Source organism: Megascapheus bottae, chromosome 7 (assembly GCF_031878675.1).
Source record: "Megascapheus bottae isolate mThoBot1 chromosome 7, mThoBot2.hap1, whole genome shotgun sequence".
Taxonomy (NCBI): Eukaryota; Metazoa; Chordata; class Mammalia; order Rodentia; family Geomyidae; genus Megascapheus; species Megascapheus bottae.
Genome location: NC_143515.1, coordinates 68,469,198 through 68,530,145, shown reverse-complemented (window position 1 = coordinate 68,530,145; position 60,948 = coordinate 68,469,198). Strand labels below are relative to the sequence as shown.

General features: G+C 41.9%; 4 protein-coding genes across 11 annotated transcripts in view; 1 reads left to right on the top strand and 3 right to left on the bottom strand.

Annotated features, from left to right (window-relative positions):
• Nucleotides 1-1,353: 1,353 nt before the first annotated feature.
• Sf3b6 (splicing factor 3b subunit 6) lies at nucleotides 1,354-11,304 on the bottom strand. The gene is made up of 4 exons (XM_090337375.1): nucleotides 11,130-11,304; nucleotides 7,533-7,651; nucleotides 1,754-1,892; nucleotides 1,354-1,622 (listed from the first exon to the last, which is right to left on the bottom strand). The coding sequence occupies exons 1-4, from the start codon at nucleotides 11,157-11,159 to the stop codon at nucleotides 1,533-1,535; spliced, it is 378 nt and encodes a 125-aa protein (XP_090193501.1). The 5' UTR covers nucleotides 11,160-11,304; the 3' UTR covers nucleotides 1,354-1,532.
• A 472-nt stretch (nucleotides 11,305-11,776) lies between these two features.
• Tp53i3 (tumor protein p53 inducible protein 3) lies at nucleotides 11,777-16,571 on the bottom strand. Its single transcript, XM_090337374.1, has 5 exons — nucleotides 16,408-16,571; nucleotides 15,172-15,439; nucleotides 14,104-14,316; nucleotides 13,472-13,668; nucleotides 11,777-12,090 (listed from the first exon to the last, which is right to left on the bottom strand). The coding sequence occupies exons 1-5, from the start codon at nucleotides 16,543-16,545 to the stop codon at nucleotides 11,908-11,910; spliced, it is 999 nt and encodes a 332-aa protein (XP_090193500.1). The 5' UTR covers nucleotides 16,546-16,571; the 3' UTR covers nucleotides 11,777-11,907.
• Nucleotides 16,572-42,687: 26,116 nt separating this feature from the next.
• Pfn4 (profilin family member 4) lies at nucleotides 42,688-50,493 on the bottom strand. Of its 2 annotated transcripts, XM_090337372.1 has the most exons (5): nucleotides 50,412-50,484; nucleotides 49,116-49,244; nucleotides 46,438-46,575; nucleotides 45,563-45,668; nucleotides 42,688-42,761 (listed from the first exon to the last, which is right to left on the bottom strand). In XM_090337372.1, the coding sequence occupies exons 2-5, from the start codon at nucleotides 49,230-49,232 to the stop codon at nucleotides 42,733-42,735; spliced, it is 390 nt and encodes a 129-aa protein (XP_090193498.1). In that variant the 5' UTR covers nucleotides 49,233-49,244; nucleotides 50,412-50,484; the 3' UTR covers nucleotides 42,688-42,732. The 2 variants fall into 2 exon arrangements, with proteins under 2 accessions (XP_090193498.1, XP_090193499.1); XM_090337373.1 differs by lacking the exon at nucleotides 49,116-49,244 and having other exon boundaries at nucleotides 50,412-50,493.
• A 131-nt stretch (nucleotides 50,494-50,624) lies between these two features.
• LOC150061023 (protein FAM228B-like) overlaps nucleotides 50,625-60,948 on the top strand; it is an 11,923-nt gene continuing 1,599 nt past the window's right edge. The window contains exons 1-8 of one of the 7 annotated variants that reach the window (XM_090337369.1): nucleotides 50,625-50,660; nucleotides 51,344-51,474; nucleotides 52,485-52,676; nucleotides 52,964-53,044; nucleotides 55,026-55,113; nucleotides 55,208-55,364; nucleotides 58,487-58,591; nucleotides 59,464-59,608. In XM_090337369.1, the coding sequence (XP_090193495.1) occupies nucleotides 51,376-51,474; nucleotides 52,485-52,676; nucleotides 52,964-53,044; nucleotides 55,026-55,113; nucleotides 55,208-55,364; nucleotides 58,487-58,591; nucleotides 59,464-59,608 (867 nt within the window). In that variant the 5' untranslated portion in view covers nucleotides 50,625-50,660; nucleotides 51,344-51,375. The other 6 variants (XM_090337367.1, XM_090337368.1, XM_090337365.1 and 3 more) reach the window with 6 other exon arrangements.

Genomic DNA, 60,948 nt, shown 5'->3' with positions numbered 1-60,948 from the left:
TTTTCTATGTATGTGGTACCGAGAATCGAACCTGGGTCTTCATGCATGCTAGGCAAGCACTCAACCGCTAGGCCAAACTCCCAGCCCCCTATCCCAGCTTTTTTTTGTTTTTTTTTAATATTTTTTATTGTAATTAATAAAAGGGTTACATGATATTTGCCAGATAGAAAGTGCATTAATTCACATACATTGATACCCTTTCACATGTCTTGGTACCCATTACCCTCCCCCCTATCCCAGCTTTTTATGAAAGCATTTCATTCAACCACCATGGTGATGTACTTTGTTTCCTCACTTGCACCATGCAGCTACTAACACTCAGTTATGAAGAGTTCATTATTGATAGACATTTAATAAATGACAAGTTCCTTTGATAACTAAGCACTGGATGGAACACCCATGGGCATTACAAATACAAAAAGTAGGGCCAGAAATTAGGCCCTGCTTAGTGGTAGAGTACTTGCCTAGCATGCACAAAGACCTGGGCTTGATTCCTTGGTACCATATACATAGAAAAAGCTGGAAGTGGTGCTGTGGCTCAAGTGGTAGAGTGCTAGCCTTTAGAATGCCTAAGGACATTGCTCAGGCCCTGAGTTCAAGCCCAGGACTGGGAAAACAAACAAACAAAAGTAACCAGGTGGGGCTGGCAGCGTGGGCTAGTGGTAGAGTGATTGTCTAGCATGCATGAAGCCCCGAGTTCAATTCCAGGGTACCACATACAAAGAAAAAGCCAGAAATGGTGCTGTGGCTCAAGTGGTAGAGCACTAAACTTGAGAAAGCCCAAGGATAGTACCCAGTCCTTGAACTTTTGCCAGGACTGGCAAAAAAAAAAAAAAAAGCAATCAGGTATGGGATATGGTTGATATACCTATAATCTCAGCATCTAGTAGGCTGAGAGAGAAGAACAAGCTTAAGAAAATCTTGGGCATGGGCCAGAGTTTGGCCTAGTGGTAGAATGCTCGCCTAGCATACACCAAGACCTGGGCTGGATTCTTTGGTACCACATACATAGAAAAAGCTGGCTCAAGTGGTAGGGCTCTATGTAGCCTTGAGAAAATCTAAGGATAGTACTCAGGCCTGAGCTCATGCCCAGGACTGGCAAAGAAAAAGAAAGAAAGAAAAGCAAATCTTGGACCATACTGTGAGACTCTGTTTCAACCCCTCCTCCCAATCTTTTTGAGACCTCTATTTTTTTTAAGTCAGGCATGGTGGTATATGCCTATAACCCTGACCCTTAGGACATGGAGGTAGAAGGACTTCAAATTTAAGGTCAGCTCTCGCTACAAGTCTTTGTACATGATTCACCTGTTTTGCTTTTTGTAGTATGAAATAGAAGAAAGTTCAAAACACATGTTTTACAAAAAAGCTACAAGTTTATTAACATAATATATTCTATCATGTATCAAAGATCCAAGCAGGTCATTTTAAATTCCAAATAAGAAATGACAATATTCAGAATTAATTACAAAGGAAAAAAACAGTAGTGGTGGTCACTCATAGGTGTTAGTCCAAAATGAAAATGCAAAAATCCCTTATTTTGGTGGATCTGTGTTGATGCCATATTTCTCCTTGAGAAGCTTCAACTGTTCTTCCTTCTTCTTGGTGTCCATCTTTTGAAATGCCTGGATATGGGGAAAACATGGAAGTTTAGGTATCAACCTACAGCTAAATGAATTAGCTAAGAAGAGAACCTATACACACATATACCACGGTATGCTCTATGCTCTTTCTCAAATGTGCTCACCAAACTTACCCTGTTGGCATTATAGTACAAAACCACAAGGTATCTGTTACAAACGTTGAATCCTGACAGGTGGTCACATGCATTCTTGGCATCAAAGATGTCTTCATAGACTACATAGGCTGTTCCTCTAGTTTCAGGTATATTTCCCCTGTAAAAGTAAATTACACATATTTAATACACACATACCTTAACACTGATCATTTTAATGTAGGAAACTATCTTTTGGGCTGGGCACTAGTAGCTTATATCTATCTATAATCCTAGGTACTTGGGAGACTGAGATTTGAGGGTCATGGTTCAAAGCCATCATGAGCAAATCTAATCTGTGAAACTCCAGCTTCAATTAACCAGCAAAATGCTGGAATTGTGGCCCAAGTGTGTGCCCAGAGGTTCAAACCCCAGTGTAGATACAAAAAAAGGAAAAAATAATGAAGGATGAAAGGAAGGGCCACAAGGAAAAAGGGAAGGAAGATAAGAAAGCCTCTATTTTAGCGCAGGTAATTTTGCAGCTTAAACTGCCATACTCTTCACATCCACTGATTTAGACTCTCCCATCTCTTAGACTAAGAGCAACATTTCAGCTTTGAATTGGAAAGTACAGTACTCAGTAATGATGGGCTCTTATTAGTAAGCAGGAGAAATCCTTGTTTCAAAAGAATTTTACTTTGGGGGCCAAGATTGTGGCCTAGTGTGCACAAAGCCCTAGGTTCGATTTCTCAGTACCACATACACAGAAAAGGCCGTAAGTGGTGCTATGGTTCAAGTTTTAAGCAAAAGTGCTCAAGGACAGTGCCTCGGTCCTAAGTTCAAGCTCTAGGACTGGCCAAAACTAAAATAAAAAGCTTCACCTTAATTTAATACAGATTAAAAATCCTCTATATAAAATATCTGGGGCCAGAAGTATTTAAAGCTTTGGATTTGTAAAGAGCTTATTAGTTGAGCATTCCTAACCAAAAAACAGAAAGGTTACCAAGACGGAGGGTGGGTGGGGGGTGGGGGGGAGGGAAATGGGGACCAAGACATGTGAAAGGGTATCAATGTATGTGAATTAATGCACCTTCTATCTGGCAAATATCATGTAACCCTTTTATTAATTACAATAAAAAAATAAAAAAAAAAATCCCAGAAAGGTTCCAAAATACAAACTTTTCCAGTGCTGTGGTGGCTAAACTTCAGATCTGAAGTATTTGGAGTCTAAGGATTAAAGATGTTCAACTTAGTTGCATGTGATTTTAGAAATCAGAGGAGATAACAGTATGAAAAAGCTTAAAAAATGCAAAGTACAGCCACTGGCTGTAATCCTAGCTACTTAGAAAGCTGAGATATGAGAATCACCATTCAAAGCCAGCTTGGGCACGAAATGTCTGTGAGGCTCTTATCTCCAATTAACTACCTGCAAAAGGCTGGATATGGAGTTATGGCTCCATATCCATATGGTGGAGTGCTAGCCTTGAGTATAAAAGCTCAGGGACAGCACTCAGCCTTGAGCTTAAGTCTCAAGACTCATGGGTGCACGTGTGTACACACACACACACACTCACACTCATACACACAAATGCAAAAAAGTGTCTGTTACATGTCGATGATCAGTCGTTCTGCCAGAGTGACCAAGTTTTAGCAACCCAAAGTCTCATCCAAGAAAATTTCTCAGAAATAGGAAAACTTGGAGGGCTGGTTACAATAGTGTGTGGGTACCAAATATGCAACAGAGCTCGATCATAAGAAGGAACAGGAAAATTGCTATCAATCCTGTAATCTAGACTTTTTTGTGGGTGATGGGGCTTGAACTTTGGGCCTGGGCGCTGTCCAGCTTAAGGCTACTACCCTACCACAGAGCCACAGCCCCACTTCTAGTGATTAACTGGAGATAAGTAATTACACTTGTAATCTTGCTGGTTTCATATATGTGAGGATTTGTTTTGAGTAGGTTTAAGGTGGGGAGAATCTTTAAATGGAATCTCCTGATGGGAGCATGAGTATTGTTGAAACCAGTATTCCAAAAATAAGAAAAGGTAGAGGCATTTTTTCAGTTTGCTTTACTTTTGCTGTTGTTGGCATTCAAAAGTGTTACATCGTACACGTTATCTTACTGCATTTATTAAGAATTGGCATTGAGATGGTAAACAGGAGCTAACAGCAGCAAAACCAGCTCCTTGGGAAGAAAACAGTATAGCTATCGCATTCATTCTTTAGCAATTCTGTAAAGTAAGTATTATTTTCCCCATTTTTCAGACAAGGAAATAAGGGTTTTTAATAAAGTTCGTGACTTGCCCAATTCATACAGGTTAGTGACTGAGGCAGACCATGAATTAAGTCTTCTGACTCTATTCTTTTCACTACATAAGTGAAGGGAGGGAAGGGAAGGGAGAGTGGGAGAGTGGGAGAGTGGAGAGAGAGAGAGAGAGGGAGAGGGAGGAGGGAGAGAGAAGAGAGAGAGAGAGAGAAGAGAGAGAGAGAGAGAGAGAGAGAGAGAGAGAGAGAGAGAGAGGGAGAGAAGAGAGAGAGAGAGAGAGGGAGAGAGAGAGAGAGGAGAGAGGAGAGAGGGAGAGAGGGAGAGAGGGAGAGAGGGAGAGAGGGAGAGAGGGAGAGAGGCAGACTTGTTCTAGTGTCTGGGCTGGCTTTGGACCATGATCCTCAGATCTCAACCTCCTGAGTAGCTAGGATTACAGGTGTGATCCATCACGCCTGCCTATAACCCAGACTTTTATATAAAAATCCACATTGTATTCTTCTTAGGTGACAGCAATAAAACTAACAGTGAGAAAGGCAAGCACCAACCATTTCTTCAAGGAGTTTGTGTTCAAGTACAAGGAAGACATTATGTATATGAAATGGCAGATCATGAGAAACAGACTGTGGAAGACAGGTAGGGAGTCAAAGGAAGCCTCTTTGAAAGGGCATTGCTAGCTGGATGCTGGTGGCTAATGCCTGTAATCCTAGCTACTAAGGAGGCTGAGATCTGAGGACTGCAGTTCAAAGCCAGCTCAGGCACAAAAGTCTGTGAGACTCTTACCTCCAATCAACCACCAGAAAACTGGAAGTGGTGCTTGTGGCTCAAAGTGGTAAAGTGCTAGCCTTGAGCTAAAGAGCTCAGGGACAGTGCCCAGGTCGAGTTCAAGACCCACAACCGACAAAAATAAAGTAAGTAAATAAATAGGCAATGCTAAACCTGAGACTGGATGAAGAAGAGTCAGGTATGAGAGGAACCACCTTAGGTGGAAGATTTAAAAGCAAAGCTACTCTCTTGAAGATACCCTTACTTTATTACTTGACTTTTGTCTTCCCTTTTTTTCTTCCTTTCTGTGGTCCCAAGAAACCTGTAACCTCTGTATGGTAGGCATGCACTCTACCACTGAATTACATCCTCAGGCCTTTTTATTTCATTTTGAGACAAGGTCTTGCTAACTTGCCTAAGCTAGCCCAGAACTTGCTATGTAGTTCAAGCTGGCCTCAAATTTTTAACCTTCCTGCTTTAGCCTCTCCCAAATGGCTGGGATCACAGGTGTGAATCATCACCTCTAACCCTTTGGCATGGCTTTCTGCAGCATTATCTAACCACTGATTTAATAAGTAAATCATAATCACATTTTCTTTATTTTTCACTTACTTATGTACGTTGGGTGCTTACCACAAATCAGGCATGATTACGAGTGCTGTCAACATGAAGCAGAAAGAATACACAGTACCCATCCTGAGAACTCTGAGACTTCTGGGAAAGGTAAGTATGTGGACAACAGAAAATCATACATTTAACCCATAAGAAATGTACACAGAAGGGGCTATAGGATCAGGAGAGGGGTAGCTAGTACCCAGACGAAAGGAACAAAAATGTGCTTTCAGACTCTGACCAGTTTGATTCAAACTAGAAGACTTTTAGATAGGTAAGTCAGAAAGACTGTATTCAAAATAACTGAAACTAAGGTAGGGTAAGTGTATTCTTTCCACTTTCACGAAACTAGCAAATGCTCAGCTAGTATTTGAACCCAGATTTAACAACCAATTCAGTAAATTTTTCATGGCACTTCCAAATTTAGAGTCAAAAAGATACTATCTATGGAAATATAAACACAACTACATAGACTCTATAGATATGTTTTATTTCATAAATTAATATGTACCTATGATATACAAACCCTTAGCCTAATTTTGATTATGTTCTAAAAACTAAGTGCCAGTGATTGTATATAGATTCTCTTCTTGAACACTTGTTTGTTAAACATGTCATTTGAAATATGATGTAAAAATCAATGTTAATAAATTCTTTAATAAAAAAAGATACTATCTAGATTGCCTCATAAGCAAAGAAAAAACACCAAAAGGGCTAGACAATTTAGCTAAAGTAAAATCTTGTTCCTAAGGCAAGGGATCCTCTGTATACTATTTTTTTTTCTTTTTTGTGGGTCATGGGGCTTAACCTGGGCCTGGGCACTGTCCCTGAGCTCTTCAGCTGAAGGATAATGCCCTACCCCTGGCCCTGGGTGTTGTCCTTGAGCTTATCATCTCAAGGCTACCACCCTATTTTTTAGGCAAGCCCCACTTCTTTTGGAGATAAGTCTTAGGTCTGTTTGTGTCCAGGCTGGCTTCGAACCATGATCCTCAGATGTCAGCCTTCTGAGTAGCTAGGATTACAGGCGTGAGCCACCATGCCCAGTTTTGTATGCTATTTTGTAAGACTAAACTCTGACCCTCAAACTGGGTTTTCTTAACCTAGAGGGCATGTATTCCTTGAAATATGAACAAAATGTTAGGTGTATTCTTCTATAGAGAGTTAACAGCTCTTACCAGATACTCTGAGAACTGACACTACTTATAATGGACTACAACACTTTTTTTTTATCCTATCCAAATATTATTGTTGATATATTTCCAGCTCTTGATTTAATCTCAGATGAAAAGGAAAGTCCTTGGGATGTAATAAATGTATTAAGAAATATTATATGTGGGCGCTGGTGGTTCATGCCTACAATGCTAGCTACACAGAAGGCTGAGATCTGAGGATCACATTTTAAGTCACCCTGGGCAGAAAAGTCCTTGAGACACAATTACCGATTAAATTTAAGTGGTAAAGCACTAGCCTTGAGCAAAAAAGCTCAAGATCAGCACCCAGGCCCAGAGTTAAGGCCCAGAACTAGCACAAGGAAACAAGACAAAACAAAACAAAAACATTTATGACTAAAAGTTTTAGGGCCAGAAGCATGGCCTAGTGGTACAGTGGTCATCTAACATGCACAAATCCCAGGATTCAATTCCTCAGTACCACATACACTGAAAAACCCAGAAGTGGTGCTATAGCTTAAGAGGCAGAGTGCTAGCCATGAACAAAAGGTATCCAAGGACAATGGCCAGGCCTTCAGTTCAACTACCACGACTGGCAATAGTTTGGCCTAGTGGTAGAGTGCTTGCCTAGTATACATGAAGACCTAGGTTTGATTCCTTAGTAGAACATATATAGAAAAATCCGGAAGTGGTACTGTAGCTCATGTGGTAGAGTTCTAGCCTTAAGAAAGCCCAAGGACAGTGCTCATGCCCTGAGTTCAAGCCCCAAGACTTTAAATAAATAAATAAAAATGTTTTAGAAATCCTTTCAAAGGGATTCTTATTGGCGAAAGCTATGATACTATGTAGTACAGAGGTTCAATTTAAAGTCAGAAGAATTTATCACTAAACACTATGTGAACTAGTACTTTTAATCTGTGTCTTGGTATTTTCACCTGTAAAATAGATGTAATTGTGAGACAGATTATGTCATTGCTTTTGTTAAATGATATTTCAGAAGTTTAAGACTCACACTCTGATTTGACGAATAGGTCCATATTTTCCAAATATATCATACATTTCTTCAGCTGTGATTTTGTATGGCAAATTTCTTATATACAAAATTCGATTTACTTCTGGTGGAAGGCGAATCTAAAATGAGAAAGATTTACAGTCATTACACTGAGGGACAGAAGTAGTATCACTGTACCATTAAAAAAAAAAACAAAACAAACAAACAAAAAAACCCCAAGCAAGTCAGGAGCCAATGGCTCACATCTGTAATCCTACCCACTTAAGACGCTGAAATCTAAGTATCAAGGTTCAAAGCCAGCCCAGGCAGAAAAGTTCATGAGATTCTTGGTTTTTGCTTTTGTTGTTGTTGTTACATAGGGCTTGAACTTGGTCTGGGAGCTGTCCCTGAGCTCTTCAACTCAACACTACCACCTTACCCTTGAGCCAAGCCCCACTTCCCATTTTCTAGAGGTTAACTGAGATAAGTCTCAGGTCCTTTTGTGCCCGGGCTGGCTTTGAACCATGATCCTCAGATCTCAGCCTCCTGAGTAGCTAAGAGTATAGAGGTGAGCCACCTTGCCTGGCAAAAGTCCATAAGATTCTTACCACCAATTCACCAGCAAAAAGACAGAAATGGAGCTGTGACTTAAAGTGGTAGAGCTCTCACCTTAATTGGACAAAGCTCAGGGATAACACCCAGGCCTTGACATCAAGCCCAGAAACTAGCACCAAAAATAAACAAACCTCTCAATGATAACTAAAAACAAAGAGCAGAGAACAAGAGAAACATCTGTTCACTGGGTAAGACCATTTATAGGAAGTAAAAGGAGCTATGACAAAACTTAGGCTTGTAGTAACTCTAGAAGCCTAAAATCTGGAGGATCATGGTTCAGCGCTACATAGGAGACCCCTTCACAACCAACAGATGAGAGCAGTGGTGCACACCTGTTATCCTAGCTACACTAGGAAGCCTAAAATAAGTAGAGTAGGCACAGGCCCAATAGGAAATAAGACCCAATAGCCAGCACAAAAAAGACTGACAGCATGGCTCTGCAGTTGAACATCTGCTTAGCAATCACATGGCCCCAAGTTCAAACCCGAGCACAATAATTATAATAACAATAATAATATAATCTTCAGACATATAGAAGAAAAGAAAACTTCCTATTTTCTAGAAAAAAATTCTATTGATAACTTTTCTATAGTATCTTCAGAAACTTGTTTTATTGATGACCTATTTTCCCTTTCCACTCACTTCTAGTCCTCACATAAGCAGCTCATGTCCTGCCAATCCCTGCACAAAACAATACTTACTTGGTTATCTTTTTATTCATTCAACCAGTATTTACTAAATGCTTTTTGAAATGTAAGACACCAGGCTAAGTATTAGAAATACATAGTGAAGAAAAAGACAAGGTTTTTGCCCTCTGAACTTAATATTCTCTATTTAGTTATCTAGTCTTGCTCCTTTTTTTAGTTTTTCAGTCAAGAATGTAGAAAAAGGAAGTTTACATTCACCGAGTCATATTTTACTTCACTAACACTCAAACCTGAGCTTCCATTCCAGCACTTTGCTTAAAGTGTTTTTATTTATTAAGAACTTTTCATTGTAGTGTTCGATATTCAACCTTCTCTGTGACTTCTCACACTATTCTCTTCTTGACACCCTATTGTCTCCTAATTCCAGTTATTCTTCTGTCTTTGACATTAAATTATATTGTTCTACAGGGCTTCACTACTTCCTGACTCTTTACGCTCTCCTAGGTCTAAGCTGATCACTCTCAAAGCAAGATCTCTTGCCAAAATTTCATTCTTGTCCTTCTTATTAGCATACTCAATTACATATATTTGTTAGTAAATATTTATTACATTGACTTTTGGCATAAATATTATATAATGCAAGAATAAGACACCCAATCCATTCCTCAAACTAACAGTGACCATAAACAAAAACGAGTAATTAAAAGCTTTACATTTGAGCATAAGTTTAAAGAGACATCACCATCAAACCATCATAATATATATGTCCCTGGTAATTTTGTTGTTTTATTCTGTGAAACACTTATCACTCTTCTCTCTCCTAAAGCCTCACCACCATCACTCTTTAATATATGAATGTTTAACTCTTCTCTGCTTCAACTATATTCATCTATATCCACTCACTTTCCTTATATTACTCTGCTTACTGTTCATCTACTCAAAAACTTTACTCTAGAATTTAACCCGTATTTCTTTCATCATCTTATGTCCTCTCCTAACCTAAGGGGAAGCCTCACTGATGTATAAATACACCTCAGATCATACATCTTGAAAAGCAAACAAAGGAACAGCCAACCATCAACCAATTTCTATGCACCCTATAGAAAAACTAACCAAGCCGGGTGCCAGTGGCTCAGGCCTGTGATACTTGCTACTCAGGAAGCTGAGAACTGAGGATCGCGGTTCAAAGCCATCCCGGGCATTGAAGTTCTTGAGACTCATCTCCAATTAACCACCAGACAACCAGAAGTGGCATTGTGGCTCAAAATGATAGAGCACCAGCATTGAGCTAAAGAGCTCAGGGACAGCGCCCAGGCCCAGAGTTCAAGCCCCACGACTAACCAAAAAAAAAAAAAAAGAAAGAAAGAAAGAAAGACAGACAGACAGACAGACAGACAGACTAATCAAAATGCCTCGGTGCTATCTTCATTTTTTCAATTTCCACTATCTTCTCATCCTACTACAACCAAGTTTTCATTCACTGAAATGATTACAAGAATAAGATCACCAAACATCCCCATCTCAACGTAGCCAATGGTCAGCTGTCTACTTTCATCTAATTATGAGTCTTACAGTTGTGGACTCTGCTCGAGATTTTAATTTTTAAAAAGTCTCTGTAAAGCCGGGCGCGATGGCTCACGCCTGTAGTCCTAACTACTCAGGAGGCTGAGATCTGAGGATCAAGGTTCAAAGCCAGTGGGGGCACAAGAGGACCTGAGATTCTCCAAATACACTCCAAGTGGCGCTTGGCTCAAGGGTAGGGTAGTAGCCTTGAGCTGAAGAGCTCAGGGGCAATCCCCAGGCCGAGTTCAAGCCCCACGACCAACAAAAAGAAAAAAGAAAGTCTCCGTAACACTCTAATTCCAATACTAGAATTTACTAATTTCTTAAAATTTTATTCATTGCTGTGAACCCAACGTCTAAAGATGACTAATAGTAGATCTCCAACTAAGCGATGAATTGCTTCCCATTTAGAAATTCAGGCGCACAGCAGATGCTCAAATATTACTTTCGGATGACTATATTAATGAAAGAGTGCGAAAGCTTTCACAGGTGAGGAGAATCGTAGGCTTTGGCCGGTAGTGAACTATGTGTGGTTGCTTATTGAAGACTAGGCGGAGATGATCCTGAAACCTGGTCACCAGTGCAAGGCGAGCAACAAGGGCCGCGACTACCACGGTCGCTGGCACCAGGCGGGAGCAAGAGGCACGGTCAAAAGGGGCGGGCGGCACTGTGCACCCGGCCCCTCTGACGGGCCAGGGGCTCCGGGCTTCCCGGCGCTGCGGGCCGAGGCCCGGAACGCTGGGATACCTCAAGCTGCCAAGTCGTTCCTCCCCTCCGAAGGCGCGGTACTTACGTTCGCCCGCTTGGCCGCTTGCATCGCCATCTTGGCGGGCCGGGGAAGTTACCGCAGCAAGGACCGAAACGAGAAGACCCCTCCAGGACCCACCAGACTCTGAGCGCGGCCCCGCGTCAAACGCAGAACGTCAACACCCACAACACACAGGAAGCTCTTGCGCTGCGGCCGGAAGACCGCCGTCCTACGCCAAGACGTGGTGACGTACGTCCGGTCTCGACTACAACATCCGGGAGCCCAAGAAGCCCGTGAGCGAAGTCAACCCCGAAGGCGAAAAATGAGTGCAAAATACTTCCGTATTGGAGACCGGAAAGGGCGGGACAAGACCCCGGAAGGGGAAGTGCACAGGCCGGTGGAGAGGAGCCAGGGAGGGCGGGGTCTGAGGAGAAGGGCGGGCGGGATTCAGGTGTGTAGCGGAAGGGGGCGGGCCTCCGGCGGGTACTGAACCCACCGAGGTGTAGTTGGCTCTGCTGTAGCGCTTAAGGCAGACGCTCCAGTGTTCAGGCCGCGCGCCTGGACTGAGGACGGTGACGTACTGTCCGGAACCCGTGTGTCCGCGCGGAGCCCGGGTGGCGCATCCGCCCATCGTCCAGACTTACCCTTCCTCACCCCGCCTGGACGGCCCCAGCAGCCCGAGCACACCGCCCTTCGAATCCACTCTTTATTTGCTTAGATCGGCTTTACACCAACCCGTTCACTAGGCCACGCTGGGAGGAGAGCGCGCCCGCGTGTGCTCCGGCAGGCCTGAGGTGGCCTGACTTCCGCCTGCCCTCCTCTCTCACTGAGGCAGTTCCAGGACGATCTTGCCCACGTTCCTGTTCGATTCCATGTACTCATGGGCTGCTTGGATTTCAGTCACCGGGTAGACTCTGTCCACAACCGGCAGTAGACGTTCGGGGCCTTCCTTGGAAAAGTGGGGCAGAATTTGCTCCTTGAAAGCTTCCACCAGCATTTGTTTGTACTAAAGAGAAGAAAATGAAAAACAGCAGACTGAAGAGAGGCCTTGACACACTTTCCCCATCTGGCTCACCCTAATGCTCTCTGACACAGTAGATTTCTAAAGAGGCACACTCCATCATTTCCCACCATGTAGGTGTAATCTGCGATTTCTGTATCCACTAAGCACAGCCCCGAAGACTGGAGCAAAATACTAGTGCCACTGACCACTAAATAAATACCTTTAAATAAAAATGTCATGCAAGAGGTAGCCACAAACAGGACAAGAATGCTTAAGCCCTCTTCTCCTGTAAGCTGAAACCCTGTGGGGACATTCTCAAAGCGTTCTCTACTGCCACACCGAGATTTTTGGAACATATAATCGTTGATGGTAAAGATATATATTGACTTAATAGGCTTAGCATACTGGTAAGAATGCTAACTTTGAAAACAAAGTCTTCAAATTATTGAAACCATAAACCCATGCAATCCAGGGTAAGATAACGCCAGCACTTTCCAAAGGAAACCTGCTAGTCAGTCAGAGTTTAGTGCACAGTAAGATTCTGTGATGTATTTGTGGGTACGTGGCTAAAAAAAAATCAGAAGTTGGGGGTAGTTATTGCACACCTGTAAGTGTGCAAAGACTTTTCATGGGTCAATGCTTTGTTCATTCTGTAAAAGTATATTCAGATACAAATATAATTATATAAGCAACCAAATGTCATGTTATCAAATATCTATTGATTGATCTATCTAAAGATATGTATGTATTGCTATGCCTGAAGCTTCTGTTGACCAATCTGAATCAATTCTCTGAAATCTATGTATTTATCCACAAGGTGGCAGGTTTCTTCAAAGGCTAACCTAAAATGTAACACTTACTTGGGGGCATAATGTAAATGAAACTTTTTGGAGGGAGAGAGTAATAGTTATGTCACTTTGTGTGTGCTGGGATCATGGGACCAGGGTTTGAACTCAAGACTTTTTTTTTTTTTTTTTTTTTTTTTTGCCAGCCCTGGGGTTTGAACTCAGTTCCTAAGCACTGTCCTTGGGCTTTCTCAAGGCTAGAGGCCTACCACTGGAGCCATTGCACCACTTCCAACATTTTTTTTTTTTACATATGTGGAACTGAGGAGTCAGCCTGGGTCTTTGTAAATGCTAAGCAAGCACTCTACCACTAGGCCAAACTCCCAGCCCTCAAGACCTCTTGAATTTGTTCAGCCTTTTCATTTTCTACCATTTGAGCCACATCTCCAATTCCTGCTTCTTACTAGTGAATTAGAGAAAAGAATCTCTAGGACTTACCTGCCCATGTTGATTTCAAGTCTCTATTCCCTTATCTTGGCCCTGTAGTGAGATTACACTGGTGCTTGGCTTATGTCACTTTTTTTTTCCTCATTACTCACCTTTTTGTCCCTTGATCTCAGCAGACTAGTGATCAGACTTCCTCGTTTAAAAAGTAACTTTGAAAATAGGGGTCCGCTGATATTAGCTCCTCCCATCAGACCGTAGAGAACCCAGCAACCATCAAAGGCCAGACAGTTGATATTCTTCTCCCAGTAAGAACCACCTATGCAGTCTAGGATAAGGTTGACTCCAGCACCTTCCAAAGGAAACATGCTAGTCAGACACATGAAGTTTAGTGTGCAGTATGAGTCCATGATGTATTTGTGGGTATGTGGCTTAAAATAAATATCAGAAGCTAGGTGTGGTTAGTGCACACCTGTAATCCCAGAACTAGGAAGTACAAAGCAATTGACTGAAAAGAAAAGGTATTAGATAATCCTAGGGCAACCCTGTGTGATTATGGTATCTAAAGTGTGTATGAGTTGTATCATATGTAATAATGAATCTTAGACCTGAAATGCTATCAGGCTCTCTCCCACAGTCAAACACCAGAAAAGAAGAATTTAGCCAGGGCAACCATAAAGTGTTTAGCATATGGAAGACTGACCCACAGCACTGGCACCCTTGGTGCTGGCAAGGAGTGTACATACGCTCCCTAAGTACCTGCTGAGCTGCAGAAGTAGTTTATTACCTTTAGTGAATTTCAGCGTTGCTTCAGCAAAGTCCTCTTCTTTGTAATTGAATCCAGCAGCTGCTCCGAGCTTCTCTGCCATTTGAAGCTTGTGCTGGGAGCCAGCTGTGACCAGAGGAATGGCACCAGCCTTCCGAGCTAGTTGAATGGCAGCCGTGCCCACACCACTTGATCCTGCATGGATTAGCACAGAGTCTCCAGCCTGAACATGTCCTATGGCAGGAAGTACAGCAGTCATTCTCTTTAGTTTACAACTACAGGAATATATTTTCCTCGTCCAAATAACAAATCTCTTGCCTTTTTTTTTTTTTTTTTTTTTTTTGCCAGTCCTGGGCTTGAGCTCAGGGCCTGAGCACTGTCCTTGGACTTTCTCAAGGCTAGAGTTCTACCACTTGAGCCTCAGCATCACTTCTGGCTTTTTTTCTATGTATATGGTACCGAGGAATCAAACCCGGGTCTTCGTGCATGCTAGGCAAGCACTCTACCACTAGGCCAAACTCCCGGCCCATCTCTTGCTTTTTGAAGAAAGCCTTATGACTGTTCTTTTTGTCTTATTGCTGCTGGCCAAGTGGGAATAGACCTGTAGAAGAAGGACTGTTAGCAGCCACATTGACAATCTCCATTTTGCCTATAAAATAACACCAAAATACACATCTCTGACCTAGACACTATAAGCAAAAATAAACCTCATTGCCACTTTCACCACCCAAAGCCTCTGTTTTTTGTTTGTCTCTTGCTGGGGATCAAATGGAGTTCCTTGATTGTGCCAGAGAAGCGCTCTATCATTGAGCTACACATCAGCCTGGCTTTTGTATTGCATTGGGCCCCAGAGAGAAGCTCAGCATAATTTTAAGAAGCTGGGACCACAGCTGGACCTACAGTGTTCACATCCCCTTAGGCCTTCCATTTGCTAACCAGGACTTTCCACCTCTTCAAGTGGTTTGAGGACTTGATTTACTGATGGTACAGCAGGATAGGGCACTGGGGCTGGGTGGCTTGGCAGCACACCGAGAAGGCTGGTTCACATGGGCACTGAGCTCAGTGGGTGAATATGGGGGGTCTCCTCACCACAGAGATGTAACAGCTGGAAAGCAGTGAGCCAGGCCTCTGGGATGGCTGCAGCCTGTAGCATTGTCAGACCCTCAGGGACGGGCATGAGCAGGTCTTCAGGGACTGTGACATACTGTGCCTGGCCTCCACCAGGCAGCAGCACCATGGCCGAATCCCCAATCTTCCAATGCCCCTGGCAACCAGGCCCCAACTCTGCCACATATCCTGATGCCTCCAGTCCCAAAATGCTGCTGGCTCCTGGAGGTGGGGGGTATTGGCCCTGTCTCTGCACAGAAAGGCACACAGTAAGTATTGAACTTGGTCAGAAATCTGCATGTCCCCATCTCTAGCCTGTCTCCTAATATTTTCTCTTTTTGGTCTTGCTAGTCTCAGTTTTCTATTCAGGGTGTAATCTAGTTTTGTAAGTCATGAAAAGGGAGAGGCTAATTTGGCTTATACAAATAAAAGACTTCAGGTCACAAAAATCAGTGGACCTAATAGGATCCTTAGCTATTTACTTCATCTAAAGACATTTAGAGAAATAGGATCAGGCAGAAAAGGCCTTGTCCAAGATTACTAAGTAACTTAGGAGAGAGACTAGGAAAAACAAACAAAAAACAACAGTAGACTCTTTTTTGTTCCGGTGGTACTGAAATTCAGTACCTTGCTTAAGGAGGTGCTCTAGCTCTTAAGCCATGCCTCCAGTTCCCCCATTTTTGTTTTTAAGTAGGGTGCCATTTATGCTTCCTACATACCTAGGTTGACAGGTGCACAGCACTACATTAGACTTTTATTTTGCCCTGGCTGGCCTTGAGCCTCCATCCTTCTAATCTTTGCCTCCTGATAGCCAGGATTATACAAAACCGTTTAAAATGCAGTTTAAGCTCAGGTCTATAATCCTAGCTGTGATCTGAGGATCACAGTTGAAAACCAATAAATTACCCTCTACACTCAAAAGGCAGGAAGTAGTGCTGTGACTCAAGTGCTATCCTTGAGCAAAAAAAAAAAAGAAAGCTCAATTCAAGCCCTGGGACCAGCACCAAAACTAAAAATGTGGGATGAGAAGCAAGATGAGACAGTCCTGGGGTCCTTATCCCCTTCCCAGCCAAGCCCTTGTGTTAGCGAAAGGGTTGGTTTCAGGTGTGAGACTCCTGGGTCCTGTAGGAGTGCCGTAGGCCGAGTTCATCGAGGGGGGAGGAGGGGCGCTGGGAGCCCGGGGGCCCGCCCTGCACAGGCCGCGGGGCCCCTGCCTACCTGGAGTACATCCGCCCGGTTCAGGGCGCTGGCCGCCACCTTCAGGAGGACTTCGCCCTCCGCGGGACTTGGCTTAGCCACCTCTTTCAGGTAGAGGACTTCAGGTCCACCCGACCGGTCAAAGTGCACGGCCAGCATGGTGTCAGAGGACGAGGGGGGCGCGGGGCGCGGGGCGCGGGGCGCGGGGCGCGGGGCGCGGGGCGCGGGGCGCGGGGCGCGGGGCGCGGGGCGCGGGGCGCGGGGCGCGGGGCGCGGGGCGGACGCGGAGGATCGGGAGCCCTCTGCAGGTAGGCCGCCGCGCTGCCGCCGCCACACGGGTCCCCGATGGGGTGGTCCGCGGGAAGGCTGGGCGTCTTCAGGCAAATTACCCTCGATTACCTCCTCTGGCAGCTGGAGCGCTCCGGGACCTCGGTGCCTTTGGAGTTGCACACTCCCCCAGGCCCGGGTCTCCTTCTCGCAACGGGTGGCGCCGCGCGGTTCTGGCCCGACTGAGGGCAGCAGCCTCTGGAAGGTTGGCTGGACTCTGAGCAGCCCCAGGGGTGGTGCTGAGCCCAACCAACCGAGTTCCACCCTTTGACACGCAAAGCCATGGACCGGCAAATCAGGTTTTTTTTTGTTTTGTTTTTTTTTTTTCCAGTTCTAGACCTTGAACTTAGGGCCTAAGCACTGCCCTTGGGCTTTTCCTCAAGGCTAGTGTTCTACCACTTGAGCCACAGCACCACTTCTGGCTTTTTACTATGTAGGTGGTACTGAGGAATCGAACCTAGGTCTTCATGCATGCTAGGCAAGCACTCTACCCCTAGGCCAAACTCCCGGCCCTCAGGTTTGCTTCTCTAAGTCTTTTTTTTTTTAGGTTGGCAAATTAAAACCACAGTACCAACCAGTCAAAAAGAAACTCAAAAGTAGAAAGACTAAATTAACTCCAAAGGCTAGTTCTGTACAAAATCTGATAAAATGGATGAACTGGGTTAGATTTGAGATCAAGACAGAGTCAAATGGTGCAAGATTAGTAACCAGAAAGGAGGTATATTCACAGATATGGAGTAAAGGAAGAATGAATCCAATTACTCATAGCTCTGTGGCAACATCTTGAGAAAATGGGTTGTTTCTTGGTGATACTGGAGTTTGAACTCAGTTCTTCACATTTGCTCATCTGACTACCACTTGAATTGTGCCTTATCCCATCCTCTTCTTATTTTGAAAATGGAATCTAGTCGTTAGAGGTAAGAATCTCATGGACTTTTCTGCCTGGTTTCGCTTCTAACTGGAATCCTAAGGTCTCAGCTTCCTGATATATATATTTTTTGGGGTGGTCGTGGGCTTGAACACTGGGGCTGGGCCTTGTCCCTAAGCTCTTCGGCTCAAGACTACTGCCCTACAGCACCCCTTCCCATTTTCTAGTAATTAATTGGAGATAAGAGTCTCTCAGCTTTGTATTGCCCAGGCTGGCTTTGAATCTTGATCCTCAGATCTCAACCTTTTGAAGAGCTAGAATTACAGGCGTGAGCCACCATGCCTGGCTTCTTCTTATATTTTTATTTTTATTTATTTTATTTTTGCCAGTTCTGGGGCTTGAACTCCGGGCCTGAGTACTGTCTTTGTGCTTTTTCCTCAAGACTAGCTCTCTGCCACTTGAGCCACAGCACCATTTCTGTCTTTTTCTATGTATGTGGTACCAAGGAATTGAACCCAGGCCTCCGTGCATGCTAGGCAAGCACTCTACCACTAGGCCAAACTCCTTGTCCTCTCCTTATAGATATGTATTTTTTTCATGAGCCACTGTCACCAGCTCCATTTTTATTTTTTTCATATATTTTTATTGTAATGGAAGGGTTACATTATATTCACGATAGAAGGTACATTACTTCACAAACATTGATACCCTTTCTCATGTCATGGTCCCCATTTCCCTCCCCCCCCCTTATTTATTTATTTATTTATTTATTTATTTACTAGCACTGTCCTTGAACTTTCTCAAGGCTAGCACTCTACCACTTGAGCCTCAGCACCACTTCTGGCTTTTTGCTATGTATGTGGGGTACTGAGAAATTGAACCCGGGTCTTCGTGCATGCTAGGCAAGCACTCTACCACTTATTTTTTTAAAGCAAATAACTAAAGCTTTTTTTTTTAACCTTAAATTTAAGTAGTTGCAAAAGACAATGCTTTCTGGATATATTGATATTTTACATGTGTTAAGTGGAATCCAGATTTAAGACCAATGTGATATTTATAAACGCCCACTAAAAATTAATAAAAACAAGCTCATCTTTAACAGAAATTTTATAACTTAGGGGATTGAGGGAGGGAAATGGGGACAAAAACATGATAAGGGGTATCAATGTGTGAGAAGTAATGCACGTTCTATCTGGCGAATATAACTGTAACCTGGCAAATATAACTGGCGAATATAACTGTACATTAAAATTAAATTAAATTTAAAAAATAATGTCAATTAGGGAAAACAGTAAAAAATTTTTATAACTTGATTTTTCTTGTAGTAGTCATATTTTTTTCTCATAAGATTATATCCTGCTACATTTTGTGCTTTATTAGTTATTCTTTTTTTTTTTTTTTTTTGCCAGTCCTGGGCTTGGGCTCAGGGCCTGAGCCCTGTCCTTGGACTTTCTCAAGGCTAGAGCTCTACCACTTGAGTCTCAGCACCATTTCCGGCTTTTGTCTATGTATGTGGTACCAAGGAATCGAACCCCGGTCTTCGTGCATGCTAGGCAAGCACTTTAACCACTAGGCCAACCTCCCGGCCTATTAGTTATTCTTTTAAAAAATTTAAAATAGTTATTATAAAGGTGATATGCAGAAGGGTTATTGTTACCTAAGTCAGGTAATGAGTACATTTCTTTTTGGACAATGTTACCCCTTCCCCCCCTCTTTCTCTCTCAGTTTTTCCTATTAGTCATTCTTATCTATAACAAAAATATGTATATAATTTTAAAAACATATCCTGTGGGCCAGGAGTTTGGCCTACTGGTAGAGTGCTTGCCTAGTATGAACAAAGACCGGGGTTCGATTCCTCAGTACTACATACATAGGAAAAAGCCTGAAGTCGTGCTGAGGCTCAGGTGGTAGAGCTCTAGCCTTGAGAAAGTCCAAGGACAGTGCTCAGGACCTGAGCTCAAGCCCAGGACTGGAAAAAAAAAACCCCAAAAAAACAAAAGAACATATCCTGTGACCACAGGGATATAGAAAGGTTTTTAAAATTATCTTTGCAATATTAATGCACAATTTATGAAAAGGATATGTACTATTTTTAAATGAATCTTTATTCAACATAAGTAAAATTTTACTGGAAAGACATTAGTCTCTAAATAACCATTAGTAAGGCTGAATTTTTCCAAATATTTATTAAAACTATGGATGGAACATATTGCTAGAATGAGACTAAGTTCAACATTGATTCTCTTCCCATTTTTCATTTTCCTAGACAAGTAGTGAGAACTTAGTTCGCATAAATTCGATGGAAAAAAGGAAATCTAATTATGGGTATGTCAGCCACTTCTTTGAATATTTCTGAGTTATATGATACAAACTGTACAATAATGTATCATCAAAAATCATTTTCAATAATGTATTAGCTGACAACTTAATTAGATCTCAGTTCACTTCTGCTGAAGGCAAAAACTTTGAAACCATCCAGTCTGTAAAGGATTTTTTATCAGTTAACCAGCATCATTTAACTTTACAGTTTTTGGAATTAAGCCAACGATGTTTCATGAAGACTTATGAAATGATTATTAAATATATGTTTCTTTGTCACTTAGAAATCTTGCTTAAGCTTACATACTTAGAACTGATATTCAGAGTAAAAAATTTCAGTACATTTTTGGCCATGGTATTTTTTGATCAAATCTGTTTACATTTTGTATTTTCACTAACATCTTGTACCCATTAATATAATTTATGTTCTTCTTGGCATAGCATGCCTTATAAATGAATCTGCCAAATAAAATTCCTATTAGAAATGACTGTTTTCCTTTTTCAGTTCCAGTAATCATGTTCATACATGCCTTGGGATAATAATCTTGCTTCTGAAATTTAAGAGATAGACAAGGTATGAGCCTTCCCTTCCTAGAAGAATTACATTACAAAGGTTTTCACTGGTTCTTTTTTTGCCTTTCTGAAATTTTAAAGTGATTTTCATTCACACATTAGAATGGTTTTATTATGACATTTTCATACATGCATGTTGGGAGCCAGAGTGGAATCAAACTGTACCTTGACTTGCATCAGACCATGGCTTTATTGTCTTATTGCTTTCTGGCCCTATTCTATGTAAATGACCTGAGAATTACCATATGAATGTAACACCTGGAGGTTCCCGGGGTCTGGAGGAGGGGAGAAGGGGGAGTGGAAAATAAACGCGGCAGTCTCAGCAGTCTTTACCTGGACTGCGGACATCCCGGACCCGGTGTGTCTGTCTCTCTTCTATTTCTTCCTAGTCCTTGCCCCCTGTTTCAGGAACCCCAATCTGCGAACCCTGGTTTGCTGCCGGTTGGCCCCGGCATCTGGCGCCGGAACAGGGACCCTGAAAATCTGGGACGAAGGTGAAGGACCCCTCCCTGTGGTGAGTAACACATCGTAGGACTATTAAGAGAGGATCTTAAGAGAGTGTATAGTCAGGAGTAAAAATTATGGGTCAAGTTAATAGCCATAGGTCATATGTACCGATCTTAACAGGCCTACTTGAAGCCCACGGAACGTGGGTGGAAAAAGGGGTGCTTCAGAGCTTCCTACAGTTTGTCGAGGAGGCATGCCCGAGGTTTATAGAGGAGGAATTCCAAAAAACCTGGCAGCGGATAGGAAAAAGAATTCAAGAATATTATAATGTATATGGCCCCGAAAAGACCCCAATAGAGGCTATTGATGTATGGAATCTAGTAAATGAATGCATAGATCCTCTACATGAGAATGCTGAACTTAATCTTGAATTAAGGGAAATTTATGAGTTAAAGGACCCTTCTGAAAAACCTGAGGCTGAGCCATATGCCGCAGCCCAAGAGAGTCTAAGTGAGATCTTGAAAAGGGAACAACAACCAGTAGATATTGAGTATCAGAATTCAGGTTTGAATATCAAGGAGGAAAGTTATGATGAGTCAATGGAGGGCCGGGTGGCTACGATAGAGAAGAAGTTAGAAGAAATGCTACATCTTCTATCGAAAATGGGGATAGAGCAGAGAGCCCCCCCAGAAGTAGGAAAGAAGTATGACCCTCAGGCCACTATGGTGTCTGATTCTAAACCTTACCCCTCACACCCACCGCCTCCGGCTGCAGCCTTACGGCCTCAATCCCTTTTTCAACCTTTAGGCAAGCCTAAAGGCCCTAGCAACAAGTCCCTTTTAACAGGCACTACAACCAGGCACAGTGCATCGCAATTAAACCTGACTCAGGCTGCTAGAGAGAGGGAAGATATTTCAGGGCCTCGATGCTTCCCTAGTTTAGTTGATCATGATGAACAAGTATACCATCAACCTGTTCCTGTTAAACTATTACAGGATTTAAAGAGTGCCTGCTCCCAATATGGGCCAACTGCCCCTTTTACTCAAGTAATATTGGAGGCCGCGTGTGCTGGTATTGCATGCCCAAATGACTGGAAGCGGCTTGCCAGAGCATGCCTTAGTGCAGGAGAGTACTTATTATGGGAGACAGAGTTCACTGCACAGTGTCGGGCTAAAATTGAAACAAATAGGTCTAAGAACCTGCCCTACACTGTTGATCAGTTGTTAGGAGAGGGAACCTATAAAAACACCAAGGTCAATTGGGTTATGCAAAGGAGGCCTATTTACAAATAAATGCTGCAGCGAGAGAGGCTTGGAAAAGGTTACACAATTATACGGGGAAAATTTTGCATCACTACCCGTCTAACAAACTTCTCCAATTTGCTGCGTGTCATACGTTTCTATTTCCTTCCATAGTACAGGCCTCGCCTTTATCTTCTGCCGCTTTGGTATTTACAGATGGATCCTCTAATGTAACGGCTGCTTTGACCATTAATGGGAAAACTCAATCTTGGGTTACGGGTTTTTCCTCCGCCCAAGAGGTGGAATTAGAGGCTGTTTTACAAGCACTCGTCCAGTTACAAGACGAGCCCTTTAACTTATACTCAGACAGTCAATATGTAATTCGTGCTCTTCAAGTCATAGAAACTGTTCCCTTTATTGGAACTACTAACTCCAATATCCAGACCCAATTTCGCCAAGTACAAACTTTGCTTTGTTCTCGCAACCACCCTTGTTTTTTTGGCTTTGTTCGAGCTCACACTAATCTTTCTGGCCCTTTAAGTGAGGGCAATGCGGTTACTGACTCCGCCACCAGAGTTTACTTAACTCAGGTTGAACTTGCTAAGCAGTCACATGCCATCCACCATCAAAACAGTCGAGCCTTGCGCCGACAGTTTAAATTATCTAGAGAAGCAGCACGACAAATAGTTAAGACTTGCTCCAACTGTGTCCCTTTTTCACCAGCCCCCCATTTAGGTATAAATCCACGAGGACTGCTTTCTAATCACATTTGGCAGATGGATGTCACCCATGTTCCATCATTTGGCAGATTAAAATATGTTCATGTTACTGTAGATACTTATTCTAATTTTATCTTGGCCACCCCCCTTGCTGGGGAAGCCACTAAACATTGTATTTCTCACTGCATTCGATGCTTTGCTGAGATGGGGATTCCCTCGCAAATAAAAACAGATAATGGCCCTGGCTATGCAAGCCGAGCATTTCAATCCTTCTGCCATTCCTATAATATCACTCATATTACAGGCATTCCTTACAATCCTCAAGGTCAAGGCATCGTGGAGAGAGCTAATGGATTATTAAAACATCAAATTGCTAAAATACAGAAAGGAGAGTCATATCCCGCTACCCCTGTGAATATACTTAATCATGCCTTATTTGTTTTAAATTTTTTGAATTTGGATTCAAATAATTTATCTGCTGCTCAGCGATTCTGGGAAAAAAGAGAGCAGCGTGCTTTTGCCTTAGTAAAGTGGAAGGATCCCCTAACTGGTGCTTGGCATGGACCCGATCCTGTTCTAATCTGGGGTCGAGGGCATGTATGTGTTTTTTCACAAGGAGAAAATGACGCCCGCTGGCTGCCTGAACGCTGCGTTCGGATCGTGGAGAGTGACAGTGGCCATCCAAGCAGCGACTCACTGGGCCTACACCCCCAACCCTCCAGTGGTGCATCCTGCGACGTGGGAAGGACCTGAGTTATTTGTGCATGTCAATTGGGACTGCTACTGATCCACTTGTTCCACACATTCATATGAGCTGTGTTTCTCCTCCTTTTACTATTATGTAGGGACCTTTTAACATATTCATTGACTCTACACAATTTAATATGTGACATTATTTTGTCTTTACCAGCCCTCTTCTTAATAACCTTTTTTGTAAAAGATGCCCAGGTGAAAAGCAAAGGCCTCCAGAGGTAAGTAGAAGTCGGCCGACCCCCTTGTATGTCTGCGTTTTATTTTATTTTATTTTTGTTTGTTTGTTTGGAAAGGTGCACTGTGGGCCTAAAACAGAGGCCTGGGTGGTCAAGGGACGCCTTGACCCCCCCTCCCCTTCTGAGTTTCTTGTCGATAACAAGGCATACCTGAGAGTCCCACCAGCAAGACATGTCTAAATCTAAAAATAACTGTTTGGTGAAAACATTCATTTGAGCTCATGGTTTTTTTTTTTGTGTGTGTTAAGTGTATCTGATTGAGTCCAATTTTCTTGTTATATGTCAATGTCTGATTATTTAAAAGTCTACGTTTCTCTGTCTTGTTCGTGTTACATATTTTTCCTTGTCCAGTTTTGTCTTTAAAATTGGTACCATTTCTAAGTATGGATCCTTATGGTTTTTCTGTGCATACTCAAGCACACATCCTTGTTATTTATTTGAACATTTCTGGGCCTAGCATGGCCGCTCCCCCATGTCTGCAGTTGTAACAAGCCCTGGAAAAATAAATCCCAGCTAAGTTGCCTTGCAAAAAGTTTTGTTTTGAACCTGGTTCTTACCTGTAAGAGTAAAATTGGCAAAACTCTCTTGACACAAACTTCCGGAAGTTGAACGGCCGATATTAATTTTGCGCACTTTATGATCTTTGAGTATGAATGTGTGTGAATGAGTGAGTGAACATGTTCAAGGTTAAATTGTCAGCATGCTGTATAAAACAATGGTTGAGCTCATTTGAAACAAAGGCAATTGGGTAAATCTAAGTCTAAACTTCAAGAAAATTATTAGGTTTGAATGTTTCCTATGTCTTAAAAGTATTATTGCATTGTTTTAAAGAAAAACTGGTAAAAAGTATTTTTCTAAAGATCCTGAAATCTGCATTTTAAAAATCTGGTATTGCAATACATACAGCTGTTTACATTGTAAACATTGTATCCTGTTCAGCACAGAGGTGTTAGGGAATTTGGGATTTATTACTTTAAGTTAAAGTTTGGAAACATGTATTAGAGATTTAAATGTAAAATTGTTCATTAACGTCAGAAACTTTGCCTGTCCTTTCTTGCAAACTGACACTAGAAATCTGATGGTAAAATGTGGATAATGTGATTAGTATTTTAAAGGAATGTTTAAAGGTTTATCTCCATGCTATTGGGTGTATTTTAAAAAAGGAGAGGAAACTAAGTCCAGACTTAGACTTTTGGTGCACTGATGTCTATAGTTCTTGAATTAGGGAAAAACTATTATTTGAGTTTAAACTGTTGTTGGAGTTCTAGACAGTAATCTAAACTGCAAAAGAGCCCTTTTTTCTAAAAGGCAAGAGGAGTGCCTTGGGCCTTAGGGGGCCTGAAGGCAGAAGGAGTTCTTTGTGCCCTTAAAGGTTTTTCAATTGCAAATAAAGGCTAAGGTGTTAATTGTTTAAGCCAGTATCAGTAAAAGTTATTAAGAACATTGGAAATGGGTTTCTAAACAATATTTGAAAGTGAAGTTGTCTTAAATGTTTAAAGAAAGAGAAAAAAGGAAAATTAGGACTACCAAAGTAATTGCTTAATTGCTATTTCAGCTTGCTCTTGTAAGTTACCTTATAGCAACTTCCAGCTAGCCTATGGAGAAGGACAGCAATCCTTATTCAGATGTAACTTTGGCTTTTACCAGGTTCTAGGTAAGCTCATGCTTAGAGACTATTTCTGTGTTGACCACCTTGTTGCTTTAATTGGAGTAAAGTGGCCTTTTGTAGGACTCATTGATCTGAAAGCCGCAGCTTTGAGCCTGCCCGGGCAAAGCAAAGTCCCTGTGAGACTATGGTGTCTAATCTGCCAGCAGGATGCTGGGACAGAGTTGCTTTGGAGCTTGAAGTGGCAAAGTGCTAGCTCTGAGCTAAAAAGCTGGGGGAAAGCACTCAAGTACCAAGCTCGGGACTCATAGTGGTAGGGTGCTAGCCTTGAGCTGGAGAGCTGAGAGACAGTACCCAGGCCCCGAGTTCAACTACAGCAACCAACAAAGTGAAATGTCAATGGCATGTTTATCCCTGTGTGGAGAGACACTGCTGGGACACGAAAGCCTCTGCTTGGATGGCAGAGATGGTGTCAGATCTTAGTCACTTGTGCTTGGCCAATCAAATTAATCAGAGCTGGGAGGTCATAGAATAGTTTGTAAGCATGCCTTACTAATGCCCGTGCCTTTCATAACTGGGCAGGAACTTGTCAATCTTCTGTGATAGTGGGTAGTTTAAAGTCCTAATTGAGCGAAATTTTTATTTTTTATTTTTGACACCAGCCACAAATTCAGGAAAAGTTTGTGGATCTGAGGCTTGTGTCTCTATTAATCTGTTTAGATCTGACAACTGAAGCATTGTTAAGGTTGCAGAAATTTAGTTCCCCAGACAATCAGGAAAAAGCCTTTGCAAATGGGTGCTATGTAAGCTACACTATTGTAGCCAAAGATGGTTTGTGCAGTTGTTAAATGTCAAATATGATCTCTAGTTTGGAGTAAATTATTGTTCCTAATATCTAATCCTTGCAACCCCTTGATAAAACAGGCTAGGCTTCTTAAGGTCCCTGGTCAAGCACAGAGACAACACCCCTGAGTCAGCTTGAAGAAGTCACAGAAGTTGAATCTCCGCCCATCAATCCCCGTTAGACCAAGGGACCAAAGTCAGTTTTGGAAAATGTGACAGGATAAATTAGGGGTATAGAAAGGAGTAAAAATTGCACTTGTGTTTCTTTTAAAATAAAAAACGGGGGATATGTTGGGAGCCAGAGTGGAATCAAACTGTACCTTGACTTGCATCAGACCATGGCTTTATTGTCTTATTGCTTTCTGGCCCTATTCTATGTAAATGACCTGAGAATTACCATATGAATGTAACACCTGGAGGTTCCCGGGGTCTGGAGGAGGGGAGAAGGGGGAGTGGAAAATAAACGCGGCAGTCTCAGCAGTCTTTACCTGGACTGCGGACATCCCGGACCCGGTGTGTCTGTCTCTCTTCTATTTCTTCCTAGTCCTTGCCCCCTGTTTCAGGAACCCCAATCTGCGAACCCTGGTTTGCTGCCGGTTGGCCCCGGCATCTGGCGCCGGAACAGGGACCCTGAAAATCTGGGACGAAGGTGAAGGACCCCTCCCTGTGGTGAGTAACACATCGTAGGACTATTAAGAGAGGATCTTAAGAGAGTGTATAGTCAGGAGTAAAAATTATGGGTCAAGTTAATAGCCATAGGTCATATGTACCGATCTTAACAGGCCTACTTGAAGCCCACGGAACGTGGGTGGAAAAAGGGGTGCTTCAGAGCTTCCTACAGTTTGTCGAGGAGGCATGCCCGAGGTTTATAGAGGAGGAATTCCAAAAAACCTGGCAGCGGATAGGAAAAAGAATTCAAGAATATTATAATGTATATGGCCCCGAAAAGACCCCAATAGAGGCTATTGATGTATGGAATCTAGTAAATGAATGCATAGATCCTCTACATGAGAATGCTGAACTTAATCTTGAATTAAGGGAAATTTATGAGTTAAAGGACCCTTCTGAAAAACCTGAGGCTGAGCCATATGCCGCAGCCCAAGAGAGTCTAAGTGAGATCTTGAAAAGGGAACAACAACCAGTAGATATTGAGTATCAGAATTCAGGTTTGAATATCAAGGAGGAAAGTTATGATGAGTCAATGGAGGGCCGGGTGGCTACGATAGAGAAGAAGTTAGAAGAAATGCTACATCTTCTATCGAAAATGGGGATAGAGCAGAGAGCCCCCCCAGAAGTAGGAAAGAAGTATGACCCTCAGGCCACTATGGTGTCTGATTCTAAACCTTACCCCTCACACCCACCGCCTCCGGCTGCAGCCTTACGGCCTCAATCCCTTTTTCAACCTTTAGGCAAGCCTAAAGGCCCTAGCAACAAGTCCCTTTTAACAGGCACTACAACCAGGCACAGTGCATCGCAATTAAACCTGACTCAGGCTGCTAGAGAGAGGGAAGATATTTCAGGGCCTCGATGCTTCCCTAGTTTAGTTGATCATGATGAACAAGTATACCATCAACCTGTTCCTGTTAAACTATTACAGGATTTAAAGAGTGCCTGCTCCCAATATGGGCCAACTGCCCCTTTTACTCAAGTAATATTGGAGGCCGCGTGTGCTGGTATTGCATGCCCAAATGACTGGAAGCGGCTTGCCAGAGCATGCCTTAGTGCAGGAGAGTACTTATTATGGGAGACAGAGTTCACTGCACAGTGTCGGGCTAAAATTGAAACAAATAGGTCTAAGAACCTGCCCTACACTGTTGATCAGTTGTTAGGAGAGGGAACCTATAAAAACACCAAGGTCAATTGGGTTATGCAAAGGAGGCCTATTTACAAATAAATGCTGCAGCGAGAGAGGCTTGGAAAAGGTTACACAATTATACGGGGAAAATTTTGCATCACTACCCGTCTAACAAACTTCTCCAATTTGCTGCGTGTCATACGTTTCTATTTCCTTCCATAGTACAGGCCTCGCCTTTATCTTCTGCCGCTTTGGTATTTACAGATGGATCCTCTAATGTAACGGCTGCTTTGACCATTAATGGGAAAACTCAATCTTGGGTTACGGGTTTTTCCTCCGCCCAAGAGGTGGAATTAGAGGCTGTTTTACAAGCACTCGTCCAGTTACAAGACGAGCCCTTTAACTTATACTCAGACAGTCAATATGTAATTCGTGCTCTTCAAGTCATAGAAACTGTTCCCTTTATTGGAACTACTAACTCCAATATCCAGACCCAATTTCGCCAAGTACAAACTTTGCTTTGTTCTCGCAACCACCCTTGTTTTTTTGGCTTTGTTCGAGCTCACACTAATCTTTCTGGCCCTTTAAGTGAGGGCAATGCGGTTACTGACTCCGCCACCAGAGTTTACTTAACTCAGGTTGAACTTGCTAAGCAGTCACATGCCATCCACCATCAAAACAGTCGAGCCTTGCGCCGACAGTTTAAATTATCTAGAGAAGCAGCACGACAAATAGTTAAGACTTGCTCCAACTGTGTCCCTTTTTCACCAGCCCCCCATTTAGGTATAAATCCACGAGGACTGCTTTCTAATCACATTTGGCAGATGGATGTCACCCATGTTCCATCATTTGGCAGATTAAAATATGTTCATGTTACTGTAGATACTTATTCTAATTTTATCTTGGCCACCCCCCTTGCTGGGGAAGCCACTAAACATTGTATTTCTCACTGCATTCGATGCTTTGCTGAGATGGGGATTCCCTCGCAAATAAAAACAGATAATGGCCCTGGCTATGCAAGCCGAGCATTTCAATCCTTCTGCCATTCCTATAATATCACTCATATTACAGGCATTCCTTACAATCCTCAAGGTCAAGGCATCGTGGAGAGAGCTAATGGATTATTAAAACATCAAATTGCTAAAATACAGAAAGGAGAGTCATATCCCGCTACCCCTGTGAATATACTTAATCATGCCTTATTTGTTTTAAATTTTTTGAATTTGGATTCAAATAATTTATCTGCTGCTCAGCGATTCTGGGAAAAAAGAGAGCAGCGTGCTTTTGCCTTAGTAAAGTGGAAGGATCCCCTAACTGGTGCTTGGCATGGACCCGATCCTGTTCTAATCTGGGGTCGAGGGCATGTATGTGTTTTTTCACAAGGAGAAAATGACGCCCGCTGGCTGCCTGAACGCTGCGTTCGGATCGTGGAGAGTGACAGTGGCCATCCAAGCAGCGACTCACTGGGCCTACACCCCCAACCCTCCAGTGGTGCATCCTGCGACGTGGGAAGGACCTGAGTTATTTGTGCATGTCAATTGGGACTGCTACTGATCCACTTGTTCCACACATTCATATGAGCTGTGTTTCTCCTCCTTTTACTATTATGTAGGGACCTTTTAACATATTCATTGACTCTACACAATTTAATATGTGACATTATTTTGTCTTTACCAGCCCTCTTCTTAATAACCTTTTTTGTAAAAGATGCCCAGGTGAAAAGCAAAGGCCTCCAGAGGTAAGTAGAAGTCGGCCGACCCCCTTGTATGTCTGCGTTTTATTTTATTTTATTTTTGTTTGTTTGTTTGGAAAGGTGCACTGTGGGCCTAAAACAGAGGCCTGGGTGGTCAAGGGACGCCTTGACCCCCCCTCCCCTTCTGAGTTTCTTGTCGATAACAAGGCATACCTGAGAGTCCCACCAGCAAGACATGTCTAAATCTAAAAATAACTGTTTGGTGAAAACATTCATTTGAGCTCATGGTTTTTTTTTTTTGTGTGTGTTAAGTGTATCTGATTGAGTCCAATTTTCTTGTTATATGTCAATGTCTGATTATTTAAAAGTCTACGTTTCTCTGTCTTGTTCGTGTTACATATTTTTCCTTGTCCAGTTTTGTCTTTAAAATTGGTACCATTTCTAAGTATGGATCCTTATGGTTTTTCTGTGCATACTCAAGCACACATCCTTGTTATTTATTTGAACATTTCTGGGCCTAGCATGGCCGCTCCCCCATGTCTGCAGTTGTAACAAGCCCTGGAAAAATAAATCCCAGCTAAGTTGCCTTGCAAAAAGTTTTGTTTTGAACCTGGTTCTTACCTGTAAGAGTAAAATTGGCAAAACTCTCTTGACACAAACTTCCGGAAGTTGAACGGCCGATATTAATTTTGCGCACTTTATGATCTTTGAGTATGAATGTGTGTGAATGAGTGAGTGAACATGTTCAAGGTTAAATTGTCAGCATGCTGTATAAAACAATGGTTGAGCTCATTTGAAACAAAGGCAATTGGGTAAATCTAAGTCTAAACTTCAAGAAAATTATTAGGTTTGAATGTTTCCTATGTCTTAAAAGTATTATTGCATTGTTTTAAAGAAAAACTGGTAAAAAGTATTTTTCTAAAGATCCTGAAATCTGCATTTTAAAAATCTGGTATTGCAATACATACAGCTGTTTACATTGTAAACATTGTATCCTGTTCAGCACAGAGGTGTTAGGGAATTTGGGATTTATTACTTTAAGTTAAAGTTTGGAAACATGTATTAGAGATTTAAATGTAAAATTGTTCATTAACGTCAGAAACTTTGCCTGTCCTTTCTTGCAAACTGACACTAGAAATCTGATGGTAAAATGTGGATAATGTGATTAGTATTTTAAAGGAATGTTTAAAGGTTTATCTCCATGCTATTGGGTGTATTTTAAAAAAGGAGAGGAAACTAAGTCCAGACTTAGACTTTTGGTGCACTGATGTCTATAGTTCTTGAATTAGGGAAAAACTATTATTTGAGTTTAAACTGTTGTTGGAGTTCTAGACAGTAATCTAAACTGCAAAAGAGCCCTTTTTTCTAAAAGGCAAGAGGAGTGCCTTGGGCCTTAGGGGGCCTGAAGGCAGAAGGAGTTCTTTGTGCCCTTAAAGGTTTTTCAATTGCAAATAAAGGCTAAGGTGTTAATTGTTTAAGCCAGTATCAGTAAAAGTTATTAAGAACATTGGAAATGGGTTTCTAAACAATATTTGAAAGTGAAGTTGTCTTAAATGTTTAAAGAAAGAGAAAAAAGGAAAATTAGGACTACCAAAGTAATTGCTTAATTGCTATTTCAGCTTGCTCTTGTAAGTTACCTTATAGCAACTTCCAGCTAGCCTATGGAGAAGGACAGCAATCCTTATTCAGATGTAACTTTGGCTTTTACCAGGTTCTAGGTAAGCTCATGCTTAGAGACTATTTCTGTGTTGACCACCTTGTTGCTTTAATTGGAGTAAAGTGGCCTTTTGTAGGACTCATTGATCTGAAAGCCGCAGCTTTGAGCCTGCCCGGGCAAAGCAAAGTCCCTGTGAGACTATGGTGTCTAATCTGCCAGCAGGATGCTGGGACAGAGTTGCTTTGGAGCTTGAAGTGGCAAAGTGCTAGCTCTGAGCTAAAAAGCTGGGGGAAAGCACTCAAGTACCAAGCTCGGGACTCATAGTGGTAGGGTGCTAGCCTTGAGCTGGAGAGCTGAGAGACAGTACCCAGGCCCCGAGTTCAACTACAGCAACCAACAAAGTGAAATGTCAATGGCATGTTTATCCCTGTGTGGAGAGACACTGCTGGGACACGAAAGCCTCTGCTTGGATGGCAGAGATGGTGTCAGATCTTAGTCACTTGTGCTTGGCCAATCAAATTAATCAGAGCTGGGAGGTCATAGAATAGTTTGTAAGCATGCCTTACTAATGCCCGTGCCTTTCATAACTGGGCAGGAACTTGTCAATCTTCTGTGATAGTGGGTAGTTTAAAGTCCTAATTGAGCGAAATTTTTATTTTTTATTTTTGACACCAGCCACAAATTCAGGAAAAGTTTGTGGATCTGAGGCTTGTGTCTCTATTAATCTGTTTAGATCTGACAACTGAAGCATTGTTAAGGTTGCAGAAATTTAGTTCCCCAGACAATCAGGAAAAAGCCTTTGCAAATGGGTGCTATGTAAGCTACACTATTGTAGCCAAAGATGGTTTGTGCAGTTGTTAAATGTCAAATATGATCTCTAGTTTGGAGTAAATTATTGTTCCTAATATCTAATCCTTGCAACCCCTTGATAAAACAGGCTAGGCTTCTTAAGGTCCCTGGTCAAGCACAGAGACAACACCCCTGAGTCAGCTTGAAGAAGTCACAGAAGTTGAATCTCCGCCCATCAATCCCCGTTAGACCAAGGGACCAAAGTCAGTTTTGGAAAATGTGACAGGATAAATTAGGGGTATAGAAAGGAGTAAAAATTGCACTTGTGTTTCTTTTAAAATAAAAAACGGGGGATATGTTGGGAGCCAGAGTGGAATCAAACTGTACCTTGACTTGCATCAGACCATGGCTTTATTGTCTTATTGCTTTCTGGCCCTATTCTATGTAAATGACCTGAGAATTACCATATGAATGTAACACCTGGAGGTTCCCGGGGTCTGGAGGAGGGGAGAAGGGGGAGTGGAAAATAAACGCGGCAGTCTCAGCAGTCTTTACCTGGACTGCGGACATCCCGGACCCGGTGTGTCTGTCTCTCTTCTATTTCTTCCTAGTCCTTGCCCCCTGTTTCAGGAACCCCAATCTGCGAACCCTGGTTTGCTGCCGGTTGGCCCCGGCATCTGGCGCCGGAACAGGGACCCTGAAAATCTGGGACGAAGGTGAAGGACCCCTCCCTGTGGTGAGTAACACATCGTAGGACTATTAAGAGAGGATCTTAAGAGAGTGTATAGTCAGGAGTAAAAATTATGGGTCAAGTTAATAGCCATAGGTCATATGTACCGATCTTAACAGGCCTACTTGAAGCCCACGGAACGTGGGTGGAAAAAGGGGTGCTTCAGAGCTTCCTACAGTTTGTCGAGGAGGCATGCCCGAGGTTTATAGAGGAGGAATTCCAAAAAACCTGGCAGCGGATAGGAAAAAGAATTCAAGAATATTATAATGTATATGGCCCCGAAAAGACCCCAATAGAGGCTATTGATGTATGGAATCTAGTAAATGAATGCATAGATCCTCTACATGAGAATGCTGAACTTAATCTTGAATTAAGGGAAATTTATGAGTTAAAGGACCCTTCTGAAAAACCTGAGGCTGAGCCATATGCCGCAGCCCAAGAGAGTCTAAGTGAGATCTTGAAAAGGGAACAACAACCAGTAGATATTGAGTATCAGAATTCAGGTTTGAATATCAAGGAGGAAAGTTATGATGAGTCAATGGAGGGCCGGGTGGCTACGATAGAGAAGAAGTTAGAAGAAATGCTACATCTTCTATCGAAAATGGGGATAGAGCAGAGAGCCCCCCCAGAAGTAGGAAAGAAGTATGACCCTCAGGCCACTATGGTGTCTGATTCTAAACCTTACCCCTCACACCCACCGCCTCCGGCTGCAGCCTTACGGCCTCAATCCCTTTTTCAACCTTTAGGCAAGCCTAAAGGCCCTAGCAACAAGTCCCTTTTAACAGGCACTACAACCAGGCACAGTGCATCGCAATTAAACCTGACTCAGGCTGCTAGAGAGAGGGAAGATATTTCAGGGCCTCGATGCTTCCCTAGTTTAGTTGATCATGATGAACAAGTATACCATCAACCTGTTCCTGTTAAACTATTACAGGATTTAAAGAGTGCCTGCTCCCAATATGGGCCAACTGCCCCTTTTACTCAAGTAATATTGGAGGCCGCGTGTGCTGGTATTGCATGCCCAAATGACTGGAAGCGGCTTGCCAGAGCATGCCTTAGTGCAGGAGAGTACTTATTATGGGAGACAGAGTTCACTGCACAGTGTCGGGCTAAAATTGAAACAAATAGGTCTAAGAACCTGCCCTACACTGTTGATCAGTTGTTAGGAGAGGGAACCTATAAAAACACCAAGGTCAATTGGGTTATGCAAAGGAGGCCTATTTACAAATAAATGCTGCAGCGAGAGAGGCTTGGAAAAGGTTACACAATTATACGGGGAAAATTTTGCATCACTACCCGTCTAACAAACTTCTCCAATTTGCTGCGTGTCATACGTTTCTATTTCCTTCCATAGTACAGGCCTCGCCTTTATCTTCTGCCGCTTTGGTATTTACAGATGGATCCTCTAATGTAACGGCTGCTTTGACCATTAATGGGAAAACTCAATCTTGGGTTACGGGTTTTTCCTCCGCCCAAGAGGTGGAATTAGAGGCTGTTTTACAAGCACTCGTCCAGTTACAAGACGAGCCCTTTAACTTATACTCAGACAGTCAATATGTAATTCGTGCTCTTCAAGTCATAGAAACTGTTCCCTTTATTGGAACTACTAACTCCAATATCCAGACCCAATTTCGCCAAGTACAAACTTTGCTTTGTTCTCGCAACCACCCTTGTTTTTTTGGCTTTGTTCGAGCTCACACTAATCTTTCTGGCCCTTTAAGTGAGGGCAATGCGGTTACTGACTCCGCCACCAGAGTTTACTTAACTCAGGTTGAACTTGCTAAGCAGTCACATGCCATCCACCATCAAAACAGTCGAGCCTTGCGCCGACAGTTTAAATTATCTAGAGAAGCAGCACGACAAATAGTTAAGACTTGCTCCAACTGTGTCCCTTTTTCACCAGCCCCCCATTTAGGTATAAATCCACGAGGACTGCTTTCTAATCACATTTGGCAGATGGATGTCACCCATGTTCCATCATTTGGCAGATTAAAATATGTTCATGTTACTGTAGATACTTATTCTAATTTTATCTTGGCCACCCCCCTTGCTGGGGAAGCCACTAAACATTGTATTTCTCACTGCATTCGATGCTTTGCTGAGATGGGGATTCCCTCGCAAATAAAAACAGATAATGGCCCTGGCTATGCAAGCCGAGCATTTCAATCCTTCTGCCATTCCTATAATATCACTCATATTACAGGCATTCCTTACAATCCTCAAGGTCAAGGCATCGTGGAGAGAGCTAATGGATTATTAAAACATCAAATTGCTAAAATACAGAAAGGAGAGTCATATCCCGCTACCCCTGTGAATATACTTAATCATGCCTTATTTGTTTTAAATTTTTTGAATTTGGATTCAAATAATTTATCTGCTGCTCAGCGATTCTGGGAAAAAAGAGAGCAGCGTGCTTTTGCCTTAGTAAAGTGGAAGGATCCCCTAACTGGTGCTTGGCATGGACCCGATCCTGTTCTAATCTGGGGTCGAGGGCATGTATGTGTTTTTTCACAAGGAGAAAATGACGCCCGCTGGCTGCCTGAACGCTGCGTTCGGATCGTGGAGAGTGACAGTGGCCATCCAAGCAGCGACTCACTGGGCCTACACCCCCAACCCTCCAGTGGTGCATCCTGCGACGTGGGAAGGACCTGAGTTATTTGTGCATGTCAATTGGGACTGCTACTGATCCACTTGTTCCACACATTCATATGAGCTGTGTTTCTCCTCCTTTTACTATTATGTAGGGACCTTTTAACATATTCATTGACTCTACACAATTTAATATGTGACATTATTTTGTCTTTACCAGCCCTCTTCTTAATAACCTTTTTTGTAAAAGATGCCCAGGTGAAAAGCAAAGGCCTCCAGAGGTAAGTAGAAGTCGGCCGACCCCCTTGTATGTCTGCGTTTTATTTTATTTTATTTTTGTTTGTTTGTTTGGAAAGGTGCACTGTGGGCCTAAAACAGAGGCCTGGGTGGTCAAGGGACGCCTTGACCCCCCCTCCCCTTCTGAGTTTCTTGTCGATAACAAGGCATACCTGAGAGTCCCACCAGCAAGACATGTCTAAATCTAAAAATAACTGTTTGGTGAAAACATTCATTTGAGCTCATGGTTTTTTTTTTTGTGTGTGTTAAGTGTATCTGATTGAGTCCAATTTTCTTGTTATATGTCAATGTCTGATTATTTAAAAGTCTACGTTTCTCTGTCTTGTTCGTGTTACATATTTTTCCTTGTCCAGTTTTGTCTTTAAAATTGGTACCATTTCTAAGTATGGATCCTTATGGTTTTTCTGTGCATACTCAAGCACACATCCTTGTTATTTATTTGAACATTTCTGGGCCTAGCATGGCCGCTCCCCCATGTCTGCAGTTGTAACAAGCCCTGGAAAAATAAATCCCAGCTAAGTTGCCTTGCAAAAAGTTTTGTTTTGAACCTGGTTCTTACCTGTAAGAGTAAAATTGGCAAAACTCTCTTGACACAAACTTCCGGAAGTTGAACGGCCGATATTAATTTTGCGCACTTTATGATCTTTGAGTATGAATGTGTGTGAATGAGTGAGTGAACATGTTCAAGGTTAAATTGTCAGCATGCTGTATAAAACAATGGTTGAGCTCATTTGAAACAAAGGCAATTGGGTAAATCTAAGTCTAAACTTCAAGAAAATTATTAGGTTTGAATGTTTCCTATGTCTTAAAAGTATTATTGCATTGTTTTAAAGAAAAACTGGTAAAAAGTATTTTTCTAAAGATCCTGAAATCTGCATTTTAAAAATCTGGTATTGCAATACATACAGCTGTTTACATTGTAAACATTGTATCCTGTTCAGCACAGAGGTGTTAGGGAATTTGGGATTTATTACTTTAAGTTAAAGTTTGGAAACATGTATTAGAGATTTAAATGTAAAATTGTTCATTAACGTCAGAAACTTTGCCTGTCCTTTCTTGCAAACTGACACTAGAAATCTGATGGTAAAATGTGGATAATGTGATTAGTATTTTAAAGGAATGTTTAAAGGTTTATCTCCATGCTATTGGGTGTATTTTAAAAAAGGAGAGGAAACTAAGTCCAGACTTAGACTTTTGGTGCACTGATGTCTATAGTTCTTGAATTAGGGAAAAACTATTATTTGAGTTTAAACTGTTGTTGGAGTTCTAGACAGTAATCTAAACTGCAAAAGAGCCCTTTTTTCTAAAAGGCAAGAGGAGTGCCTTGGGCCTTAGGGGGCCTGAAGGCAGAAGGAGTTCTTTGTGCCCTTAAAGGTTTTTCAATTGCAAATAAAGGCTAAGGTGTTAATTGTTTAAGCCAGTATCAGTAAAAGTTATTAAGAACATTGGAAATGGGTTTCTAAACAATATTTGAAAGTGAAGTTGTCTTAAATGTTTAAAGAAAGAGAAAAAAGGAAAATTAGGACTACCAAAGTAATTGCTTAATTGCTATTTCAGCTTGCTCTTGTAAGTTACCTTATAGCAACTTCCAGCTAGCCTATGGAGAAGGACAGCAATCCTTATTCAGATGTAACTTTGGCTTTTACCAGGTTCTAGGTAAGCTCATGCTTAGAGACTATTTCTGTGTTGACCACCTTGTTGCTTTAATTGGAGTAAAGTGGCCTTTTGTAGGACTCATTGATCTGAAAGCCGCAGCTTTGAGCCTGCCCGGGCAAAGCAAAGTCCCTGTGAGACTATGGTGTCTAATCTGCCAGCAGGATGCTGGGACAGAGTTGCTTTGGAGCTTGAAGTGGCAAAGTGCTAGCTCTGAGCTAAAAAGCTGGGGGAAAGCACTCAAGTACCAAGCTCGGGACTCATAGTGGTAGGGTGCTAGCCTTGAGCTGGAGAGCTGAGAGACAGTACCCAGGCCCCGAGTTCAACTACAGCAACCAACAAAGTGAAATGTCAATGGCATGTTTATCCCTGTGTGGAGAGACACTGCTGGGACACGAAAGCCTCTGCTTGGATGGCAGAGATGGTGTCAGATCTTAGTCACTTGTGCTTGGCCAATCAAATTAATCAGAGCTGGGAGGTCATAGAATAGTTTGTAAGCATGCCTTACTAATGCCCGTGCCTTTCATAACTGGGCAGGAACTTGTCAATCTTCTGTGATAGTGGGTAGTTTAAAGTCCTAATTGAGCGAAATTTTTATTTTTTATTTTTGACACCAGCCACAAATTCAGGAAAAGTTTGTGGATCTGAGGCTTGTGTCTCTATTAATCTGTTTAGATCTGACAACTGAAGCATTGTTAAGGTTGCAGAAATTTAGTTCCCCAGACAATCAGGAAAAAGCCTTTGCAAATGGGTGCTATGTAAGCTACACTATTGTAGCCAAAGATGGTTTGTGCAGTTGTTAAATGTCAAATATGATCTCTAGTTTGGAGTAAATTATTGTTCCTAATATCTAATCCTTGCAACCCCTTGATAAAACAGGCTAGGCTTCTTAAGGTCCCTGGTCAAGCACAGAGACAACACCCCTGAGTCAGCTTGAAGAAGTCACAGAAGTTGAATCTCCGCCCATCAATCCCCGTTAGACCAAGGGACCAAAGTCAGTTTTGGAAAATGTGACAGGATAAATTAGGGGTATAGAAAGGAGTAAAAATTGCACTTGTGTTTCTTTTAAAATAAAAAACGGGGGATATGTTGGGAGCCAGAGTGGAATCAAACTGTACCTTGACTTGCATCAGACCATGGCTTTATTGTCTTATTGCTTTCTGGCCCTATTCTATGTAAATGACCTGAGAATTACCATATGAATGTAACACCTGGAGGTTCCCGGGGTCTGGAGGAGGGGAGAAGGGGGAGTGGAAAATAAACGCGGCAGTCTCGGCAGTCTTTACCTGGACTGCGGACATCCCGGACCCGGTGTGTCTGTCTCTCTTCTATTTCTTCCTAGTCCTTGCCCTCTATTTCAGGAACCCCAATCTGCGAACCCTGGTTTGCTGCCGGTTGGCCCCGGCACATGCATACAATATATTCCATCAACCTCAACTCCTTTATTGCTTTCTTAATCCCATCCACTCTCTTAAAACATTTTCATCAGATTTTCATTTTTCTGTTTTTATGAATATAGAGCAAGTATTTTTTTTTTGCCAGTTCTGGGGCTTAAACTCAGGGCCTGGGCACTGTCCTTGGGCTTTCTCAAGGCTAGCACTTGAGCCACAGGACTATTTCTGGCCTTTTCTGTGTATGTGGTACAGAGGAACCAAACCCAGGGCTTCCTGCATGCTATGCAAGCACTCTACCACTATGCCATGCTCCTGGCCAAGTTTTGTGTTTTTTGTTGTTTTTTTTTCAGTCACCCTTATGTGACCAATGCTACCATGATTTAGAAGTAACAGGAATTATTGTCTCTCCAGGCAATACTTCCTCTTATTCTTACTCACAGGGATGCTCAGGAAGGCTGGCCTCAGTCTCAGGCCCACAAGCACAGAAGGGTGATATAGCTGAACTACACACACCATTCATCCAAGACAACTCCACTACCATGGTATAAAATTCCTTTCCTCTAAGAGAAAAAATTCCCAGGGAGCTGTGAAGTTGCTTAAATTCTGACCCTGAAACTCTTTTAGAACCAAAGATACAAAGAATTATACAGAAGTTCTGTCTGCCTATTTATCTACCTACCTACCTATCACTATCTAGCTATAATCTATTGATCAATCAATCTATCTGTACCCAGGGCTTAAACTCAGGAGCCTCAAGCTTTTGTGTTTATTGGAGAATCAGAGGACTGCTGGTGGACCATGTCTTTAAGACCAGCAGCCCCCAGTGCAGCTAGCACAAAGCTTATATAGGCCAAAATCACACAAATTGTGGAATCAAACCTAATAAAAGTGTTACACATAATCAAAGCAAAACAGAGAAGAATACTTAAGCCTAATAGAAAAGCAAATCATCTAGGGAAAAAAATCAGGGGAAATCAAGGGCTAATTATCTAGGGTAAGCATAGACCAAGTCTCCTTACTTCACAGGAATTTTCATATGAAAATTTATACATGATGTTTTTACTCATAGGAAGCTGGATAAAAAATATAACTGTGAGTGGAGTGCGGTGGCTCACGCCTATAATCCTAGCTACTCAGGAGGCTGAGATCTGAGGATGAAAGTTCAAAGCCAGCCTGGGCACAAAAGAACCTGAGACTCATTTCCAATTAACCCCTAGAAAATGGGAAGTGAGGCTTGGCTCAAGGGTAGAGTGGTAGCCTTGAGCTGAAGAGCTCAGGGACAGCACCCAGGCTGAGTTCAAGCTCCATGACCCACCAAAAAAACAAAAACAAAAAACTGACTTAAAGGAGGGTATACTCAGGGGAAGAATGTGAGGGAATAACTCCCTTGAACAACTAAGATACTGTTTAACAAAACAAATATCAGGAAGTGGAAACATGTTTGGGGTGGACAAAGAGGGGAACACAGGCTCTGAGGGAGGAAGGGTGAGCAAATGTAGTAATTATATTCAATGTACATTATGTAAAAAGATAATGTATGTAACTTGAGAGTAGTGACAGGAAAAGAAAAATGGAGGAAAACAAAAGAAGGGGTGGCATTGTCCAAGGAGCACGATACTCACAACTTGACTTAAAGAATTGTAACCCTTTTGTACAGCTACTTAATAACGATAAAAAGAAATTTGCACATGCTTTTCCTTTAGCCTAGAATGTTTTTTTTTTGTTTTTTTTTTTTTTTTTTTTTTTTGCCAGTCCTGGGCTTGAGCTCAGGGCCTGAGCATTGTCCTTGGACTTTCTCAAGGCTAGAGCTCTACCACTTGAGCCTCAGCACCACTTCCGGGTCTTTGTGCATGCTAGGCAAGCACTCTACCACTAGACCAAACTCCCGGCCCCTAGAATGTTCTTTTTTATAAATTACTCTTCTTTTAAATTCACTTCAGATGTCACTTTTAGGTTTGAGGTTTTCGTTCCTGAAAGCATAGCTAGTCATTCCAGCTCTGTGTTGTAAAATTTTTAAATTTATACCTACTAACAGATATATTGCTTGGTGACATGATTCATTCATTCCACTACAATGTGACTATTTTGTGGGGCAGGGAAGAAAACCGTCTTTTATAGCACTACTAGTTACCACACAGTATGTTACTCAATGAATACTAAGCGAATTTACACTTATCTCTCATCAAGAAAATGTGAAAAAAATCAAGCAGCTGAAATGACAAATGGATGGTATAGTGATAAGATTGACTATCAAGAAAAAAATATCTGTGGGCCGGGAGTTTGGCCTAGTGGTTAAACTGCTTGCCTAGCATGCACGAAGACCCGGGTTCAATTCCTTGGTACCACATACATAGAAAAAAAAAAGCTGGAAGTGGTGCTGAGGCTCAAGTGGTAGAGCTCTAGCCTTGAGAAAGTCCAAGGACAGTGCTCAGGCCCTGAGCTCAAGCCCAGGACTGGCAAAAAAAAAAAAAAAAAAAAATCTGTGGCTTAGCACCAACATTTTAAAAAAGGAACAGCATTGATATCAACTTTGAAGAGCTGATACATAAAATTTGAAAATGAGATTTTATAAACAATAACAAAAGACAGCTTCAGAATGATAACATTTTGCGATTCAGAGTATTGCACCTTGTTGCCTAATAATGTGAAGATCAAGATTTTATTTTAATTTACAATTTACCAGAGCTGGTAAATTAGACCATACAATTGTTTTGCTGAGTTGAAGTGCTGAATCTAAGGGTCAAAAGGAACACTAAGAAGATCTGCCAGTCTCCATTTCCTCATATCTAAGTGCTCCCTCCCCAGCCATATAACTGTGGTAAAATACATTGTCCTCCCTCTCTCTCTCTCTCTCTCTCCCCCCCCCCTCTCTCTCTCGCTCTCTTTCTGTTAGTCATGGGGCTTGAACTTAGGGCCCAGCTGCTGTACCTGAGTTTTTGCTCAAGGCTAGTGCTCTACTACTTTGAGCCATAGCTCCCACTTCCCATACTTCATTTTTTTTCCGGCCTAGAGCTTGTACTCAGGGCCTGAGCATTGTCTTTGGGCTTTCTCTAGGTAGGTAGGTAGGCTAGAGCTCTACCACTTGAGCTACAGCACCACTCCTGGCTTTTTCTCTGTATGTATTATTAAGGAATTTAACCCAGGGCTTCATGCATGCTAGGCAATCGCTCTACCACTAGGCCAAATTATCAGCACCCATACTTCATTTTTTTTTTTTTTGCCAGCCCTGGGGCTTGAACTCAGGGCCTGAACACTGTGCTTGGACTCTCCTCAAGGCTTAATGCTCTACCACTTGAGCCACAGCACCACTTCTGGCTTTTTTCTATGTACATGGTTCTGGTCTTTGTGCATGCTAGGCAAACACTCAACCACTAGGCCAAACTCCTGGCCCCCCTTATTTCATTTTTAAAAGATTTGTTTATTGTAACATGACCTTAAGAAGTGGCTACATTAGGGCCTGCATTCTTGTCATATCTGGCAAGATGTGTAGAAGTACAAGAGCCTCATGGAGGTGAAACTTCCAGAAGACAGAAAAACTATCGTCTCACATTCTATGCCGCTTACCCACATTGAACAAACAAAACTGATCAGATAATTCTAATTAGAGGCAATTATCTTCTAAAATAAGGAAAATGACTCCCTAACTCATCCTTCTTTTTTAATCTTCTGCCTAGTATTTTTAGCCTCAAAAATTCTATTTTTAATTCTATTTTAATCTTCTGCTAGTGTTTTTAGCCTCAAAAATTTTATTTTTTTTCTTTAGGACCTACGCTTTTCTTCTGAAAAATAATGTTGTCTTCCATGGTCCTCTGATGACTTAATTTCCTTTCTTTCTTAGATATTCTCCTGAAAGAAAACACAGCTTAATTATTAATTTATGAATAGTAAAATTGTCAGTACAATTTAACTTAATCATTCATGTATTCACTTATTATGAATACTCAAGAAGACCATCAATATCATCCCTTTCAACATTCTCACTCATCCCTCCCAACCCCCCCTTCCTTCAGTTTTCTAACTTTTGCTGGCTGCCCATTGAATTCTTAGCTATATTTTCCCTCCACTCCTCTTCATTCATCTATTCCTCTCCCCGTCTCATACCATTCTTGATGTTTATTTGTTGAACATTGACTTCGCCTTTCTAAGGAATTGTACTATCTGAATTCTCCTTTGAATCTACAATATTTCAGTTAATACATTTGTATGCACTTGCATAACACCCAACATACTCGCTTATAGATTTACAAGCTAAATCTAGCTTCTACATATGACAGAAAACATGGTGTGTGCTAGATGCTGTGCTTTGGTACTGAAGCTACAAGGATGACTAGATAGTCAAAACACAGTTCTTGCCCTTATAGCATTCATCATTTAGTAGGCAATACAGATTGTAGTACAAGCCTCAAATTTACCTCTTAGTGGCAATGAAAAAAATCACTAGAGATAGGAATAAAACATTGGGGGGACTAAAACTAAAACAGCACAAACAGGCCCAGGACCGATACCTTCTTCCACTGTTGTAAACAAGCTGTAATACCCTTGCATACCTAACTGTTCTTCTTGCCTAAGTGACCCCCCCCCCCAGTTTAAATTCACCTATCAGCTGCTAGCACAGCCTTAGTAACCCAGCTCTCCATTAAGCCATGAAAACCCTGTGACCTGCTGATCTGGACTCAGGCTGTGGAGTAGTAGGAACTCTTCTGAGCCCCCTTGCATAATGAATTTGAGTTCTATGTCTCTTGAGTGTTGCTTGATTTCTTGTCAATCTACTTTTCTGCATTAGTAACTGCCACTGTAGAGGTATTTGAACTGTTTAGGAGAATGCATTGTGTCTCTATGCACAGAGAATTAAGGATATGGTTAGTGCAGGAAACAGGGTGGGAGAGAGTTTTTGAAACAACAGAAACTGCTGCAACCTTGCTTATGTGCGTTCCATTATCTAGATTTAAAACACACATTTTTTTGGGGGGGGGAAGGGTAGGGAGGGGTACCCATCCTGAGACTTGAATTCAGGGCCTAGACACAGTCCTTGTGCTTTTATGCTCAAGGCTAGTGCTTTACCACTTGAGCCACTGCTCCAATTCTGGCTTTTTATGGTAGATTAAGAGAGAGAGAGAGAGAGAGAGAGAGAGAGAGAGAGAGAGAGAGAGAGAGAGAGAGAGAGAGAGAGAGAAGAGAGAGAGAGAGAGAGAGAGATTGAAGCCTGGAGCCAGTGGCTCAGGGCTGTAATCCTAGCTACCCAGGAGATCTGAAGGTCTGGGTTCAAAGCCAGCCTGGGCACAAAAATCTGTAAGAGTTATCTCCAATTAACTACCAGAAAACTGTGGCTCAAGTGGTAGGGCTCTAACTTTGAGCTGAAGAGTTCAGGGACAGCACTCAGGCCTAGAGTTCAAGCCCCATCACCACCAAAAAAAAAAAAAAAAAATTGAACCACTATCATCAGCTCATCAGCTCTCAGCAGCTAGGATTATGTGAGCCCCCAATGTTACATATCCCCCTCACCCCTGTTTTTTTGGTGGTCCTAAGGTTTGAACTCTGGGCCCAGGCATTGTCCCTGAGCTCCTTTTTAGCTTTGAACTGCAATTCCACATCTCAGCCTCCTGAGTAGCTGGAATTAACAGGCATGGGCCATGGGCACCCAGCAACATTTCTGCTTTTAAATTCCTGTACTCTCTACTCTCTTCTTCCCTCTTCCTCTCAACTACATAGTTAACTGGTATAGGGGTAAACCATATGATCCAAGATTTGTCAGGTCAGGGTCCTATGGAAAAATAAAGAGACAAAATAGGAGGCTTAGACATGATAACATCCAGGAAGGTAAGTAGTTTGTAATGAAACAAAATAAATTGCATTTGGGAGGGAAGCGAAGAGGTATGAAAGCTTTATTCTTTAGCCACATGTTTTCCATCCTTTGAAATTATCAGAAAATTTCTTGTCAAGAGGGCAATTTCTTGTCAGGAAGCAAATTTATGTTATTTATTTATTTTGGTGGGTCATGGGGCTTAAACTCAGCCTGGGTGTTGTCCCTGAGCTCTTCAGCTCAAGGCTACCACCCTACCCTTGAGCCAAGCCCCACTTCCCGTTTTCTAGAGGTTAATTGGAGATAAGAGTCTCAGGTCCTTTTGTGCCCAGGCTGGCTTTGAACCTTGATCCTCAGATCTCAGCCTCCTTAAGTTCTTCCTCTCTCTCTCTCTCTCTCTCTCTCTCTCTCTCTCTCTCTCTCTCTCTCTCTCTCTTTCTTTCTGCCAGTCTAAGAGAGTGAACTCATGGTCTTAGTGCTGTTGAGTCACAGCACCATTTCCAGTTTTTTCTATGTATGTGGTACAGAGGAATCGAACCAGGGTCTTTGTGCATGCTAGGCAAGCACTCTACCATTAGGCCAAACTTCTGGCTCCTATGTCGTATTTATAAAATGTTTACTTTATTGTTACTATGAAGGTGATATACTGAGAGACTGCAATTGCATAAGTTAGGTAAGAGTCCTGTCCCTGGTATTTGCTATCCTTGTAGCTCAGCTACACCTTATCCCTCTAGTGACACATAAATAACCAGAGGACTCTTCTAATAAGTAAATCCCTTTCTCTTCTACCTGGTTGGTTCTCTGTCACTGGAAGACTCAACTAACAGACATTAGGAAGCAAACTTACCCAGCTTCTCTGTGGCTTCCACACAGATACTGGGATACATGCCCGCAGTATAAGTGGCCACCAGAAGATACAAATTGGTCTTCACAACAATCACACCATTGTTTTCCTGGATGAAGAATAAAATAGAATATCCTGCCTTTAGTTTTTGTGGGGTTTTTTTTTGTTTGTTTGTTTTTGTTTTGCCAGTCCTGGGCCTTGAACTCAGGGCCTAAGCACTGTCCTTGGGCTTTCTCAAGGCTAGAGCTCTACCACTTGAGTCACAGCATCATTTCTGGCTTTTTCTATGTATATGTGGTGCTGAGGAATCAAACCCGGGTGTTCGTGCAAGCTAGGCAAGCACTCTCCACTAGGCCAAACTCCCGGTCCCCTTCTAGCCATATTTTTTCCCCCACCATTTTCTGACTTCTACATATTAATTTTTGAGTTCTCTATTTGTTCCTCCTAATTTACTCAAGTAATGAGTACATTTCCTTTTGTACAATGTCTTCTGTTCCCTTCATTTCTGTTTTGTGAGAGAAGGAAGTAGAATATGAAGAATGTACTACTGAAATTTCTTTTTTTTTCTTATACTGTAAGTATTGTAACTGAACTCAGGACCTCATGTTTTCCCCTGGCATTTTCACTTAAGGATGGTGCATGAACACTCGAGCTATAGCTCCACTTCCAAGGATGGACTACTAAGAAAAGACAGGTCAGACTAGGTTTTGTTAATAGATTCCAGAATGAATATTTGTCACATCTAGGTTTTCTGATAGTACTTTCAGAAATGGCCAGTTTATTATTGCCTCAGTGCAGTGCTGGCTTGTTTTGTTTTATGGAGAGGATTAGTAGGGTCAAAGAAAATAGAAAGCTGCCTTCAAATCTTGAACACTCACATTCTTGGCATAAAGAGAAGTGTCATCTGACCGAACACATTTGTAATCTGTTTCTTTGAAATATAATCCGTCTCTTCTGGTTTGTAAAGGGTTTTTGGCAAATCCATTCACAAGTGCTCGAATGTCATTTGGCATTAACTGTAGAAGAGATTACATAAATCAGAAGTTATGGTCACTGGCCAAATTTGGTTGAGTGACTATTTTTTTTTTGCCAGTACTGAGGCTTGAACTCAGGGCCTGAGCACTGTCATTGGGCTTTCCTCAAGCCTATAGCTCTACCACTTGAGCCACAGAACCACTTCCAGCTTTTTTTGTATATATGGTACTGGGGAATTGAACCCTGGTCTTCATGCATGCTAGGCAAGCATTCTACCACTAGGCCCAACTCCTGGCCTGAAAAGAAAGAATATTTTTCACATTTACTTTATATTTGGCATTACTGAGAATTGAACTCAAGACCTTTTGCTTGCCAGGCAGGTACTGTAAGAGGTCTCCAGCCTTATTTTTTGGGGTAGGGAGGGGTTAGTAATGGGACTTGCACTTAGGACATCATAGTATTTCATACTCTCACTTGTGTTATTTGCTCAAGGCTGTTGCTCTAACACTTGGGCCCCATCTCCACTTCGGGATTTTTGCTGGTTAATTGGAGTTGAGTCTTTTGGATTTGTCTTCCAAGGCTAGCTTTGAACAATGATCCTCAGATCTCAGTTTTCTGAGCAGCTAAGATTTTAAGTGTGAGCCAGAAGCACCCAGCTACCTTTTAGAATTCTGACTTCTTTTATCTTTCACATTTTTGAAGGATTAAGAAAAATTTAAAAGAAGAGCACTATATTGTGATATGTAACTAATATATAAAATTTAAATTTTATTGGAATACAGTCTGAGGGCAACCATTCATCTTCCAAAACAAGGCTGAAGGCACACTTGGCTGTGTACAAGGGCACGACACCAGGGATGCCCAAGTGGCAAAGGTCACTTAGAGTGCAGAGGCATGAACAATGGACCTGGCCCTCATCCCTGACTCTTCTCCAAAACCAAGATAAGATAGCTAGTTTATTAAGGAATGTCAACTTGGCCAGGAGTTTGGTCTAGTATTAGAGTGCCTGCCTAGCATGCAGAAAGACCCAGGTTCAATTTCTTGGTATTACATACATAGAAAAAAAAACTAGAAATGGTGCTGTGGCTCAGGTGGTAGAACTCTAGCCTTGAAAAAGTCCAAGGACTGAGGAGCTAAAAAAAGAGCGCCCCCATTCTGAAGTAGCAACCATCTTGTTTATGTAAACTGTGAGTGATCCAAAAGTGCACATAAATTAAAGAAACAGAATTGTGGTGCCATCAAGTCCCAGGAACTGACCTGTCTGTGTTAAACTCAAGGGATGGCATTTGTTTTCTAAAGCCATAAAACTACCTTCATACAGCTAATTAGAACTCTACTGGCATGGGAAGGTTAGCTTCCACTGCCCCGAAGTGTCCCTAACCCCTACCTTATCTCATTCCAATAGCCGATTGCTGTGTTGCTGTAAATCTGTGGTCTTTGCCTTTAAAAGCCCTGTAAAAATGCAGGTCACGGCCTCCTCCTGAGCTCCCACTAAGGGTGCCTAGGACAGAGGCCCTAAGGGTGCCTAGGACAGAGGCACAGAGTTATCCCGCCTGAATAACACCTTGCTTTTGTATTTCAGAATGTCTGACTCTTGGTGGTCTCTTTGGTGGTTGTCCTGAGACTTGGGCATTATAGACAGTGCTAGCTTAGGAGCCGGGAGTTTGGCCTAGTGGTAGAGTGCTTGCCCAGCATGCATGAAGACCCGGGTTTGATTCCTGGGTACCACATACATAGAAAAAAAGTTGGAACTGGTGCTGAGGTTCAAGGGGTAGAGCTCTAGCCTTGAGAAAATCCAAGGATAGTGCTTAGGCCCTGAGCTCAAGCCCAGACTGGTGCCAAAAAAAAGAAAGAAAAAAGAATGTTAGCTTAAGAGTTTAGCCCTTGTGGTTACTTTTCTACCAAAATGATATCTACTTTTGTGTTAGAGTAGAAATGAGAGAGGTGCCAGTGGCTCATGCTTGTAATCCTAGGTATGCAGGAGGCTAAGATCTGAGGATCTTGGTTTGAAAGCCAGCCCAGGCAGGAAAGTCTGTGATACTCTTATTTCAAATTATCCACAAGAAAACCAGAGTGGTGCTGTGACTCAAAGTGGTACAGAGTTAGCCTTGAGTAGAAAAGGTCAGGGACAGGGCCGAGAATTTAACTTAGTGGTAGAATGCTTGCATAGCATGCATGAAGAACAGAACTCAACTCCTCGGTACTACATACACAGAAAAAAGCCAGAAGTGGTGCTGTGACTCAAGTGGTAGAGCTCTAGCCTTGAGCAAAGTCCAAGGACACTGCTCAGGCCCTGAGTTCAGTCCCCAGGACTGGCAAAAAAAAAAAAAAAAAGGCAAAAGGCTAAGGTACATCACCCAAGCCCTGAGTTCAGGCCCCAAGGCTGGCACACACACAAAAAGTCTTAGGTCCCACTGGGAAAGATGAGGAAGAATGGAAAGGGTAGATAACACTGATCAAGATGCATTGTACTTATGATTTGTATAACTATATAAAAAAGTCACTTATGATTGATTGAATTGAAACTTCTACTTAAAAAAATGTCTAAGTACCCCCATCCTAAAAACATTTTTTCCCTTACAGTAAATCCTGGTGATGCAACACATACGGTCCGCTCCTGGAGTCTGATGAGTGCTGCACAGTCCACATGCTTAGTTCCCAGGAGGGTATCTAACAGTAAGTTCTGCAAGTGGCTCATCTTCCTTCAGCTCTGAAACAGGAAGTACAGCTGAAGCCATCCACTCCCTGTAGCTTTCGTGTGTGTGTGTGTGTGTGTGTGTGCTGGTCCTTGAGTTTGACCCAGGGCTTAGACACTGTCCCTGTGTCCCTGAGCTTCTTTTGTTCAAAGCTGGCATTCAGCCACTTGAGCCACAGATACACTTCCAGCATTTTTGGGGGGGAGGAGAGGAGGGTTAGAGTTTCACCTTTTCCTAAGCAGGCTTCAAATAGGGATCCTTACCCAGCAGGCTTGAATAACCCGCACAGGCTCCCATTCATTAGACGTGAAAAGGCATGAGAACACAAACATCCCTTCAAGACACTGGGACAGTTTGAATATTGGAAGGTGTGTTTTTGAAATTATGGTGTCCACCAACACTCAAAGAGGAAAGCAGAATCCACGGGGGATCACAGTTCACCCAGAGGATTAGGGAAGCTAAGTTTGCAAAATCACAGCCTCACAATTTTCTAGCTTTGCAACTGTTGATATAAAAACTATTTGGGATTTCAAAACTGATCAAATCTGGGCGCTGTGTCTCACGCCAGTAATCCTAGCTACTTAGGAGGCTGAGATCTGAGGATCACGGTTCAAAGCCAGCCAGGGAACTAAAGTTCGTGAGATTCTTATCTGTAATTAATCACCAAAAAAATAGAAGTGGGGCTGTGGCTCAAGGGTAGGGCGGTAGACTTGAACTGAAGGGCGCAGGGACAGTGCCCAGGCCCTCAGTCCAAGCCCCATTACCTACAAAACAACAACAACAACAAAAGAACTGATCATCAAGCCAGTCACCAGTGTTTCATGGCTGTCAACCTAGCTACTCTGAAGGCTGATAAGTGAACGATCACAGTTGGAAGGTAGCCTGGACAGAAAAGTTCCCGAGACTCCACCTCGAAAACAAAACAAAAGCACAAACCAACCACCACCACCCACAAGAAAAGCCTCCAGCAACGCCCATCCAGCTAGGAAGCTGAACCACATCCAGCTGAACACCTCAGCCAGTGCGGGTGGCCGGATGGATGGCGCTCACGGACCAACACCCCAGGCGTCCTAAGAAGGCTCTCAGGAGCTAAGCCAACGTTTTCCCGCACAAGTCCTGTCAGGTTGGTGGCCACGGACGCTCGCCCACCGCAGGGACACCGAGGGCAGTCGCCCCGTTACCCGCAGCATGAGCGCCATCCCGTCATGGCGTCGCCTCGAAGCTCCTGTGAACCAGGCACACACACCTGAGACCCAACGGAGTGCCAGGAGCTCCGCGTGGGGGCGGGGGAGTAGGCACGTGGATAAGCCCCGCCCCTGACGCACGCAATGAAGCAACCGGATTGGCTGTGTTAGCTGCCTGTCCCGGAGATGCGCTCACGTCGCCCTCTGCGGGGAGAGGCGCGCGAGGCCGCTCCCGGGAGACGCCGGGTGGGAACGTTCGTGTCAGTAGTGACGTGCTCGGAAGAGGCCGAGGGCCTACGCGGCCACCCTCGCCATAGCAGCGGGACAGCTGTGGCGTCGGGCTGCTGACCTCGCGTGGGGCCGCGTGAGGAACCTCATGTGACCAGTCGTGGTCGGCGGACCCCGGGGCCCGAGGCGCACGGGGTTCGCGCCAGAGGCTTGCGGGTGGTGGCCGAGGCCGCACGCGGCCTGGTCCGCGGTGAGGGCGTGGGGTGCTGTCCACCAGCCGGGAGTGCGGAGCCTCATGGCAGCTGCTCCCTCCCAACGGGCTTTGGACCTCTGAGAGCGCGAAGTCTTGGAGATTTCGCCCATTAAGAGCTCCGTGTGTGCCTCAGTGGCCTGGACGTTGCAGCTCCCCGATTCTTGGCGACTAGTGAGGAACGTGCTGAAAATGGGGAGCCCTAGAGGCTGGGCCCAGGGTCACACTGCCTTGAGTGGCTCTCCTTGTGGGCAAGAGTTTGGGGGTTCCTTGAGAGAGAGAACCAGGCCTGCCTGGAGGAGCGGGTTTCCCTAAGGGGAAAACCTCTTGTGGAGAAATCATGGTTACTACTAGTGTTCAAAATCCATCCCATACTCATTCAAGCTCATGAGTACTTATTAAATAAAATAAGGTGGTCTGAAACTTAATTACTAAATAGGCTACTTTTTAGTTTTTCTAGGGGCTCTGTTGCTTGCGACCACAATGAAAAATACAGACAATGATAATAAGGCAAATGACACTCTTCCCAAGCTCGGGAGCTCAAAAGGATGGTTGGAATCTCAGCCACATGATTGGATGAAGGTATAATAGTTCACTAACTGTGTGACATTTTGAGTTTCTTGGCTAGTGGCAATGAAAAGTGGCTTGAGATCAATATATTGATTTTAAGAAATTTGTTTCATTCTCTAATATCCTTTTGCTTTACTAACTTTGTATTTATATGTATACATTTTCTTCTTAATATGAAATTATAAGTCATTGATTATGTGTATCTTTTCTAAAGTAACAAAACTATGGTTCTGTTGAAGCACTATTACTCAGATTTTGATAAGCTATAATTTCCTTTTCTAACTTGCTTTATTAAGTTATAGTTAATATCAATAAATACACACACATATATATATATATACATATATATATATATTTTTTTTTTTTTTTGCCAGTCCTGAGGCTTGAACTCAGGGCTTGGATACTGTCCCTGAGCTTCTTATGTTCAGGGTAGCACTCTACCACTTGAGCCACAGCACCAATTCCAACTTTTTCTTGGTAGTTTATTGGAGATGAGAATCTTTTGGCCTTCCAACCATGATCCTGAGATCATCTCAACCCCCTAAGTAGCTAGGTTTACAGGCATGAGCCACACTGGTTCCTTGCATAAAAGCATATATTTAAAGTATACAATTTTACAACTTTTGACATCTCCACATATTAACATAATGAATATACTAAACACTCCCAAAGTTCCTTCCTCATCCTCCTTGGTAATTAACTCCCCTCACTTAGTGGAACTGCTTTATTGCCATTATAGTTTGAATTTACATTTTATTTATTTATTTATTTTTGTGGGTCATGGGGCTTGAATTTGGCCCCTGAGCTGTCCCTGAGCTCTTCAGCTCAAGGCTACCACCCTACCCTTGAGCCAAGCCCCACTTCCCATTTTCTAGAGGTTAGTTGGAGATAAGAGTCCCAGGTCTTTTTGTGCCTGGGCTGGCTTTGAACCTTGATCCTCAGATCTTAGCCTCCTGAGTACCTAGGATTATAGGTGTGAGCCACTGCACCTGGCTACATTTTATTTTTACTTTGTTTTCTAGGCCTTAGATCAGAGTTTATATCATCATGACTTCTTAAATAAGAGAAAAAAAGAGATACTATATAAAAAGTGGGTTGAACAAGTGGCAGATCCTCTACAGAAGAAAATTATAGAAAAAGTTTGTTCACATAAAAAGATCACAAAAAGGAGACAAGAGGAAATAGCTAGTTTTTTAAAACATGTAAATAAAAAGGTAGGAAAAGATTTTTGATACTTTTTCCAGTTGTTTGTTCACTGGCTGCTTAATCATCCAGACAGCCTCCCCTTTATGTATGTACAGTCTATATTATTTAGAGAGAAAATATTCTCCCTCCCTTCCCTCTCTCTTTCCCTCAGCTTCACTGGGGTTTGAATTTAAGGGCTTTATGTTTGTTATGCAAGTGTTCCACTTCAATGGAATTGTGTGACTTTTGAATCCTGATAATGCTCAAAATTGATTGTGCATTTCTTCTTACATGTGATTATATTTCTTTCTTTTAGGGAAATGTATTTATACAACATTATGATCCAAAAGAGTATGATCCTTTTTTTATGAATAAAGAGGATCCCAATTTTTTTAAGGTAGGGTAGGCTTCATATTTTAGTTTTGATAGTGTGTGTCTGGTTTGAATATTTTTAGTATATGACTTACCCCTTACTGATTGAATAATATAAATGCAATGTTTTAAGAATATTTCCCAGTCTTTATATCTTAGGAAAACTCCCAAAGTAAATTAAATCTTTTTAAGATTTGAAAATATTGCTCAATGATTGAGTAATAGAAAATGTTTAAGTTTTTCATAGACATTTAATTTTGTTATAAAATTAATATATTTTATTATACATAAATGATCAAAATTGATTTTCAAATACAGAAAATTAAAAAGCACTTATAATTCTATTCTCCATACTAACTCAGTAACATTTTCTATATCCTTCTAGGGACGTGGGGTTTGAACTCTAGGTCTGGGTGCTGTTCCTGATCCCTTTAGCTCAAGTCTAGTCTTCTACCACTGGAGCCACAGCACCTCTTCCAGTTTTGTGTGGAGATAAGAGTCTTACAGATTAGCTGGGTGCTGTGGCTCTGGCCTGTAATCTTAGTTACTTAGGAGGCTGAGATCTGAGGATCACAGCCCAAAGCCAGCTGAGGCATTAAAGAAAATGAGGCTCTTATCTTCAGTTAATCACTAGAAAACAGGAAGTGGGGCTGTGGCTCTGGAGTAGGGCAATAACCATGAGCTGAAGAACTCAGGGACAGTGCCCAGGCCCAGAGTTCAAGCCCCATGACCCACAAAAAAAGAAAAAAATGAGTCTTACAGACTTTCCTGTCCCAGATGGTATTGAATGGTAAGCCTCAGATCTCAGCCTCCCGAGTAGCTAGGATTATAGGTATAAGCTGCCAATGCCCAGTGAGTCATAGACATTTTAAGCCCATTGTATTTGCACAAGAGTTATAGGTTCTATGCAGATTTTTTTGCAAATTGAGGTGTGTGTGTGTGTGTGTGTGTGTGTGTGTGTAGATTTTTTTTTTTTTTGCCAGTCCTGGGGCTTGAACTCAGGGCCTAGGCACTGCCCTTGGATACTTTTTGTTCAAGACTAGTGCTCTGGCACTTGAGCCACAGTGGTACTTCCAGCTTTTTCTGAGTATGTGGTGCCAGAAATTGAATGCAGGGCTTTGTGCATGCTAGCTGAACACTCTTAACACTAGGCTATGCTCCCTGGCCTGTGTGTGTAGTTTTTATAAGTGAGAATTAAAAAGAGAATTTAGTCTTAGACACACTGAGTAGTAGCATAGTAAGAGGTGAAATTGAGATATGAAACTAAATCTTTTTGATAATAGCTTAGCCCATTCCTGCTGCTAAAACAAAATGCCTTAGACTGGGAAACTTATATGAAACAAAAATGTATTGTTGCCAGGCACTGGTAGCTCACACCTGTAATCCTAGCTATACAGGAGGCTGAGATCTGAGGATCATGGTTCAAAGCCATCCTAGACAGCAGTCTATGTAACTTCTATTTCCCATTACACACACACACACACACACACACACACACACACACACACACACACACACACACACACACACACACACGGAAAAGACAGAAGTGGAGCTTAAGTGGTAGAGTGCTAGACTTCAGCACAAAAGCTCAGGGATAACACTTAGACCCTGAGTTCAAGCCCGAAGACTAGCATGATTGCACATGCATACGCGAGTATGCGTGTGCACACACACACACACACACACACACAATATTGCTTATTGTTCTGGAGACTGACAAATATAAGATCACAATGTCAGTAGATATGCTGTTTGATGAGCGTCCATTCAAGTACATAGTACCTCCTGTATATCCTTATGTGATAGAGTGAGCAAAAAAAATTTTGAAGACCAATCCTATACTGAAAAAGAGCACTTTACCTTTTTGATTAGAGGGCTTTGTTAAGAGGAGTATTAGAGTACCCTCATCTCTTTTTAATGTGATATATATATATATATCCATATATACACACATAGATTCAAAATTCTGCAACCCAGTCCTCATATAAATACTTCTCTTGCAGGTTATCATGCAACCATTCTGTGACCCTTTGAAAAAAGCACAATATAATAAAGATGATGAAAAAAGGATTCTTTTTCAGTGTGAAACTGGTATTTAGTTCCTAATTGTTATGTTAGTTCATAGCCCAAGAGGAATGGCAGTTTCATTTAAGTGTGCTAATTTAGATTACTAATTTTCCTACAGGCAAAATATATACAATGAAAGAATTTAAAGAGATTGAGAAGACCCAACTGTTTTCCAGATTCCCAAATATTTCTAATTCAAGGCAGTTTTTGACTCCAGATAAATGGATTACAATGCCTACTCTATACATAGAAAGTGAATTTTGTAGAAGGAGAAGGTAATGATTAACAAAATAGAAATTATGAGCCTTTTAGGATCTAAAAATTATTTCTTGAGGCAGCAATATAAAGTTTTTTCAGTTATGGTTTAAAAATATTTTTCTCAATGAGAATTCTACTATAACTGTTACCTTTGAGTCTATGAATTTTCTTTTATCAAAAAAATTTTTTCTGTATCTTTCTATTACCTAAATTCTGATGTACCTGTGTTTATTTTCGTTCTATCTTAGGGTTCCTTGAGATGTGAGTGTGTGTGTGTGTGTGTGTGTGTGTGTGTGTGCATGTGTGTGTGTGTCTGTGTCTCTGTGTCTGTGTGTGTATACACCAGGTCTTGAACTAAGGACTTTGGCTCTTAATTAGTTTTCTTGTTTCTGATGGTGTTCTGTCACTTAAGCCACATCATCAGCATAGTGTTTTGCTGATTAGTTGGAGATGGGTCTTTCAGGCTTGCAGTTCTGCCTTGGCCAGCCATGATCCTCTAGATCTTAGCTTCTGGAGTGGCTAGGATTATAGGCATGAGCTATTGGTCCCTGACATCCCTGAGATTTTTGTATATTTTGAAAATATTTTCTAAGATTTATATTTTAAATAATATTCATTGCTTTGGGAAATTCTATAACATTTTCACTTCAAATATTTTTATGTTGTTTTCTGTCTGGAAAAAAATTCATTTTGTGCTACCAACTATACATATGTAAGACCACTAATAATGTCTGTAGTGCTATGGCTCTTCCATAATGAATTGTTTGTTGTTGTTGCTTTTTTTTAAAACAATTTTTATTGTTGTAAACATGATGTGCAGAGAGGTTACAGTCACATAGTGAGTCAGGTAAGTCATTTCTGCTAGGTGCTGGTGGCTTATGCCCATAATCCTAGCTACTCAGGAGCCTCTGATCTGATCTGAACAGTTCAAAGCCAGCCAGTGCAGAAAAGTCAATGAGACTCTTATCTCCAATAAATTAATCAGAAAAAGCCAGAAATGGTGTTGTGGCTCAAGTGGTAGAACACTAGCTTTGAGCACAAAGAGGCTCAGGGACAGTGCTCAGGCCCAGAATTCAAGCCCCAGGACTGACAAAAAAAAAAGTGCATTTCTGCGAGGGCACTGATGGTTCATGCCTGTAATCCTAGCTACTAAGGAGGCTGAGATATGGGGATCACAATTTGAAGCCAGCTCAGGCAGGAAAGTCAGTGAAATACTTATCTCCAACTAGCCATCAGAAAACCAGAAGTGATGATGTGGCTCAAAATGGTAGAGCACTAATCTTGAGCAAAAGAGCTCAGGGACAGTGCCCAGCCATGAGTTCAAGCCAATGACAGACCAAAAAAAAAAAAAAGTACATTTATTTCTTCCCTTGCACTATCCCAGTGTTCTCCCCAACACACTGGAATTTTTCTACTTGTATTTCAGTTGGATGATTTCCCCTGACATCCCTTTAAGATTTTTCCTCAACTGTGTTTTGTCTACCCAAGAAATTCTTTTATTTTTCTTTTTTCTTTTTCTTTTATTCCAGTCCCTGAGCTTGAACTCAGGGCCTGTGCACTGTCCTTGGGCTTTCTCAAGGCTAGAGCTCTACCACTTCGGAGCCACAGCACAACTTCCAGCTTTTTTGGTGTATGTAGTACTGAGAAATTGAGCCTCAGTCTTTGTGCATGTTAGGCAAACAATCTACCACTAGGCCAAACTCTCAGCGAATGAAATCTCTTTTTTTTTTTTTTTCTGTCCTGGGGCTTGAACTCAGGGCCAAAGCACTGTGCCACAGCACTACTTCTGGCCTTTTTTTCTGTGTATGTGGTATCAAGGAATGTTTTGCATGTTAGGCAAGCACTCTACCACACTTCTGGCCCTTCCACTGTATATTTTTTTAAACCACATGTGTCATAGTTATTTGAAATTTCCCATCTGATAGTTTACAATGTTTGCATCATTTCTGAATCTGGTTCCATTGATTGTTTTATCTCTTGACCAGGGATTATTTTACATGGGTTATTTTGCCTGTCTTAAAAATTTTGATTGAATGATGGACATTTGAGGTAAAGAATAGTATAGGCAGTTTTTCTCTAGATCTGGACATACCTTTCCTCCTCCTCCTCCTCCTCCTCCTCCTCCTCCTCCTCCTCCTCCTCCTTCTTCTTCTTCTTCTTCTTCTTCTTCTTCTTCTTCTTCTTCTTCCTCTTCCACTTCCTCTTCCTCTTCTTCTTCTTCCTTCTTTCTTCTTTCTTCTTTCTTCTTTCTTTTGTGGGACTTAAACTCTAGGCCTGGCTGTTATCCCTTAGCTCTTCAGCTCAAGGCTACTGCCCTACCCCTTGAGCCACAGTGCGCTTCCAGTTTTCTAGTGGTTAATTGAAGATAAGAGTCTCATGGTCTTTAGCTTTGAATCTTGATCCTCAGATCTCAGCCTCCTGAGTGGCTAGGATTACAGGCTTGAGCCACCCCACCTGGCATGCCTTTTCTTTTGTTAAACATTAGTGTGGCCTTAGCCAGAAGTTTATCTGAGTTTGTGTGGTTTTATTACTGTTGTTACTTTAGTGTATGATAGGCCTTGAATACCTCTACTGGTTTTGTTGCCTTGTGCTTGAGGAGTCATCTTAGGTAGCTAAACATGCTTCTTTTATATTCTTTTATGTTTTATGGGAAACATAGGAATTCCTCTTTATCTTTTTCCTCTGTCTTATCCAGCACTGGACCATGTCCTACTTCTAAATAGTCTCACCTGTCCCTTTCTTAATAATTCTATAGACTAAATTCCTATTCTCATCACTACTCTAGAATAATAACAATAATTCTTCATTTAGTTACTATTTGCTAGACACAGTTGTAATCATGTTTAGCATGTACTAGTTTATTTCTAGAAACTTTATTTTATTAGTCTTATCACACAGGTAAGTACTTTAACTATGTTAAATATTAAAACTGTAATTTATTTTTTAATTTTTGTGTGAATATTAGGCCTTGAACTCAGAGCTTCACACTGTTTCGCTTTCTTGCTGAGGGTTGTTGTTCTACCACTTGAGTCATATCTCCAGTGTAGTATTTTGCTGATTGTCAATGTATAGTAATAAGTTTTGCATAAATTCAAAGTAGAAGTATTTTCAAATACTCACATACATTTTCTGGTTAAAGGTTAAAAATGAAAAAGAATTTTAATGATAGTTTTGATTTGAAACCCTTGTCAAGAGCTTCTCATCTTCTGGAACTTCAGGAGGAAGAAATGGAAATTATTTATAAGTAAGCCTATTATTCCATAAATATTCAACTTTGATTTAAGTTGCTTGGCTATGTTGCTCTCCCTGCTATCTGTTCAAATTGTTGGGGTCACTGTCAACACTTCTCCATTGTGGCTTGACTGAGGTGTTTCTCACCACTTTCTTCAGGCTTTTCTGATTTTAAGACACAAATTGCTTAGAAATAACAAGCATGAAAATGAATGAGGGTGACTTACAATTATATTAAAGTTAAAACATTAGATTTTGGTGGAGGGAGTATCAGTACTGGGAGTTAAACTCAGCCTGAACAGAGTTTGGTGCTACCCCTTAGGTTTTGTTTTGTTTTTGCAAGGCTGACACTCTACCATTTGACCTACAGCTCCACTTTCAGCTTTTTGCTGGTTAATTGGAGAAGTTTGGGTACAATTTTGGAATGAGTAACATCTTAATCCCAGTATAGTAGAAAGGATTAAAAAAAAATACCTTTGTAGCAGAGTGTAACCTAGATAGAAAGGAGGATATGGCTTTTTTCAAGTCCCTAGGGGTCCTAGAAGCTTAAATCGATAAGCTTCATCTGAAAAGGAGAAAGCTTGGATTCTCTACCATAAATGCAGGAACTACCCCAGTGGTGCCAGCAGGAGTAGAAAATACAACTTTGTCTAGTGCTTGACATCCTAACTCTTTAGACTGTCCCGGGGATGGTAAACTAGACAACTCTGAGGGTCTCATTCATTCAGCTCTTTGATTAATACCAGAGTGAGTAATTTTGTTTGTTTTTCCCCATAAAATATATAAATCCATATAGAATTTGTCAACTTCAAATTTAATTGAAAATTGTAAGTGCTACAGTTAAAAAGTTATTAGAATTCCTTCTTTTCTGGTTCTTCCCTATAGAAATAAAGAGCTATCTTCTCTGGAAAAAGAACCTTTCTATTCTCATGAAGGAAAGAATGCAAGTTTCAAAGAGGCTAACTGTGAAAGGCACTTTTCTTCCTTCAACCCCTGCAAGGAGGTAGCAAAGGATGAAGATCAGGAGGTGGTGAGAGCTGACACAGTCCCATTTTTCAATATACAAGGCAGTTAGACAGAGTACCTGGGACCTTTGTGATATGTCAGGCTTCCAAGAAGAAAGGAGGTGTGGACCACTTCCTATTAGTTGGTGAAGTAGAAGAAACAGAGAGAGGTATTCTTTATTCAGAGAGAATAGAGAGGTACTCCTGGCAACGTGGTAGAGCTATGTAGTCAATTTTATACTTTTTCCAAACTTGCTTAATATCCTAAGGTATGATCTTTTGGAATAGGTTCCACGGGCTGCTGAGAAAGTATCGTGTGATTGTTGGGTGATATACTCTACAGGTATCTGTTAATTTGGGTTATGGTATTACTTAACTTAGAAGCTTATTTTGTTGATCTTTTGTTTAGTTGACCTTGACCTTTCCTTTGGTAAGAGTGGGATGTTAAAGTCTCCCATTATTATTGTGTTGGAGTCTATCCATTTTTGTAAGTCTAAGTAAGAGTGTTTATTTAATATATTTAGTTGCTCCATTGTTTGGTGCATATATATTGACCAATGCAATTTCTTCCTCATGAATTGTTCCCTTTGTTAATATATAGTAACTTTCTTTATTTTTTCTTAACTGAATTTATTATTTTATTTTGCTAGTCGTGAGGTTTGAACTCTGGGCCTGAGCACTGTCCCTGAGCTCCTCTTTAGCTCAAGATTAGAGTTCTACTACTTGGAGCCACAGTGCCACTTCCAGTTTTCTGGTGGTTAATTGGAGATAAAAGTCTCACAGACTTTCAGGCTGGCTTTGAACCTCAATCCTCAGATCTCAGCCTCCTGAGTAGCTAGAATTACAGTTGTGAGCCACTGGTGCCAGGCTTGATGAATGAGTTTTAAAAATAAAAAAATTGTTTTGACTCCCATTTTGAAAGTCATTAATAATGGTCTTCAAATCTCCCTTTGGAACATAGCTTTTGTTGCTTGAAACATTAAGATAAGTAGGGCCAGAAGTTTGGCCTAGTGGTAGAGTGCTTGCCTAGGAAGCATGAAGGCTGGGGTTTCATTCCTTGGTACCTACCTAGAAAAAGCTGGAAATGGTGCTGTGGCTCAAGTAGTAGAGTTTCTAGCCTTGAGAAAGCCCAAGGACAGTGCTCAGGCCCTGAGCTCAAGGCCTAGGACTGGCAAAAAAAAAGACATTAAGAAAAAAGACATTAAGATAAGTAACATTCAGCTACACTTAGTAACATTTATGTTTTATTCAGTTTCCCAGAGGAGCTGTGAAGTAGACAAGTAGAAGCAGTCTAGAAGACAGGAGAGAAAATGAGGTAGACAGATGTGAATGAGTCATTCTCAGATGCTGTTTGAAATTATGAGAT

What these genes read in the sequence shown, in the direction of transcription:
- Sf3b6 (XM_090337375.1), bottom strand. Translation starts at nt 11,159, where the DNA reads ATGGCGATGCAAGCGGCCAAGCGGGCGAAC. An exon ending in AAGCGGCCAAGCGGGCGAAC is followed by an intron (nt 7,652 to 11,129) that starts GTAAGTACCGCG and finishes TTCTCATTTTAG; the next exon opens with ATTCGCCTTCCACCAGAAGT. An exon ending in CCTATTCGTCAAATCAGAGT is followed by an intron (nt 1,893 to 7,532) that starts GTGAGTCTTAAA and finishes TTACTTTTACAG; the next exon opens with GGGAAATATACCTGAAACTA.
- Tp53i3 (XM_090337374.1), bottom strand. Translation starts at nt 16,545, where the DNA reads ATGCTGGCCGTGCACTTTGACCGGTCGGGTGGACCTGAAGTCCTCTAC. An exon ending in CCAGCTGTTACATCTCTGTG is followed by an intron (nt 14,317 to 15,171) that starts GTGAGGAGACCC and finishes TTCCTGCCATAG; the next exon opens with GACATGTTCAGGCTGGAGAC. An exon ending in AACGCTGAAATTCACTAAAG is followed by an intron (nt 13,669 to 14,103) that starts GTAATAAACTAC and finishes TTCCTTTGGAAG; the next exon opens with GTGCTGGAGTCAACCTTATC.
- Pfn4 (XM_090337372.1), bottom strand. Translation starts at nt 49,232, where the DNA reads ATGAGCCACTTGCAGAACTTACTGTTAGATACCCTCCTGGGAACTAAG. An exon ending in TTGCATCACCAGGATTTACT is followed by an intron (nt 46,576 to 49,115) that starts GTAAGGGAAAAA and finishes TCTCTTCTACAG; the next exon opens with TTAATGCCAAATGACATTCG. An exon ending in GGAAGCCACAGAGAAGCTGG is followed by an intron (nt 42,762 to 45,562) that starts GTAAGTTTGCTT and finishes GTTTTCTTTCAG; the next exon opens with GAGAATATCTAAGAAAGAAA.